The sequence below is a fragment of the Indicator indicator genome, unplaced genomic scaffold (assembly GCF_027791375.1).
Source record: "Indicator indicator isolate 239-I01 unplaced genomic scaffold, UM_Iind_1.1 iindUn_scaffold_47, whole genome shotgun sequence".
NCBI lineage: Eukaryota > Metazoa > Chordata > Aves > Piciformes > Indicatoridae > Indicator > Indicator indicator.
The window spans coordinates 135-70,413 of NW_026539185.1; positions in this window are offsets into that span (position 1 = coordinate 135).

Here is a 70,279-nt window from a genome sequence, read left to right on the forward strand (position 1 = left end):
TTTCAGCTTGTAAGTGAAGGTCCAGCACTAACCAAGCACTTAAACTGGACCATGGCCACAAGGGACAGAGCAAGCCAAAAAGAAAGTGGCACTGTCACAGAATCACCTAATCACTGTGGTGCTGTGGACCTCTAAGATCATGGAGTCCAAATGTCAACCCAACACCACCACTCACAGAGGCACAGCACAGTAGGGGTTGGAAGGGACCTCTCAAGATCATCCAATCCAACCCCCCTGCCAGAATAAGGTCACCCAGGGCAGGTTGCACAGGGCAGCATCCAGGAGGGTTTTGAATGACTCCAGACAAGGAGACTCCACTACCTCCCTGGGCAGCCTGCTCCAGGGCTCCAGCACCCTCAAAGTAGGGAGATTTCTCCTCATGTTTAGTTGTTCAAATTTATAGTCATTACCTCTTCTCCTGTCACCAGGCACCATTGAAGAAAGACTGGCCCCATCCTGCTGAGAATCCCCTTTCAGTCTTCTCTAGGCTATACCCCAAGTCCCTCAGCCTTTCTCCATAAGAGAGATGTTCCAGTCCCCTCAGCATCTTTCTAGCCCTTTGCTGTACCCTCTCAAGCAGTTCCCTGTCCCTCTTGAGCTGGGGAGCCCAGAACTGGGCACAATTCTGCAGATGAGGCCTCATCAGGGCAGAGCAAACTAAACACACCAAGCCGTGCCCCCAGGTGCCAAGTCTGCACAGTGTGTGAACACCTGCAGGGAAGGGGACCCCACTGCTTCCCCAGGCAGCCTGGGCCTTGCTGTGCTAAAGAAGAATTAAGCCCTCTGTGTGCATCCCTCCTTGTGGATGTCATCTACCTTGACTTCAGGAAAGCTTTTCAGACTGTCTCCCATCCTCATAGAGCGGCTCAGGAGATGTGGCACAGATGACTGTCAGTGAGCTGGGTTGCAAACTGGCTCCACAACAGAGCTCAGAGGGTATCATCAGTGGCACAGAGTCACCTTGGAGGCCTGTGGCCAGTGGAGTCCCTCAGGGATCAGTACTGGGTCCAGTTTTGTTCAATTTCTTTATCAACAGCCTGGATGAGGGCATTGAGAGTGCCCTCAGCAAGTTCTGATGATATAAAACTGGGGGGGCTGGGGCTGACATCCCTCAGGCTGTGCTGCCATCCAGTGTGACCTGGGCAGGCTGAGAGCTGGCTGCAGGCAAACCTCAGGGAGTTCAATAAGGACAAGGTCAGGGTCCTGCATCTGGGGAGGAATAACAGCAGGCACCAGGACAGGTTAGAGGCTGCCCTGCTGGAAAGCAGCTCCACAGAGAAAGACCTTGGAGTGCTGGTGGGCAGCAAGTTCTGCATGGAACAACAATGTGCTCTTGTGGCCAAGAGAGCCAATGGGATCCTGGGGTGCAGCAAGAAAGGTGTCCAGCAGGGCTAGGGAAGTTCTTCTACCTCTCTACTTTGCCCTGCTGAGACCACAGCTGCAATCCTGTGTCCAGTTTGGGGCTCCCCAGTTCAAGAGAGACAGAGACCTGCTGGAGAGAGTCCAACAGAGAGCCAGGAGGATGCTTAGGGGAAATGAGCATCTCCCCTGGGAAGAGAGACTGAGAGCCCTGGGGCTGTTTAGTGTGGAGAGGAGAAGGCTGAGAGGGATCTGATCAATGTCTATCAATAGCTGAGGGGTGGGGGTCAAGGGGAGGGGGCAAGGCTCTTTTTGGTGGTACACAGTGATAGGACAAAGAACAGGGCTCAATATGAGGAGAAACTTCTTTACAGTGAGGGTGACAGAGCCCTGGAGCAGGCTGCCCAGGGGGTTGTGGAGTCTCCTTCTCTGGAGACTTTCCAACCCCACCTGGATGCATTCCTGTGCAGACTACCCTGGGTGCTCCTGCTCTGGCAGGGGGGTTGGACCCAATGATCTCTTGAGGTCCCTTCCAACCTCTGATATACTGTGAGACTGTGAGACTGTGATCCCTAATCCTACCAGCAGTTAAGCAGATGGTTGATTTCAGCATCTGCTGAAGTCTAACTGAAGCTACCTTAAACAGTAGCTTTCAAAGCAGCGCTTCTGCAGGAATACCTGAACAGGACAGGGTCAAAACCCACCTGCTCAATATTAATTACCTTCAACAAGGCTGGACCTGAAGGGAGCCTCCAGTATCACAGAATCAGAGGCTCACAGAATGTTAGCGGCTGGAAGGGACCTGGAGATCATCCAGTCCAAGCCCCTGCCAGAGCATGATCATCTGTATCAGGTCACACAGGAACACATCCAGGTGGTCTTGAATTTTCTCCAGAGAGGGAGACTCCACAGCCCTCCTGGGCAGCCTGCTTCAGGGCTCTGTCACCCTCCCAGTGAAAAGTCTTTTCCTCCTGTTTCCATGGAACTTCCATTGCCTCAGCTTCCACCAGTGCCCCTTGTGCTGGCATTGGGCATCACCCAGCAAAGCCTGGCTCTGGGCACTCACCCTGCACATCTTTATCATCAGCAATGATGATCACCTCTCAGGCTCCTCCTCTCCAAGCTAAAGAGCCTCAGCTCCCTCAGGCTCTCCTTGTAAGGAAGATGTTCCACTGCCTGAATCATTTTTGTGGTCCTGAGTAGTACCTGAAGGGAGCCTACAAGAAAGCTGGGGAGGGACTTTGGACAAGGGCTGGGAGTGCCAGGATGAGGGACAATGGCTTTGAGCTGAGAGAGGGGAGATTGAGACTGGAGATGAGGAAGAAATTGTTGGCAGTGAGGGTGGGGAGAGACTGGCACAGGTTGCCCAGGGAGGCTGTGGCTGTCCCCTGCCTGGAGGTGTTCCAGGCCAGGCTGGATGAGGCCTTGAGCAAGCTGGGCTGGTGGGAGGTGTCCCTGCCCATGGTAGGGGGCTGGAGCTGGATGAGCTTTGAGGCTTTGCTCAAACAGGTGTTGGTTTATCACAGAATCATGGAAACCTCCAATTGTTTGGGCTGGAAAAGATCAAAGATCCTCCAGCCCCACCACCACCCCACCACCACCATGGACACCAAACCATGGCCCCAGGTGCCATGGCCACATATTGTGCAATCCTACACTAACTGAAAGTAAAACCATGAGTTGGAGCCTCCTGGGGCCTCTTCCACAGCAAATGAAACCTTTCTGCTTCCCCAGTTTTAGCAGAAGTGCAGTATTTGATCCCAAATCTTTACAGCCCCAGGTTCCTGAATCCTTTGATGGGGAAGGAATTTCCTCTGTCTCTTCATGAAAGGCAGATCCTTGCTTCCTCTTGTGTGAAGAAGCAGCAGCAACAGCACTTTGCACCTTCAGGCCCTAAAGGCAAAAGGCAAACAGAAGGCATCCACATTTATTTATTTTGAAGCTGTGGGTTTTAATCCAACCTCAGATTTGCTTTCAGATCTCATTTGTGCTTTCTTTACCACGTGTGGTTGGCAGTTTTGAAGCTCCCCTGGTAACTGATGCAATATTGCTGTATGGAAGCCTGGCAGCATGGCAGGAGGACAATATTTACAGCAGGATGAGCTCTTCCTCTGGAGGTAAAAGCAATTTCAATTTATTTACTCACTCCCTGCCTTCCTTGGGAATACTTACTTAGAAATGTGATTCTCAGCAAAACTTGCTGGAAAATAGCTTTTCTCCCCCTTGGCTTTAAAAAAAAAAAAAAAAAAATCTGCACCAGTCTCACCAGGGCCAAGCCAAGCAGTTGTGGCCACTAGACCTGGATGTAAGTGGGGATGCTGCTGAAGGAGGTGGCCTTGCCTCCTGCTCAGCCCTTCTGCCTTTCTTGTACCTGCTGTACTGAACCACAGAATCACAGAACTGCTGAGGTGGGAAGAGCCCTTTGAGAACATCCAGTCCAGACCCTGCTCTAGAGCTCACAAAGCCACCCCTGCTGCTGAGCCACTGCCACCAAACCACAGCACCATAGCCCTCAGCACCACAGCCACACAGCTTGGAAACCCCTCCAGGGATGGGGACTCCACCACCTCCCTGGGCAGCCTGGGCCAGAGCCTTCCTGCTGGGAAGGAATTGTTCCTAATCTCCAACCTGAACCTCCCCTGGCACAGCTTGAGGCATTTCCTCATCCTGTCACTTGTTGCATGTGAGGAGAGCCCAACCCCCACCTGGCTCCAGCCTCCTCTCAGGAGCTGTAGAGAGCAATGAGGTCTCCCTCAGCCTCCTCTTCTCCACACCAAACATCCCCAGCTCCCCCAGCTGCTCCTCCCCAGCCCGGTTCTCCAGACCCCTCCTCAGCTTTGTTGCCCTTCTCTGGACTTGTTCCAGCTCCTTAATGTCCTTCTTGGAGTGAGGAGTCCAAAGCTGAAGCCAGTGCTGAAGGTGTAGCCTCACCAGTGCTGAGCAGAGAGGAGCAGATTCCCAGACCTGGTGGCCACACTATTCCTGCTGCCAGCCAGGATGCTGTTGGCCTTCTTGGCCACCTGAGCACACTGCTGGCTCACACTTGGCAGAGGTAAGAGACTGGGTGAGCAGAGGGAGACAGGAACAAGGATGCAGCTGCCTCTTGCAGAGGTGAGTGATGTCTGTCAGGTTGAAGGGACTCAGGTGGTGGTGATTTACTTCAGGAATTCTGATCCACATGGGAAACTGCTGCAGGAGCAAATCTCCCTGAGCTCATGGCCTATGTCTTTGGAGTGATGAATACAACCACACATCTACAGCCTCTCAGGGACCTTCTAGATGCCATCCAGAGGGACCTTGACATGGTGGAGAGTTGAGCCCATGCTGACCTCAGGATATTCAACAGGAAAAAGAGCAAGGTCCTGCCCCTGGGTCAGGGCAATCCCAAGCACAAATCCAGGCTGGGTGAGGAGTGGCCTGACAGCAGCCCTGCAGAGAAGGCCTTGGGGGTGCTGGTGGGGGAGGAGCTGGGCAGGAGCCAGCAATGGGCACTGGCAGCACAGAAGGCCAAGGGCAGCCTGGGCTGCACCCAAAGCAGTGTGGCCAGAGCTGGAGAGAGAGGATCCTGCCCCTCTGCTCTGCTCTGGGGAGACCTCACCTGCAGGGCTGGGGCCAGCTGTGGGGGACCCAGCACAAGGGAGCTGGGCCTGCTGGAGAGGGTCCAGAGGAGGCAAAAAGATGATCAGAGGAGCAGAGAACCTCTGCTATGGGGACAGGCTGAGAGAGTTGTGGCTGTTCAGGCTGGAGAAGAGAAGGCTCCAGGGAGACCTCAGAGCAAGGAGATTTAGATTGGACATTCAGGAAGAAGTTCTTCTCCACGAGGGTGGGGAGAGACTGGCACAGGTTGCCCAGGGAGGCTGTGGCTGTCCCCTGCCTGGAGGTGTTCAAGGCCAGACTGGATGAGGCCTTGAGCAAGCTGTGCTGGTGGGAGGTGTCCCAGCCCATAGCAAGAGGTTGGAACTGGATGACCCTTAAGGTCCCTTCCAACTCAAGCCATATGCTGTGATGATTCTATGATTGCAGTGAGCAGCAGGATGTTTGTCCAGGCTGAGCAGTTTCCTCAAGCTTTCCAATCCTGTTCTCTTCAAGCCTCCCAAAGCCTCTGGTTCAATAACTGCTTGAGGACCACCCTGTGGCTGGAGGAAAATCCATGGTCAGCTGGACCCAAGCATTTCAAATGTAGCAAAGCAATCTAAGTGCATCCTTCTGCAAGTGGCCAGCAGCCCTGTCTGTAGCCTTTGGGGCAAATATCTCTGACCCCTCAGAGCCTCCTGCACTGCTTATTGCCTGGGCTGTCCCTGCAGAGAGGGGACAACAAAGGTGTGGAAGAGAAGACAAAGAAAGCTGAACTACAGATGGAGTCAAACAGGGTGTGCCAGGAAAGAATGGTCAGGGCCTGGAACAGGCTGCCCAGGGAGGTGGTGGAGTCCCCCTGGCTGGGCACCTGGGGCTGTGGTTTAGTGGCCATGGTGGTGCTGGGTTGCTGGTTGGACTGAATGATCTCAGAGGCCTTTTCCAGCTGAACCAATTCTCTGGTTCTGTGACCTGAGAGGTAAAGCAGAGCAGCAGGTCATGCTGTAGGCACAGGGACATCTCTCTTTCTCCCTCTTGACTCCAGAAGGCCTCCACAGCCCTTACCTGTTTTTCAGACCAAGAAACTGGGAGAAGGCAGGTGAGAGTTCCTCTGAATAGCAAAGTGGTTCTTGCAGGCCTCATTCCTAATGCAGGAAAGGTCTTTTCCCTTCTCCCTTTCCCCTGGTTTACTCTCCATCTGCTCTCCCCCTTCAATGCTGTGTAAAGTTCCTGTCCAGATGGTGCTGACACACTGCAGTCTATGTAGTCCAGATGCAAAGCAGGTCCCCTGAGGAAGGTGACTCCCTCAGCACCAAGAGATGAGCTGCAAAATTTACTGAGGAGGCTCTTCTGGAAGAGAAGACCTAGCTCCTGGGCAGCCAGGGAGGAGCAGCCTGGGCAGGGGATGCTGTCAGCTAAAATTCCTACACAGCATCTCCAACCACCTGGAAACAATTCAGACTTGGAGCCAAGTACTCTGTTGTCACTCCAGCACTTTGTCAAAGACCAAACACCTGCAGGTCATGGGAGCCAGGAGATTCTGGGGAAAGCATGAGGTGCTCAGTGGCAGCAGCAGCAGGAGGGGGACAGCTCCTGGATGACATTCAATGTCCCACATAGCACAGCCAGGGTGACCCCATCCTCAGCACTCCTGTCCACCCTAAGGGCATGAGCTGCTTGCTGAGGGAGATCTCAGCAGGGCACTGACACACAACTCATAATGGAGTCATAGGTGCACCACACCTACTCTCGAGTCCCTGTTGAGACCCTTCTCCCATCCCCTAGATCATGGAACCATAGAATGGCTCAGGTGGGAAGGGATCTCAGATCTCATCTATTCCAACCTCTCTGCCATGGACAGGGACACCTCAACTAGATTTGGTTGCTCAAGGCCTCATCCAGCCTGGCCTTGAACAGCCCCAGGCAGGAGGCATCCACAGCCTCCCTGGGCAGCCTGTGCCAGACTCTCACCACCCTCCTACTGCAGAACTTCTTCCTCAGCTTCACTCTAACCCTGCTCTGCCTCAGCTTCAAACCATTCCCCCTTGGCCTGTCTCTAGACACCCTCAGGAGAAGTCCCTCTGCAGCCTTCCTGTAGGATCCCTTCAGTTCGCATGGACCACCACTGTCTTAGGGCTTGGAAAGCCTGTGCTGTCCCAACAGCTCTCTCCAGCTCCTTTCCTTGTGCTACATGGAAATCAGAGTGCTGTTGGCCACTGCCTCCTAACCTGGCATCCTGAGGAGACACCTGACTCCCTCACACCTGGGGTTTGTGACACCAATTAGATGATGACAAAAAACTGGTACCTGAGGCCAGCAAGGGGTTGAGTGCCTGCCAGACACTGAAAGGTGGAGGTTGGGAGGGACATCTGGAGATCATCCAGTCCTCCCCTAAAAGCTGGGCACCCAGAGCAGCTTGCCAGGCTTGCAATGTCCAGGAGGCTTTGGAATCTCTGCAGAGAAGGAGACTCCACAACCCCCCCAGGCAGACTGCTCCAAAGCCTGAGAACCCTTTCTGGTAAGAATTTTTTCCTACCATCCAACCTGAACCTCCCCTAGAATCCTGAGTTCAGTTTTGGGTCTCTCACTCCAAGAAGGACAGGGTCCAGGGAAGGGCAACGAGAGCTGGGGAAGGGTCTGGAGAACAGGGCTGGGGAGGAGCAGCTGAGGGAGCTGGGGGTGTTTAGAGTGGAGAAGAGGAGGCTGAGGGAGACCTCACTGCTTTGTACAGCTCTTGAGAGGAGGCTGGAGCCAGGTGGGGGTTGGGCTCTGCTCCCTAGTCTCAGGTGAGAAGAGAGGAAATGGCCTGAGATTGTGCCAGGGGAGGGTTAGGTTGGAGACGAGGAAAAATTTCTTTGCTTCCAGAGTGGTCAGGGATTGGCAGAGGCTGCCCAGGGAGGTGGTGGAGTCCCCATGACTGGAGGTGTTCCAGGAAGGTGTGGCCATGGTGGGGTTGGGTTGGTGTTGGACTGGATAACCTTGGAGGTTTTTTTCCACCCCAAAGGATTTGTTCTATGATTCCATAACTGTCACAAACATCTCAGCTGTGGTCCTGCTCTGGGGCTCCTGGGACAGGGTCTCAGCAGGGCTGATGTCCAGCTTGCATTGCAGAGCAGCCCTGGCCCAGGTTCAGCTGCACAGCAGAGAAGTGTCCCTGAGAAGTGTCCCTAAGATGCCAATCTCCTCTCTGCCCTGTGATGAGCTGCAGCCATGTGTCTGTGCCCATCTGCCTGCCCTAGGACATGTGTCTGGGGACAGCAGGCTTGGCAGGGCTGGGCACTAGGTGTGGCATGGAAACCCCAGCACTCTTCCAAGGCTTCTGCTGCAGAAACGTCAAACCTTTGAAGGCAAGGAGCTGCCCCAGATCCGGGCCAGCAGCTGCTGCAGCGCAGTGTCTGTGCCCTGAGACCCACTCCCCATCTGCTCTGAGCAATCCTGCTCACTTCTGCTGCAGGCTTTCAGCTCAGCTGGGATGGCTGAGAGCAGCTTCTCTCCAACCCTTGGCCTTGGGGGGCTGCTCTGGGTCAGGAAGGGCTCCCTGCTGCCCTTGCCAGCCCCTTGTGCAGCTGACAGGTCCCACCTGGGCCATCTGACAGCCAAAGCAAAGCCTTTGGCACCTTCCCAGCACTCCATGGCCAGATCTGGCCTGGCCCGCCCCTCTGCTGGGACATGCCTGCCCGAGGTGCTCCTGCCTGGCAGGGTTTGGTCTCAGTGGGCTTCACATTCATCCTCTACCATTCTGTGGTTCTGGGACCCAGACATTCCCACAGCACTCTGCCATGGCCACTTGTCCTCCACAGAGCCCAGAGGGCTTTGCAAAGCAAACCAGATGTCACTCCCCTAAGCTCACCACAGGGCCACAAGCCCTGTGGCACATCTCTGGTAGGTTCCAGCACTGCACTCCACTGAGCACAGATGTTTCCCAGATGCTCTTCAAGAAGAGCAGCCCCAGCTGTGTTATCTGCTGTACCCCAAAAGCCAAGAGGATACTCTGGCAGGCTGCAGAAAAGTGGAGAGGAGACTGAGGAGAGCTCTCTCCTCACCACCTTCAATCCACCCTGAATTTCCCCCAGGGAAGGCACCAGGCAGTGAGAGCTGGGCAGAGGGGAAGCTGATGAAGTTCAGCAAGGGTAAGTCATGCACCTGGGAAGGAATACCTCCCTGCACCACTACAGGTGAGGGGTGAGGAACTCAACATCAGGAACATGAGTCCTGGGTTCAGTTCTGGGCTCCCCAGTTCCAGAGGGACAGGGAACTGCTGGAGAGAGTCCAGGGGAGGCTGCAAAGCTGCTGAGGGGCCTGGAGCAGCTCTGTGAGGAGCAAAGGCTGAGAGCCCTGGGGCTGAGAGCCTGCAGAAGAGCAGCCCCAGAGGGCATCTCAGCAATGCTCAGCAAGAGCTAAAGGAGCTGTGGGGGGCAAGAGGCTGGGGCCAGACTCTGCTCAGTGGTGCCCAGGGACAGCACAAGGGGCAAGGGGCACAAACTGGAACCCAGGAGGTTGCATCTGAGCAGAAGAAAGTTGTTTGTTGTGAGGGTGCTGGAGGCCTGGAGCAGGCTGCCCAGAGAGGTTGTGGAGTCTCCTTGTGTGGAGAGCTTCCAACCCCCCCTGGGCATTGTGCTCCTGGGCAAGCTGCTGTGGGTGCCCTGCTGGAGCAGGGGCTTGGACTGGGTGAGCTCCAGAGGTCCCTCCCAACCCCCAACAATCTGGGAGATTCTGGGAAGAGACAGGGTCTGTGATATCAACCTGTGATGGCCTCAGTGACCTCCTGACCATCCTTTTGAGCCTGCTGAGCCTGGGGCAAACAGTGCCACAAAGTCAGCATCCCCTGGCACACAACATGGCTGCAAGGTAGATGCTGACACCTCTCAGTGGTGCTCACCAGAGTCAGGCTGAGAACAGACCCTGGAGCAAGACTTGGGGTTTTTCCTTTCTCTGCTCCTGGATATTTTGCATTCTACAAGTGGAGTAGGGCCTGGTGATTCATGATCTGCTGAGCAGAATGCAGAGTCTGGGGCTGGCAGCAGCAAATGAGTGATGCAAGAACCAGCACCAGGGCAGGATGCTCCCTTCCTGCCTGTAGCCACGTGGTGCTGGAGCTAGGCTGCCCCAGTGCTCCCCAGGAGCAGGGTGGGCCCAGCTGAGCCCTGCTGGCATGCTGGGAGCTGAGGAGCAGTGAAGCTGGCAGCTTACAAAGGCTTTTAGCACACTTGGAAAAGTCTTGCTTGAAATCTCAAAGAGGCAGCATGGGAACAGAGCTGCTCTGGGGTGGAAGGCTGCAGCCCTTCAACAATTCATGACAGTGCTAAAAATAGATGAGTAGGATCATGGCACCCTGGGCAGAGCTTGCTGCAGGACATGGCTGCTGAGGACACAACTACACAGGCAGAAGCTTCCCAGCCCCTTGGGAGGCAGCAGCATGAACTAAGAGCAGCATTTGCAAGTCACACCCCAGTGGTGCTGGGGACAAGAACGTCTCATGCAGGAACATAACCTGGGTGTGGGAGAAGGCCTATAAGAGTCCATCTGGGCTCTCTCTCCCCATCCTGCTCTCACCCCAGTGCAGAGGAGCTCCTCTGCCAGTCTCACAGGGACTGCAGGCCATGAGCAGGGCAGCAGAGCAGCAAGGCACAGGCTGATGAGCACTGCCTGGGCTGAGAGGTGATCAGGGCCATGGCAGCAGCTGCCAGGACTCATCCTTTCTTCTCCATCATCTCCCCACCCCTGTGCAGTGAGAAGCAGAGGGCGGAGAGGATGGGACCAGTGACAGGCCAGGCTCTTGTCAGTGGTGCCCAGGGACAGGACAACAGGTCAGGGACACTAACTGGAAGATCAGAAGTTCCACCTAAATGTGAGGAGGAACTGCTTTAATTGAAGGGTTGTTGGAGGCCTGGAGCAGGCTGCCCACAGAGGTGGTGGAGTCTCCAGCTCCAACCCCATGAGCAGGGACACCTCCCACCAGCACAGCTTGCTCAAGGCCTCATCCAGCCTGGCCTTCAACACCTCCAGGCAGGGGACAGCCACAGCCTCCCTGGGCAACCTGTGCCAGTCTCTCCCCACCCTCACTCTCAACAATTTCTTCATCCTCTCCAGTCTCCATCTCCCCTCTCCCAGCTCAAAGCCATTGTCCCTCATCCTGGCACTCCCAGCCCTTGTCCAAAGTCCCTCCCCAGCTCTCCTGGAGCCCATTCAGGTACTGGAAGCTGCTGGACTGGCTCCTGAAAACCTTGCAGCTCATGGCACTGCCAGTGGACCACAGAAGCTGTGGCTCCTTCTTCAAGTTTCCTTTTGCCCAGAACTTTAGCTTCTCTGCATCCAGTCCTGTGGGAATCCCAGCTGGCCTCTCTGTGCCAGGCTGTCCTGGGTAGCCCTTGGCTCTGCAGCCTGGGGACAGCTCAGCACACTCAGGTGGGAAATCCCTGAACCAGCTCAGCAGCAGTGTGGGAATGACCTGGGGAGAGGACATTGCTTTGCCTCCAGCCCCAGAGCTGCCTTCCCCACACTTCCCAGAGGCCACCTGTCCCCTGGGTCCTGGCCCTCCAGACTCTAGCTGTGGGGTTAGGTGTTGCTGCCCTCCTGCCCCAGCTCTGCTGCCTGTGTGTTGGGGCTGGATCAGCTGTGATGTTAGACTCTTCCATGTGGGCTTCCTAAGCATGGCCACCAGCCAGTGCCCTCAGCTGTCTCTGCTGGAGACAGAGACTTTGCCTGCCCTGGGGGCCTTTGCCAACCCTGCTGCTGCACCCTGGTGTCCTGCAGGGAGCTCTTACCCACTCCAGGCTGATGGACCTGAGGGCTCTGCAGCTGCCAGGTCCCAGCAGCCACCACACAGATGCCAGCAGGTACCAAAATGGCTTGTGGGGAGCAGAGGGGCTCTGGCAGTTTCTGCAGCAGGGCAGATGTGACAGCTGGGAGCAGATGGAAACTCCTGAGGGAATCTTCAGTATAGCCAGGCTCTGGGATCCCCAGTGGGGGTGCAGCCACCAGCCCAGGAGGGCTCTGCCCCGGGGCCCAAGCAGATGCTGTGGCATCGTGTCTGCCTGCAGTGCAGGAGGGGACAACCCTGGCTGCACCTCTGCAGGGTCAGCACTGCTGGGGAGCAGCAATGAGGAGCAGAGGCAGCATGCAGGCTCCTCCAGCAGCACCCCCTGGGTGCAGGTCGAGTCCTCTGTTGCCCAAAGGGAGCTTCAAAAGCCTTCTGGCCCCACCTGCTCCCTCCACACCCTCCTGAACCATCTCTCAGCCTCCCCTTTGGAGCTCAGGTCAGTGTCCAGAAGGTCAGGCCTTTGCTGCAGCACAGCCATGGCACTTGGCAGGTGGCTCTGCACAGGGGACTTCATTCAGTGGTGTCACCTCTGGGGGTGGCCTGAGAGTGCAGAGGGGCAGCACGGATGGAGTTTCTTCTGGAGAGCAGCAGCTACCTACAGGGAAAATGGCTGTGGAAGAGCTGCCCCAGGTGAGTGCCAGCAGCTTCCAGAAGCCCAAAGAAACCCCCAGGGAGCCCTGGATTCTTCCCTTCTCACTCTTCTGCAGGGAACATTCTAGGGAGCTGTGTCCACTCAAGAGCTTCTGCCGAGAGCTCGCTCTACAGAGCCAGCCCTGGTTGGCAGGGAAGGTCTCAGGGGATGGCTTCCTGAAGAGCAGAAAGGTCTCCCTGCAGCTGAGTCTGCTCTGACTGGGACATGGCCCAAAGCCCATTGCAGTACATGCTGAGCATCCATACCAAGGACTCTGGGCCTGATCCAGTCCGGGGTGCAAGGGCAAGGTCCCACCACTTCCTGCAGGGAATCAGCAGCAGCTCTGCTGACATCTGCTTTAGTCTGAAGCCTCTGCAGTAATGAGCCTCCTTCTGTGAAGGGATCACAGGGTTGGGATGGAAGGGACCTCAAAGCTCATCCAGTTCCAAGCCCCTGCCATGGGCAGGGACACCTCATCCAGCTTGGCCTTGAGCACCTCCAGGGAGGGGACATCCACAACCTCCCTGAAGAACCTGTTCCAGTGTCTCCCCATCCTCAGAGTACAGAACTGAGCTGGCATGCAGCTTCTGACAGAGCTCATTGTCCCTGCCTAGCTGAAGGGCTGAAGGGCTGGTGGGTAAGGCGTGCAGAATGGAGACAAAGGCAGCTCTGTCCCAGGGGTGTGCATGGAGACACTCCAGAGCATGCCACACAGGAACAGAGCAGTCATTGCTCCAAACAGTGCTGCAAAGCCACTGGAGGCAGTGGCATGGTATTCACTGCCAGCTGCCCCCACCTGAGCTGGGTGGTCTCTGCTTCAGCCCTTGTGCTGCTGTTGGCAGAGCAGGGCAGGAGAAGCAGATCCTCCATGATCTGGGCAGGTTGCAGTGCCATGGCAGCCCCCTCCTGTCAGCCCAGCCTTGTCCTGCCCCTGCCTGTCTCTCTCCAGGCACTGGTGGATTAAAGCCCCCTCTGCACTCTGCAGGCAGCAGCCTAGACCTGCATCCCCTGACTGCCAGGGCTGAGGCAGGTTCTGCTCACAGACAGCCCCCAGAGCCACTCTTCCCTGCTCTGGGGGGTGGAGGAGGGACACTTTGTGCAGAGCACAGAGACATCAATATTTCAAAGCTCCTAATGCAGTCTCTCCATGACCTCTCTCTGCTGCTCTCCTGTGAATCCCTCTTGCCAGATGAATCATTAGCAGGGAAACCAGACAAGACTCTGCAGGGTTCAGGCAAGGACCAGCCACATCACTTGGGCTCCACCAGGAACTCAGTTGTCTAACAGAATCCTTTCCTGCTCTCTGCTCTGGACTTCCCAGAGTCCTGTGTAAAGTCTCCCAGACACCCCTTGTGCTCTGCTCACATCATTTCCTCAGCTTACAGAATCATAATGTCACAGAATGGGTTGGGTTGGAAGGGACCTCAAAGCTCAGCCAGTTCCAGCCCCCTGCCATGGACAGGGACACCTCCCACCTGGCCTTGAACACCTCCAGACAGGAGACAGCCACAGCCTCCCTGGGCAACCTGTGCCAGTCTCTCCCCACCCTTACTCTAGAGAATTTCTTCCTCATCTCCAGTCTCAATCTCCCCTCTCCCAGCTCAAAGCCATTGTCCCTCATCCTGGCACTCCCAGCCCTTGTCCAAAGTCCCTCTCCAGCTCTCCCGGAGCCCCTTCAGGTACTGGAAAGCTGATCTGAGATATCCCTTTGAGCCTTCCCTTTCCAGGCCCCAGCTGTTCCACAACACTTTCAAAGGGCTGGACCAGTCCCTGCCGTACTTCCCCACAGCCTCAAGAGTGTCCTGGTGGGAAGTGCAGGGTTGGTCTTGTGAGGACAGTCCTAGCAGTGCCACCAAACCAGCTGGGCTTGCAATCAGCAGCAGGGACCAGAGCCTCTTTTCCCCAAGGGCAGCAAGCCTCAGAGACATAATTTCATGCTCTTGCTGCCAGCTACCTTACACAATTTATCTTCTCATTACCCCTTTAACAGCACTGCCAGGCACTGACTGATGGAGGAAAATAACTCTGGTGATGGAGACGTTGGCTCTGGAAATAAAGCACTGAGTAATATCAGTGTGCAGCAGGATAAGTGCTAAGCTCTGTGGCCAGTGCCCAGCAGAGTCTGAGGGGGTGGAGGACAAACAGTTCCTAGTGCCCAGTCAGCTGCTGGCATTCAAAGGTATTGCCCTCTGGCTTGTGGAAAGTCACCCTAAGGCAAAAGGTCTTGACACTGGGGAAAATCTGAGTGGGGGAAGGGAAGGGAAGGGAAGGGAAGGGAAGGGAAGGGAAGGGAAGGGAAGGGAAGGGAAGGGAAGGGAAGGGAAGGGAAGGGAAGGGAAGGGAAGGGAAGGGAAGGGAAGGGAAGGGAAGGGAAGGGAAGGGAAGGGAAGGGAAGGGAAGGGGGAAAGAGAAGAAAAAAAAAAATCTGAAATCAGGCCCAGCTAGCACTACAGGTGGATGTGATAGAACCACAGAATCAGAGAACTGCTAAGGTTGGAAGAGCCCTTTGAGAGCATCCAGTCCAACCCTCACAAAGCTACCACAGCTGCTGAGCCACTGCCACTGCACCACAGCCCTCAGCACCACAGCCACACAGCTTTGAAACCCCTCCAGGGATGGGGACTCCACTACCTCCCTGGGCAGCCTGGGACACTGCCTGAGAACCCTTGCTGGGAAGGAATTGTTCCTAATCTCCAACCTGAACCTCCCCTGGCACAACTTGAGGCTGCTTCCTCTTGTCCTGTCACTTGCTGCATGTGAGAACAGCCCAACCCCCACCTGGCTCCAGCCTCCTCTCAGGGAGCTGTAGAGAGCAATGAGGTCTCCCTCAGCCTCCTCTTCTCCACACTAAACACCTCCAACTCCCTCAGTTTCTCCTCCCCAGCCCTGTTCTCCAGGCCCTTTCCCAGCTTTGTTGCTCTTCTCTGGACCTGCTCCAGCCCTTCGACATCCTTCTGGGAGTGAGGACCCCAAAACTGAACCCAGGATTTGAGAGGTGGTCTCCCCAGTAAAGGAGGTGAATCTCCTCCCTAGCCCTGATGGCCACACTATTCCTGATGCAAGTCAGGATGCCATTGGCCTTTTCAACATGAGCCAATTATTATATGTTATAGCAGATATTTTTTTAGAGGATTCTAGACTCTGGGAGCTCCCTCAATGCTCTGCCACCTCTAAGAAAGAAGTGAGATGAAAGGCCTCTAAGAGAAGCACAAAGGTTTGGCAAGAGAAGCAAGCCTGTGACTCCTGTGGTGTGTGGAAACACCACTCTAGGTGGAACAGCTGTCCTGACACTCATCCACAGCCCCACACTCACCTGCAAGGGAGGGAGCTCCAAGGAAGGGACCTTACGGATCATCCAGTTCCAACCCCCTGCCATGGGCAGGGACACCTCCCATCAGCACAGCTTGCTCAAGGCCTCATCCAGCCTGGCCTGGAACACCTCCAGGCAGGGCACAGCCACAGCCTCCCTGGGCAACCTGTGCCAGTCTCTCCCCAGCCTCACTGCCAACAATTTCTTCCTCCTCTCCAGTCTCAATTTCCCCTCTCCCAGCTCAAAGCCATTGTCCCTCATCCTGGCACTCCCAGCCCTTGTCTAAAGTCCCTCTCCAACTCTCCTGGAGCCCCTTCAGGTACTGGAAAGCTGTTCTGAGGTCTCCCTGGAGCCTTCTCTTCTCCAGGCTGCACAGCCCCAACTCTCCCAGCCTGCCATCACAGGGGAGGTTCTCCAGCCCTAGGATGAAAACTAATCTCCTGATCAGTCCTAGGATGAAAACCACACAGCAGCAGATGCAGACACATCAGCACAGGAATCTGCTGCTGGCACAGATGTTCCCCCAGCTCCACTTTCTCCCAGACTCCCCAGCTTGCTTTGCTGGATTTGTTTCCACATGCTCCCCACACCCTGGTGTGCTCCACTCCCTGCAGGAGCTGTGAGCTGTCACAACTCATTCCAGCAGGCACAGATCCCTGCCTGCCTGCAGCCCCTGTGGGCTCTGGGCACTGCTTGTCACTGTCCCCGAATTTACCCAGGCAGACCCTTGGATTTCCCTGCCTGTGCCACTCTGCATCTGCTGCAGGTGGTGGGTGGTGTTGGGAGCCCATGGGTGTTTACTGGAGTGGAAAAGGTTGGTGCAGTGCAAAGCATCTCTGCTTCCCCAGATGGCTCTGCCCCTGGCTGAGGGCTGGTGCAGACACAGACACTGTCCCCACTGACTTCACAGCCCAGAGCAAGTACCTCCATAGAGGCCTGCAGGAGAAAAGCAGCTTGCCCCCTGGGATGGTCCCAGACTCTGCAGGGGCTGAACATGGAGTAGGCAAAGGCCTCCTCTGTCCAGTCTGTCAGCAGTGATCCCCAGCTCAATTTCTCTCACTTGTTTCAGAGCTGCCTTCCCCCACCTGAGAGGTGAGCAGCAGCCAGCATGGGCAGACAATGCTCCCAGGACTGCCTGCTCCACAGCAAGGGCAGAGCCTCCACAGCAGCACCTCATGAAGCCGAGTGCAAGGTCCTGCACCTGGATTGAGGCAATCACAAGCACAAAGCCAGGCTGGATGGAGAATGGACAGAGAGCAGTGTTGAGGAGAAGGACTTGGGGGTGCTGGGTGAGGAGAAGCTCAACGTGAGTGCTCCCAGCCCCAGCCTGGCCTGGGCTGATCCCCAGCAGTGTGGGCAGCAGGGGCAGGGAGGGGATTCTGCCCCTCTGGTGTGCTCTGCTCAGACCCCCCCTGCAGTGCTGGGGCAGCTCTGGAGCCCTCAGCACAAGAAGGACCTGGAACTGTTAGAGCAGGTCCAAAGAAGGCCAAGAAGAAGATCAGAGGGCTGGGGAATCTCTGCTATGGGAACAGGCTGGGAACGTTGGGACTGTTGAGCCTGGAGAAGAGAAAGCTCAAAGGGAGACCTCAGAGCAGCCTTCCAGTAGCTGAAGGGGTTCCAGGAGAGCTGGGGAAGGACAAGGTCTGGGAGTGCCAGGGGAGGGACAAAGGTTTGAAACTAGAGCAGGGGAGATTGAGGTTGGACATTAGGAAGAAGTTCTTTACCATGAGGATGGTGAGACACTGGAACAGGTTCCCCAGGGAGGCTGTGAAAGGTCCAACCCTGGAAATGTTCAAGGCCAAGCTGGGTGAGACCTTAAGCAAGCTGGGCTGGTGGGAGGTGTCCCTGCCCATGGCAGGGAGTTGGAACTGGATGATCCTTAAGGTCCTTCCCAACCAAACCCATTCTGTGATTCTGTGAGTCCTGTCTTGGGAAGCAGCTTCTGAAGCAAGGAGGCCATGAGCTGCCTGAGCTGCCCTGCTGCTCCCTGCTGTGGAACCATCACCACTCTGCTCTTTGCCTCAACCATCTCCAAAACAACCTCTGCACGGCTCAGAGGCAGCTTGTGCTGGAGGGTCTGCGATGTCCTCCCAGGCCTGGTGACCCAGCATGGTACCAAAGCCCTGGTACAGGTTCTGGCTCTGGGTCCTTGGCCAGCACCTCCAGCAGGATCTTGCCCATTTACTCTGGGTAAACAAACAGTCACTTACAGGCAGAGAGAATCATCTCCTCCATAAGCACTGATTAGAGATGTTTGCTTCTGGATGGATATTTATAGCCTGGGAGAGGTAAATGTCACCTCAGCTCCTGCACCACACAGGAGATGCTGCTTAATTAGCAGCCCCAGCCCCTGGGCTGCTGCTGTGTGCAGTGGGAGAGGAGCACTGCTGGGCTTTGTTTGCCTCTCCTCCCTGTTCTCCTCTTCTTGTTGAAGAGTAGGATGTGGCCTTCCTCACAGAATCATAGAACTGTTTTGGGTTGGAGAAGCCCTCTGAGGTTATCCAGTCCAACACCAACCCAACCCCACCATGGCCATTAAACCATGGCCCCAAGTGCCATGGCCACAGCTTTCTAGAACACCTCCAGGCATGGGGACTCCACCACCTCCCTAGGCAGCCACTGCCAATCCCTGACCACACCTGAAGGCCAAGAAATTGTTCCTACTATCCATGCCCAGATGTGGTTTAGCAGGCTTCAGGGTGAGGAGCAGCACAGAGCTGTCCATCAGGTGCCCTATGAGGTGGAGCACCAGAGAGAGGAGAGCTGAAAGCCCCAGGCAGCTCTGGAGTGCTCCAGCACTGAGCAGCCGAAGGCCACTTCTCTCCAGTCACTAATGCCTTTGGGTGTCTCTTGGTAGGCAGCAGTTCCTCCTGTCTCTCCAGCACGCTCTATTAACTGCCATCACATTTCATCACTCCTCTGGCAATACCCAGCAACACCTCTGTAATTTGTTGTCATTAGTTCTATTCAAAGCCATCACAGAGGGCACAGCACAGGGGGAGAGGAGCACTTCATCCATGGCACCACTGAGCCTGCTGCAATGAGAGCTTTGCAGACAGCTGCTGTCAAATGGCTATGAAAAGATAATGTGGGCATGAGGAATCAGGGGAGTGACCTTTTTCCAGTGAGAGGCACTTTCAGCATCATGACACTTGGAAGCTGGGGGAACCCTGACTTCCCAGACTGTGCTTTCTGACACCTCTGATGCAGACATCTCCCTCTGAGCTGCTCCACTCTGACTCCCCTGACAGGCAGGAGGAGAAATGGAAACAGATCTCTCAGAGCTGTGTGTGTTCAGTTCATAGATTCACAGAACGGTTTATACTGGAAGGGACCTCAAAGCTCATCCAGTCCCAGCCCCCTGCCATGGGCAGGGACACCTCCCACCAGCACAGCTTGCTCAAGGCCTCATCCAGCCTGGCCTTGAACACCTCCAGGCAGGGCACAGCCACAGCCTCCCTGGGCAACCTGTGCCAGTCTCTCCCCACCCTCACTCTCAAAAATTTCTTCCTCCTCTCCACTCTCAATCTCCCCTCTCCCAGCTCAAAGCCATTGTCCCTCATCCTGGCACTCCCAGCCCTTGTCCAAAGTCCCTCCCCAGCTCTCCTGGAGCCCTTCAGCTACTGGAAGGTTGCTCTAAGGTCTCTCTTGAGCCTTCTCTTCTGCAGGCTGAACGGCCCCAACTCTCCCAGCCTGGCCCCACAGGGGATGTTCTCCAGCCCTCTGATCATCTTCATGCCTTCCTCCTAGCCCTTTAGGAGCTCTGGTGGCCTACCTCCAGCCTGACTCCTCCTTTCACCTCAAGCCCTTTGCTCTTTTCTTGTAGTTCCTCCCTTCTCTTTCTATCCCTCTGGACTCCTCACTTGTCTGCAGCATCACTAATCAGCTCCTCATGTGACACAGTATTGAATGCTTCCTTGAAGCCCACACTGATGGTATCTGGCATCTTTCCTTTGTCTACAAACTCCATTATCTTATCAGAGACAGATATCTGATTGGGCTGCCACAATCTCCTTTGGATAGAGCCAGGCTCCCTTCTCACCCATTTTCTGCTCATCCCCATGCCTTTCATCACTGCTGCCTCCCAAAGCCAGGGCAAAGCTTGCATCAGGTTGGGTTTTTCTCAGTCTTGCAGGCTGCAAGTCAAATTGCACCTCCCCCCCCCCCCCCACCCTTTCATATCAAACAGGACACTTTGCCCCAGGTAGCTGGCATCTGCTCCCAGAGAGAGCACACCCAAGTGCAGTGTGCTCCCTTCTGGGATCAGGAGAGGAGATCAAATCTCCCAGAGGTTAGCTGGTGAGGTACACCTGAGACAAGCTTCTGACTGGTTGGGAGCACTGACTGCTGGGAGTGGGCTCACAGATGGAACTCAGATGTGGCACCAAGGCACAGAGTCCCTCAGAGGGACTCTGTAATGTTTGTCACTTCTTGCAGGCCACTGGAGTGAAGAGATCTGACCTGCATGTCCCTGTTGTAGTTCAAACCAAACCCTGGGGAGCTGTGCTCAGCAGTGCCCAGGTGGGCAAGAAGGGCAGCAGCAGCCTGGCCTGGAGCAGCAATGGTGTGGGCAGCAGGAGCAGGGCAGGGATGGTGCCCCTGGACTGGGCACTGGGGAGGCCACAGCTTGAGTGCTGGGTTCAGTTTTGGTTCTCTCACTCCAAGAAGGACATTGAGGGCTGGAGCAGGTCCAGAGAAGGGCAACCAAGCTGGGGAAGGGTCTGGAGAAGAGGGCTGGTGAGGAGCAGCTGAGGGAGCTGGGGATGTTCAGCTTGGAGAAGAGGAGGCTGAGAGGAGACCTCATTGCTCTCTACAGCTCCTGAGAGGAGGCTGGAGCCAGGTGGGGGTTGGGCTCTGCTTCCTAGGATCAGGTGATAGAAGGAGAGGAAATGACCTGAAATTGTGCCAGGGGAGGGTTAGGTTGGAGAAGAAGAAAAATTCTTTTGCTTCCAGGGTGGTCAGGGATTGGCAGAGGCTGCCCAGGGAGGTGGTGGAGTCCCCATGCCTGGAGGTGTCCCAGAACTGTGTGGTCATGGCACTTGGGGCCATGGTGGGAGTGGGTTGGTGTTGGACTAGATGCTCTCAGAGGGCTTCTCCAACCCAAACAATGCTCTGATTCTCTGGTTTTAGGGTCTGAAAGCTGTGTGTCTGATCTGGCCACCTTCCTGCAAGGAAATTATCTGAGGAGATCCCCCTCAGAGGCAACAACAAACAGCAGCTGGGCTGATGTGGGAGGTTCTTAATGCCTCCAGTCCCAGTGCTGCTGGTTCAGGACAGGCAGTGAAATGTTTGGTGTCTCATGGAATTGTGCTTGAGCTCCAGGAGGGTTCTCTCTGCTTGGGGACATTTGTCTGTCTCTGTCCTGTTGTCCATCCTTTCTCTGCTATTCTGGTCAACATCCACAGCATTAAGAATGGAAGCCAAGTCCTCCTTTTACTTCCTGAGCAGGGCTCTCATTTAGCATCCCAGTCACCTCACAGCAGCCTTATTTGTGCTTTCCTCATCCTCCTTTCATTCACACAACCAAAGGGTTCTTTTCTCTTTGCTTTCACACATAACTGACTTCGACACTTGACAACTCTTCCCTCAGCACCATCCCTCTTGACCTCCAATCTGTGCTACCTTGCTGATCAACCTCTTTCAGTTTCGTTTCACAAGGAAAAACAAACAAACAAACGATGTTCAGTCCTCCCCTTCCTCTCCTGCAGTAACTTCCAAACTCAGTGGCCAATTTGAGCTCCTCCTGAAGGGACAGGAGAAGCACCAATGAAAATCGACATTCTGTAAGTGCTGCCAAAACTTGGCAGCTGAGATGAGAGAGATTCAAGTGAGTGTCTCCACTGAGGGAAGAGGAAGCATCTCTCAGCCATTTAGTATTCCAGTTGGGCTCTCGTCAGTCAGGGCATGGCTCCAGCCAGCTCTGCCTGCAGAACAGCATTGATTGGGGTATGTAAAGAAGAGTGTGGCCAGCAGGTCAGAGAAGGTTCTCCTCCCCCTCTACTCTGCCCTAGGGAGGCCACATCTGGAGTCCTGAGTCCAGTTCTGGGCTCCCCAGTTCCAGAGGGACAGGAAACTGCTGGAGAGAGTCCAGGGGAGGCTGCAAAGCTGCTGAGGGGCCTGGAGCAGCTCTGTGAGGAGCAAAGGCTGAGAGCCCTGGGGCTGAGAGCCTGCAGAAGAGCAGCCCCAGAGGGCATCTCAGCAATGCTCAGCAAGAGCTAAAGGAGCTGTGGGGGGCAAGAGGCTGGGGCCAGACTCTGCTCAGTGGTGCCCAGGGACAGCACAAGGGGCAAGGGGCACAAACTGGAACCCAGGAGGTTCTATTTGAGCAGGAGGAGAAAGTTGTTTGTTGTGAGGGTGCTGGAGGCCTGGAGCAGGCTGCCCAGAGAGGTTGTGGAGTCTCCTTGTGTGGAGAGCTTCCAACCCCCCCTGGGCATTGTGCTGCTGGGCAAGCTGCTGTGGGTGCCCTGCTGGAGCAGGGCTTGGACTGGGTGAGCTCCAGAGGTCCCTCCCAACCCCCAACAGTCTGGAAGGTTGTGGGAAGAGACACTGAGGGTGGTGAGAGCCTGGCCCAGGGGGAAAGGGTGAGAGCCCTGGGAGCTGTTGAGCCTAGAGAAGAGCAGCCCCAGAGGGCATCTCAGCAATGCTCAGCAAGAGCTAAAGGAGCTGTGGGGGGCAAGAGGCTGGGGCCAGACTCTGCTCAGTGGTGCCCAGGGACAGCACAAGGGGCAAGGGGCACAAACTGAAACCAGGAGGTTAGAATCACAAAAAGTTGGGAGGGACTGTTAAAGTTCATCCAAATCAACCCCTGCAGGCAGCAGGGACATCCCCAACCACAGCAGGTTGCTCACAGCCCCAAACAACCTGACCTGCACTGGTGCCAGCCATGGGGCAGCTCCCACCTCTCTGGCCAGCCTGGGACAGGCTCTCCCCACCCTCAGGGGCAAACATTTCTCCCTTCTCTCCACTGTTAATCTCTCTCTGTCAGTTCCAAACCCTCCCCCCTTGTCCTGTCACCACAGGCCCTGCTCAAAACTCTGTCCCCAGCTTTCTGCTCAGCCCTTGAAGCACTGCAAAGACACCAGAAGGTCTCCCTGGAGCCTTCTCCTCTCCAGGCTGAACAGCCCCAACTATCCCAGCCTGTACCCATAGCAGAGGTTCTCCAGCCCTCTGATCATCTCCATGGCCTCCTCTGGACCTGCTCAACAGTTCCATGTCCTTTCTGTGTCGAGGACCCCAGAGCTGGACACAGCACTGGAGGCGCTGCTCCCCAGAGCAGAGTTTTCTCAGCAGTCTGTTGTGTTGCCATCTCACTTCCACAGCTCTGCAGAGCCCAGGACCAGCCTCCCTCACTGCTTCTCCCTGTCAGCTCTGCCAGCTCCAGTTCCACACCTGCACTGTTGCTGTGTTTCCCTTTCTTGTTGCTGCTGTTCACACACTGATGCTTCAGTGCTTCTACACGGAGCCTCTGAGGGCTTCTGACAAAATTTTACTGCTGTTCAGTTTCCTTCTGCCTTGTATTTGTCCTTTCCCTTCCTGCTGCACATCCCTTGCTCACCAAGATCCCTGCTGCCTTTGATCATCACTTTCCTTCTCTTGACTGTTACTGACTATGGAGAGTGTGTGAGTCCCTCCCAGCTTCCTCCCCTCCCTTACCTGCAGTCACAGGATCTAATCACAGACTGATTTTGGTGGGAAGAGACCTTTAAGATCATCAAGTCCAGCTGTTAACCCACAGCACCACATCTCCAGGATGTGAAACCATTCCAGGGATGGGGACTCCACCAACTGCCCTGGCAGCCTTGGCCAGGCCTTGACAACGCTTTTGGGGAAGAAATTGTTCCTCATGGTCAACCTAAACCTCCCCTGGGGCAACTTGAGGCCATTTCCTCTTGTCCTGTCTCTTCTTCTTTGGGAGCAGAGCCCAACCCCACCTCACTGCAGCCTCCTCTCAGGGAGCTGTAGAGAGCAATGAGGTCTCCCTCAGCCTCCTCTTCTCCACACTGAACACCCCCAGCTCCCTCAGCTGCTCCTCCCCAGCCCTCTTCTCCAGACCCTTCCCCAGCTTGGTTGCCCTTCTCTGGACCTGCTCCAGCCCTCAATGTCCTTCCTGGAGTGAAAGCTGGCCCCAGGATTTGATTGAAGGTGCAGCTGATCCCAGCAGCTTTCTCCTCAAGTGCAGTCACATTGGCTTCTGTGAGTTCCTTCCACAGAATGATGTCTCAAAGTCCTTCTCTTAGCACCATTCCTCATTATTTTGACCCTTTTTCCCCCCTTATGCCTGAGGAGATCTTACCAGTCCCACAGAAGGTAAAAAAGAGTCTTCCCCCATCTGGCACATTCTTCCCTGAGGCAGCAGTGGAATTTGCCTCAGCCAAAGGTGCTCTGGGTGCTTCCTCACAGTCTGAGATATTTCTCCAGGCCGTATTTACCTCACAGTCCTGTGAGCTGTGGTGCTGAGGCAGGTGGTGCAGTGGCAGTGCCTCAGCAGCAGTGGTGGCTTTGGGAGCTCTGGGTGAGGGCTGGACTGGAGGATCTCAAAGGTTGCTTCCAGCCTCAAGAGTTCTGAGGCTGTCTGACTCTGAACCCCACCAGAAGTTGTCACTAAGGGCCACGCAGCCCCTTCTGCTCTCCCTTGTGTACTTCCTGCCTTCTTCTTTGCTCTTCTGTCTCAGAACCTTCTCCTTTCTGCTTTCCTATTTCATTTTCATACACTCTGCCCTCTGTTTTGCTTGGACTCCAACTCTTCTTCCTTTGGCTCTCCACTTTCATTCTCAAGGCTGAGATACTCCCCCCTGCTCCACAACCTCCTCATCTACATTTCTGCTGATTTCCTTTGCACACTCATCACTGCAGCAAATCTGTTCCTTAGATCAGTTTCTTTACCAGCATCTGGCCTCTTCCTCTGCTACATGGCCTCCAAATTCTCCTGATCACCTCAGTTCTGCAAACTTTGCCTTCCTTGGACAGTCATTTCCCCCGTCTGTGATTTCCACATCAAATTTATCATCCTCTCTTATCTGTTTTCAGCCTTTGTCTTTCACCTATTTGACCTTGGAGAGCTACACCTCAAGACTAATCTGTGTCCTTCTTGTGCTGGGTCCCCCACAGCTGGGCACAGCCCTGCAGGGGAGGTCTCCCCAGAGCAGAGCAGAGGGGCAGGATCCTCTCTCTCCAGCTCTGGCCACACTGCTTTGGGTGCAGTCCAGGCTGCCCTTGGCCTTCTGTGCTGCCAGTGCCCATTGCTGGCTCCTGTCCAGCTCCTCCCCCACCAGCACCCCCAAGGCCTTCTCTGCAGGGCTGCTCTCAATCTCATCACCCCCAGCCTGGATAGGTACTGAGAGTTGCCCTGACCCAGGTGCAGGACCTTGCCCTTGGCCTTACTGAACCTCATGAGGTTCTCCTCAGGCCACCCCTGCAGCCTGCCCAGGTCCCTCTGGATCCATCCCATCCTTCAGCCTCATCAACCACACCACTCAGCTTGGTGTTATCAGCCAGCCTGCTGAGGGTGCACTTGATCCTGCTATGGCATTGATGGAGCTACTGAGCAGCACTGGTCCCTTGACCCTTGAGGGACACCACTTGTCACCCATCTCCATCTGGCCATTGAGCTGTTGACCCTTGGGATGTGATCATCCAACCAATTCCTCATCCATCAGGTATTCTTCCATTGCTCCTGGGGTTTTCAGAGGACAATTCTGCCCAAAATTCTGCTTCCAAAAAGCAACCTTTTAAAGACTGGACCAGGTAGGGAGTAATTTGCACATCAGGTAGCAATGGAATTGGTAGTACAAAGCTTCTCCCTTCTGTAGCCACTCTCTCTAAAGGGCTTCCCCTCCTGCCTGCCAGCCTGGGCTTGCTAACACAGAAAAGCAAAGCACAGTGCACACAGAAGAGGGAAAAGCTCAACCACACCAGTTCCTGTCAGCTAGCTGCACCCTTAACTGGGGGCTAATGAAGCCTTTAGCCTCTGAACAGAGTGAAAATCTGAGCCAAGCACTACTAATCATCCTCCTAGCAGCACACAGAGCACAGGCTGCTCTCTCCACCTCCCTCTCCACACACAGCCAGACATTAGGGAGGCTCTGGCACAATGAAATCAGCTCCCTGGGGCTGCTGTGGGATGAGCAGAGCCTCCCAGAAGAGGTGCCTGAAATGACTGTGATTCTGCACAGCTGGAGCAGCAGCTGAATGCCCCAGCAGGCAGCAGTGGGCAGGCTGGCAGGGAGCAGCACACCCTGCACCAGTGCTGCTGGGCTGAAGGGAGGGTGAGGCAAAGGTGAAGCAGCACAAAGGAGGCCATTTTTCATACATGTTCACCCAGTTCAGAGCCAGGGCTTTCAGCCTGGGCCTCAGGTGGGCAGAGAGAGGATAACAGAACTGCTTTGGGTGGAAAAGGACTCTGAAAGCATCCAGTCCAACACCAACCCAACCCCACCATGGCCACATCTTTCTGGAACACCTCCAGGCATGGGGACTCCACCATCTCCCTGGGCAGTCTCTGCCAATCCCTGACCACTCTGGAAGAAAAGAAATTTTTCCTCGTCTCCAACCTAACCCTCCCCTGGCACAATTTCAGGCCATTTCCTCTCCTTCTATCACTTGAGACTGGGGAGCAGAGCCCAACCCCCACCTGGCTCCAGCCTCCTCTCAGGGAGCTGTAGAGAGCAATGAGGTCTCCCTCAGCCTCCTCTTCTCCACACTAAACACCCCCAGCTCCCTCAGCCTCTCTTCATTTGACCTCCCCTAGCCTGGACTGATATTGAGGATTGTCCTGACCTAGATGCAGAACACTTTGCCCTATTGAGCCTTGTGAAGTTCTCCTGAGCCCAAGGTGGCTGCTTCCTCCTTCAGCAAGCACTGTCAGATGTTTGCCGTGTTTCAGCCACCAAAGCAAGGTGGGAGATGTGTGAGCACCTGCAGAAAGGCTGCAGTTTGTGAGGAACTGGGAAGTTCTGCAGCTTCAGGAGGGAAGCTGAGGCCCTGATGTTGGAGACTTGTGGGCTGTAATTATTTCCCAATTGGTAATTCAGCAGTGCTGCCTTGGAGAGCAGCAGATGGTAATTACATTCCATTAGATGTTTGTATTTACTGTGGAGCTGTTTCAGTCCTTTCAGCATGGGGTGGAGCTGGGCCTTGGCTGAGTGGGCTGCCTGACATCCTTCCCAGATGCCACAGTGGCTGGGGCTTGTTGGGGAAATGCATGAATTCTTCTACCAAACTAGAGTCACCCCACTGAGCAGGAGTCAGGATGCATTCAAGGGTCAACCCTTGGGAGGAGGAGCAGACAGTTGGAGCAGAGCATGGGACAGATGAAGCATAAGAAAGTTAAGCATGAGAAGGTAGAAGCATGAGAAGGTAGAAACTTGAGAAGCTCTCCTCTCAGGCTGGGGACACAATCACAGAATCCTAGAGTCACGGAATCAAATCATAGAATCAAAGAAGTGGTTTTTTTGGAAGAGATCTTTAAGATCACCAAGTCCAACTCTTACTCCAGCACTGCCAGGGAACCACTAAACTGTGTCAAAGGTCCACAGAATGGTTTGTTTGGAAAAGCTCTCTGAGATCACCCAGTCCAACACGAACCCATCACTACCACAGCCACTAAACCATGGCCCAAGTTCCATGGCCACTCCTTACTGAAACACCTCCAGCCATGGGGACTCCACCACCTCCCTGGGCAGCCTCTGCCAATCCCTGACCACTCTGGAAGCAAAGAAATTTTTCCTCCTCTCCAACCTAACCCTCCCCTGGCACAATTTCAGGTCATTTCCTCTCCTCCTATCACCTGAGACTAGGGAGCAGAACCCAACCCCCACCTGGCTGCAGCCTCCTCTCAGGGAGCTGTAGAGAGCAATGAGGTCTCCCTCAGCCTCCTCTTCTCCACACTGAACACCCCCAGCTCCCTCAGCTGCTCCTCCCCAGCCCTGTTCCCCAGACCTTCAGCGTTACAGCTCCATGGCTTTGCAACCCCTGCAGGGATGGGGACTTCACCACTGCAGCCTGGGCCAGGGCTTAACAACCCTTCTGGGGATGAAATTGTTCCTCATATCCAACCTGAACCTCCCCTGGCTCATGAGGAGCATTTGTCACTCACCTAGTGGCTAGCTCAGCCCTAACTCTTGACCAGCCTCAAAGGAAATAACACAAAGTGCAAATATTTGTTAGGAAAGGAAATCTGTGCAGTGATTTGGGGGAAGAAAATCTTGGAATAGGAAGGAACAACAAATTCAACATAAATCTGTTGTGGGCCTCCCAGAAGGCTCACCCTAGAGAGCTGTAGGCAGCAGAGATAGCAGGGATCCTCCATGTGCAGGGGAGTGCAGCAGCACAAGGTCAGAGAGAAAGCAGAGGGTGTTCAGAAGAGCCCCAGGATGACTGAAGGACAAGCTAAATAGGAAAGATTAAAGGAACTAAATTATGCATGGCTGGGCCAAACAGTGATTAAATAGCCAGGCACAGAGCAGAGCTGTTTGGTGCAGTCTGATGATGGACAGCCTGAAGGTAAAAGGTGAGGCTGATAGTGGGAAGTGAGGACTGCACAGCAGAAGATGTCTAAGAAATGCTGCTCCATCCTGGATTGCTGAAGGGTGCTGAAACCCCAGCTGTTAAAAGCAGCACTTGACAAAATGCTGTGCAATACCTGCAGGAGCAACTGGGGGGGTCCTACGAGGGGGCCCACAGGAGAGCTGGGGAGGGGCTGCTGACCTTTAGTGATGCTGGAGAAAAGCAAGGATCCCAGAACTGAAATGGAATGGGGGAACTGCATGAAGAGGAGAGAGTAAAGGGCTTGAGGTAAAGGCAGGAGTCAGGCTGGACAGATGGCACCGGAGCTCCTAAAGAGCTGGGAGGATGGCATGAAGGGGATCAGAAGGCCCAAACTCTCCCAGCCTGTCCCCACAGCAGAGCTCCTCCAGCCCTTTGATCACCTTTGTGGCCTCCTCTGGAGCCATTCCAGCAGGTCCATATCCTCCCTGTCCTAGGGGCTCTACATCTGGACACAGTAGTCCAGGTGAGGTCTCAGAAGAGCAGTGGTGACTCACTGCAATCCCTGCATCCTGAAGAACTCTCATCAGAATGGCAATAGAGAGACCTTTGATGGCATTGGAATGGCAATAGAGAGACCTTTGATGGCCACGGTTCAGCTGCTGAGCACCCTGAGGTCCACAATCCCTGAGCATTGCACGTAGTATGCAGCCCACATGGACTCATTGCTCTTTTCAGGCTGTACTTGAGAAATGAGGATGAGGAGGCCTGTGGGGATCCTTTCAGAAGAAGGTTTCTTGCTCAGTGTAAAGCATTATTCACCTCCATGCTAATTACCAGAATAATAAAGATCTCATTACAGGAGCAGCAGGACCATCCTCAGGTATTGCACTGAGTCCTCCTTAGGAGATGCCTCACTCTAAGCTATGCTGATGTTGCCTCCTAGCAGATACATTTGAACAGCTTCTGCTAATTAGCATTAATAAAGACATGCTAAAAGCATAACTGGAAGCCAGGCTGCAGCACACAGCTTGGGCTGCTGGTGGGAAATGGTACCAGCAGGGAACATCTTCTGATGGCTTTCATCACAGACCTTCATTTGTATCTGCAACCAACCTAACATTTGGCTTCTGTCATGGGCTGTACCCCCCCAGCTCATGCCAGGGCAGCTATCCAGGAGTGCAGCAGCCAGATGCCCCCCAGCCTGTTGAGTGTTTAACCATGAGACCTAGGAGCTGTGATCTGCTGAACACCAGCATCTTCAGACCTTCCTTCTCCACTGGAGATGAAGGCTGTATAACTGAGGACCAGGGCTCAGAGAACCACAGTATGCATTGGGTTGAAAGGGACCCTCCAGGGTCATCTTGCTCAACCCCCCCTGCAGGCAGCAGGGACATCTCCAACCAGAGCAGGTTGCTCAGGGCCACATCAAATTTGACCTTGAAAGTCTCCAGGGGTGGAGCCTCTACCACAGCTCTGGGCAACCTGTTCCGGTATTTCTCCACCCTCATTGTGAAGAACTTCCTTCTGATGTCCAACCTAAATCTGCTCTGCTTCCCAGAGCAGAGCAGAGGGGCAGGATCCTCCAGCTCTGGCCACACTGCTTTGGATGCAGCCCAGGCTGCCCTTGGCCTTCTGTGCTGCCAATGCCCATTGCTGGCTCCTGTCCAGCTTCTCGCCCATGAGCACCCCCAAGGCCTTCTCTGCAGAGCTGCTCTCAGTCTCATCACCCCCAGCCTGGATTGGTATCAAAGATTGCCCTGACCCAGGTGCAGGACCTTGCACTTTGCCCTGCTGAACCTCATGATGTTGATCTCACTTCCCAGCCTGCCCAGGTCCCTCTGGGTTACATCTTGTCCCTCAGCCTTGTCAGCTGCACCACTCAGCTTGGTGTTCACACAACCCTATTCTTGAAATTTGCCTGATTGATACCTCTGCTGTCCCATGGAACATCACAGGTAACAGACCTGGCAGACCTAACTCATACCAAGGCCATCAAGCCCAGAGGAGACCTCTCAGCAGCTCCCTCCAGGACAGGTTTTCATGGCTTAGGGTGCTGTATGTATCAAAGAACAGGTCTGGTGCTCCTTTCTAGCCAGATGAAATGCTGCTGGGGTCTTTATCCTCTTTCTCATCCCTTGCCCTCTGTTTCAGCCCAAGCTTCCTGCTCAGTTCATGAGATCCATGCAGTGCTGGTGGGACACAGCTCCTGGGCTGTGGATAGTGACCAGTGACAGCCAAGCTGGGCTGCCCACAGGACTTTTCCTCCTGTGTGATGGACATCCAGAGGATCCAGGAAGAGTCACTTTACACTAAAGCTGCTGCTGACAAACAGTCACCACCCACTGCCAGATAGACATCACCCTGTGGTGAAGGCACCCTATGCCCAGAATTATGCCCCCAGATACCAGCAAACTTGTCCCAACATGTTTTGGTAAGTCCCCCCTTTCCACCCTCCTTTCAGAAGAGGGGGACAAAGGCCCAGGCGCCAACCTGTCTCCTAAGGGGTAAACAACCACATGCACCCATCACATGGCATGCTCGTGCTCTTTCCATCTAAGGGCATAATTCCAGCTTCATCCTTTCTATAGGTCAAAGCAGGTTGTTGACAAGTGTGCCCATTGGCCAGATCCAGCCTCAAGAGATTAAGTATTTCCCTCTTGTTTACCAATTTGCTCTCTCCTTGTGCTTACTCTTGCTTTGCTTGAGCTGTGGAAGCTCACAGCCCCTAAGTCTTCTCACTCCCACATGCAAGCATGCTAGAGGCCTCTGCAGTATGGAAAGAAGCCAGCCCACCGAGCTGCTCGAGGAACCAGCATAGGAGATCCCTTTGCTGAAGCTACGAAAGCCAGAGTCGTAAGCCCAGTTGAGAGGACTGGAACCCCGAGGGTAAGATCTAGCCCAGAGGGGGAAGGACTAGCCCAAGCCTGGTGGTCCAGCATGACCCCTGCTGTTTGCGGGAGATAAATGAAGACACTGTTGCCGCTCCGAAGCCCTGAGTCATCAGGGTAAAGCAACCCGGGATTTCCCGAGACAGAGAGAGAGAGAGAAAGACATCCTCTCCTTTGAGATCAAGCCAAGGGCTGCATTGCCACCTTAATGGAAAGCCTCGCCCCTCTCACAGCCATAGGAGGAGAAAGAAAGTCAGTGCCTGGATGGACGAGCCCCGGGCCGACAGACAGCGAGCAGCCAGAGCAACCCAGCAACTTGCCTCGCTACAAAGTAAGACACAGTGTAGCTTTCCACCTGTGCAACACTCAGTAACATTCATTTCAAAGCCCACACCTCGCTGCATGATATTCCTGCTTGAATTGCCTCTTGATAACATTGTAAATGTCTCTGTACACAGTTACAGCTGCCAAGAATCTTGTCGAGTCTCCATCTAGTGGACAAGCAGTGGAACTGCACCTTTCATTCCCTTAATAGAAACTAATTCTGTAAATATTCTAATTGGGTGGAATTGTACATACTAAACCAGTTATGGAATATATTTTCACAACCGGGCATTAGAATCAATATATAAAGTGATTAATCATTTATTAATAATTTCAATAATTAATAAAATATAATTTTCATAATTCATATTTCATCATTCATAAATTAATAACCATCCTCCATCGCGATCACAACACACTCACAGAACCCCAGAATCCCACCAGGGTGGGGTTGAAGGGACCTTTGGGGATCATCCAGTCCAAAGCCACTGCTCCAGCAGGACACCCACAGCAGCTTGATCAGGAGCACAATGCCCAGCTGGGGTTGGAAGCTCTCCACACAAGAAGACTCCACAACCTCTCTGGGCAGCCTGCTCCAGGCCTCCAGCACCCTCACAACAAACAACTTTCTCCTCCTGCTCAGATGCAACCTTCTGGGTTCCAGTTTGTGCCCCTTGCCCCTTTTGCTGTCCCTGGGCACCACTGAGCAGAGTCTGGCCCCAGCCTCTTGCCCCCCACAGCTCCTTTAGCTCTTGCTGAGCATTGCTGAGATGCCCTCTGGGGCTGCTCTTCTCCAGGCTCTCAGCCCCAGGGCTCTCACAGAGCTGCTCCAGGCCCCTCAGCAGCTTTGCAGCCTCCCCTGGACTCTCTCCAGCAGTTCCTTGGCCCTCTGGAACTGGGGAGCCCAGAACTGGACATAGGACTACAGATGTGGCCTCCCTAGGGCACAGCAATAGACTGTTGGTGCCAGGCTGAACAACAGTGCTGCTGAGGAGCTCCCAACAAGGCGAATATTTGACTGAGAGCCTCTAGCACAGCCACCTGGAAAGGTCAACCACACAGTGGCCAGGGCTCACTTCTGACTGACTTTGGCTACTGATTGTGACAGCCTCACAGAATTGTTTTGGTTGGAAGAGATCCTTAAGATCATTGAGTCCAACCTTCAGCCTGGCACTGCTATGGCCATTAAACCATGTCCCAGTGTGCCATGGCCACATAATTCTTGAACACCTCCAGGGACATGGGGAGCTGGAGGGATATTCAAACTGTCACAGCCCTCTGATCAGCTTTCAGTGATGACTTGGAAGCAAGGAGAAGGTTAGGCCAAGGTACCTGTCATGAGGACACAGCAGGACAGAGTGATGGAAGTCTGTGTGTCAGCAGTGCTCATCTCATGTCTGCTGCTGAGCAGGGCAAGCACCTCAGTGCCAGTCAGGGCTCAGAACCACTTTAATTCCTCAATATCACAACAGCAACAAACCCCATTTCTAATTCCTGTTGGAATAAAACACATCTTGGACATATGGATAGGTTCTGATGCTGCTGTTCAGTGAGCTGTGGATGTCTAATAATGAACAGAGCCATGTTTCCCTCTGGAAATATTCCTCCTGTCTTGGTTTGGTTAAGAAACGAGAGGCAGCAGTGCTTGGGGAGCTGCTGTCTCCTCCCTGATGCTGTATCTCTCCAGGAAGGCTCCTCTGAAGCACTTTGGTATCAAACACAGGGAAAAAAAAAATCATGGAAGTCTGTCTGTGAAAGCTAAGGATGAACTAATTCATCCAAGTTAAAGCAAAAGACTGAAACAATTCTCAGCAGCTTAGTGACAAACTGCTGCAGCCCAGCGCTGGTGTTGGAGTTCTGTCTGAGACATCTTTTGTTACAGACACTGCACCCAGGGGAGGGTGGATGTGAATAAAACATTTCAGCTGGTGGCCACAGAAAGAGGAAAGAAACCTTTGAGGGGTTTAGAAGCTCTGTCATCATTATTCAGCTCTTCTGCAGAGCTTGGGAAATCCTCTCCATCTAGAGTGATTTTGGAATGATCATATCACACAGAGAATCCTGTTCCTGGGCACCACTGAGCAGAGCCTGGCCCCAGCCTCTTGCCCCCCACAGCTCCTTTAGCTCTTGCTGAGCATTGCTCAGCTCCCCTCTGGGGCTGCTCTTCTCTAGGCTCAACAGCTCCCAGGGCTCTCAACCTTTCCCTTTCCCCCTGGGCCAGGCTCTCAAAACCCTCAGTGTCAAACTTTTCTCCCTTCTCTCCACTCTCAGTCTCCCTCTCTGAGTTTCAAACCACCTCCCCTTGTCCTGTCACAACAGGCCTTGCTCAAAACTCTGTCCTCACCAAGTTCCCAGATGGGTTCCCATTCCTGATTCACCTGAGAAGGTTCTTGCCTGTTCCAAATCCCAGGTTTTCAGGCAGGGGAGTTGGACTCAATGATCTCCAGGTCCCTTCCAACCCCTACCATTCTGTGACTCTGCCAGGGAAGAGGCCAACTTCCAGAGCTGGCCTCACCCTCCACAACTCTGACAGAATTTGCAGAAACCCAAGAAGAGCAGTTTGAGCTCTGGGGTGGGCTCTAGGACTGATTTCTTTTTTACTACTTTCCAACTGCAGCTCCAGTTTGGTATCCAGGACCTTCCTCTGCTTCCCAGTACAGATAAACTCAGCCAAGATGTCCCTTGCAGGCTTGAGGAAGGGCAGCTGGGGGCACATTAACACCTGACATGGGTAAGCTCCCTGGCTGCTGCACTCCAGAATGAACTGGAACATTCCAGGACATTGGCACATTTCTTGTCAAGCTGCAAGGGACATGCTTATTTCCTGCTGCAGGCCACAGGACAGCTTCTGGGAGGCATCAGGGACTAAAGGGACAAATCATGGCACTGAGCACTGCTGAGTCAGCAGAGCCTCGTGTGGTTTGGGTTGGAAGGAACCTCAAAGCTCATCCAGCTACAACCCCCTGCCATGGGCAGGGACACCTCCCACCAGCCCAGCTTGCTCAAGGCCTCATTCAGCCTGGCCTGGAACACCTCCAGGCAGGGGACAGCCACAGCCTCCCTGGACAACCTGTTCCAGTCTCTCCCCACCCTCACTGCCAAGAATTTCTTCCTCCTCTCCAGTCTCAATCTCCCCTCTCCTAGCTACAGGCCGTTGTCCCTCATCCTGGCACTGAAGCCCTTGTCAGAAGCCCCTCCCCATGTGGAGGATATTTCTCCTGGCATGGCTTTGCCATGCAGTGGTCACATTGAAGTGGCCTTGCCAGCCTTACCAAGGCAATCTGAGTGCCTGTGGTTAGTGGGGCAAGAATCCTGCTGCCTCCCCCTGCCATCACCCTGGGACTCAGTGCGAGATGTCCATTTTCTGCTGGGTGTTCCAGAGCAGCACCTTCGGGGAGCTTCCTCCTGCAGGTTGGTTCTTTCCTCTCCCTTCCTATGGTTGCTGCCCTACTGCAGGGGAGGGATGGAGGATTCTCTAGCACTCACAATGTCCTCCTGCATACAGCTGGTTCAGAACATGGGCAATAGCTCTGAGGATCCCTTGTGTAGACTCTGCAAGCCCTGGATGCTCCCAGAGGTTCACTCCACATTTCACCCTCCATGTAACTGGGAGGAGAATGCAGCTGGTTGCTCAACAGCCTGGAATCATCTGCTTTTAGATGAGGCAGAAATTTCAGCCTCTTTTCTGCAAGCTGGAAGATCCAAATCAGCTCAGGCCAGAGTGCCCCTGAGGCAGCCACCTCGATGCTGAAGCAGTCATTTTGCTCTGAGGAACACAGTGGAAGGGTTGTCTGGAGAACTAACAGGAGGCTAAAAACAAGGAGGAGAGGCTGAGGGAGCTGAGATTGCTTAGCCTGAAGAAGAGGAGACTGAGAGGTGACCTAATTGCTTTCTACAGCTATGTGAAAGGAGATAGGAGTGAGGCCAGTGTTGGCCTCTTCTCCCAAGTGACTAATGAAGGGCAAGAGGAAATGATCTGAAAATTGGTGCCAAGTGGAGGAATCTCGCGCGTTTCACACCGACGGCGCGCGCGGCGTCGGAGTGAGACGCGCGAGATTCCTCCACTTGGCACCAATTTTCAGACTCCATTTCCTCTTGCCCTTCATTAGTCACTTGGGAGAAGAGGCCAACACTGGCCTCACTCCTATCTCCTTTCACATAGCTGTAGAAAGCAATTAGGTCACCTCTCAGTCTCCTCTTCTTCAGGCTAAGCAATCTCAGCTCCCTCAGCCTCTCCTCCTTGTTTTTAGCCTCCTGTTAGTTCTCCAGACAACCCTTCCACTGTGTTCCTCAGAGCAAAATGACTGCTTCAGCATCGAGGTGGCTGCCTCAGGGGCACTCTGGCCTGAGCTGATTTGGATCTTCCAGCTTGCAGAAAAGAGGCTGAAATTTCTGCCTCATCTAAAAGCAGATGATTCCAGGCTGTTGAGCAACCAGCTGCATTCTCCTCCCAGTTACATGGAGGGTGAAATGTGGAGTGAACCTCTGGGAGCATCCAGGGCTTGCAGAGTCTACACAAGGGATCCTCAGAGCTATTGCCCATGTTCTGAACCAGCTGTATGCAGGAGGACATTGTGAGTGCTAGAGAATCCTCCATCCCTCCCCTGCAGTAGGGCAGCAACCATAGGAAGGGAGAGGAAAGAACCAACCTGCAGGAGGAAGCTCCCCGAAGGTGCTGCTCTGGAACACCCAGCAGAAAATGGACATCTCGCACTGAGTCCCAGGGTGATGGCAGGGGGAGGCAGCAGGATTCTTGCCCCACTAACCACAGGCACTCAGATTGCCTTGGTAAGGCTGGCAAGGCCACTTCAATGTGACCACTGCATGGCAAAGCCATGCCAGGAGAAATATCCTCCACATGGGGAGGGGCTTCTGACAAGGGCTTCAGTGCCAGGATGAGGGACAACGGCCTGTAGCTAGGAGAGGGGAGATTGAGACTGGAGAGGAGGAAGAAATTCTTGGCAGTGAGGGTGGGGAGAGACTGGAACAGGTTGTCCAGGGAGGCTGTGGCTGTCCCCTGCCTGGAGGTGTTCCAGGCCAGGCTGAATGAGGCCTTGAGCAAGCTGGGCTGGTGGGAGGTGTCCCTGCCCATGGCAGGGGGTTGTAGCTGGATGAGCTTTGAGGTTCCTTCCAACCCAAACCACACGAGGCTCTGCTGACTCAGCAGTGCTCAGTGCCATGATTTGTCCCTTTAGTCCCTGATGCCTCCCAGAAGCTGTCCTGTGGCCTGCAGCAGGAAATAAGCATGTCCCTTGCAGCTTGACAAGAAATGTGCCAATGTCCTGGAATGTTCCAGTTCATTCTGGAGTGCAGCAGCCAGGGAGCTTACCCATGTCAGGTGTTAATGTGCCCCCAGCTGCCCTTCCTCAAGCCTGCAAGGGACATCTTGGCTGAGTTTATCTGTACTGGGAAGCAGAGGAAGGTCCTGGATACCAAACTGGAGCTGCAGTTGGAAAGTAGTAAAAAAGAAATCAGTCCTAGAGCCCACCCCAGAGCTCAAACTGCTCTTCTTGGGTTTCTGCAAATTCTGTCAGAGTTGTGGAGGGTGAGGCCAGCTCTGGAAGTTGGCCTCTTCCCTGGCAGAGTCACAGAATGGTAGGGGTTGGAAGGGACCTGGAGATCATTGAGTCCAACTCCCCTGCCTGAAAACCTGGGATTTGGAACAGGCAAGAACCTTCTCAGGTGAATCAGGAATGGGAACCCATCTGGGAACTTGGTGAGGACAGAGTTTTGAGCAAGGCCTGTTGTGACAGGACAAGGGGAGGTGGTTTGAAACTCAGAGAGGGAGACTGAGAGTGGAGAGAAGGGAGAAAAGTTTGACACTGAGGGTTTTGAGAGCCTGGCCCAGGGGGAAAGGGAAAGGTTGAGAGCCCTGGGAGCTGTTGAGCCTAGAGAAGAGCAGCCCCAGAGGGGAGCTGAGCAATGCTCAGCAAGAGCTAAAGGAGCTGTGGGGGGCAAGAGGCTGGGGCCAGGCTCTGCTCAGGGGTGCCCAGGGACAGGATTCTCTGTGTGATATGATCATTCCAAAATCACTCTAGATGGAGAGTATTTCCCAAGCTCTGCAGAAGAGCTGAATAATGATGACAGAGCTTCTAAACCCCTCAAAGGTTTCTTTCCTCTTTCTGTGGCCACCAGCTGAAATGTTTTATTCACATCCACCCTCCCCTGGGTGCAGTGTCTGTAACAAAAGATGTCTCAGACAGAACTCCAACACCAGCGCTGGGCTGCAGCAGTTTGTCACTAAGCTGCTGAGAATTGTTTCAGTCTTTTGCTTTAACTTGGATGAATTAGTTCATCCTTAGCTTTCACAGACAGACTTCCATGATTTTTTTTTTCCCTGTGTTTGATACCAAAGTGCTTCAGAGGAGCCTTCCTGGAGAGATACAGCATCAGGGAGGAGACAGCAGCTCCCCAAGCACTGCTGCCTCTCGTTTCTTAACCAAACCAAGACAGGAGGAATATTTCCAGAGGGAAACATGGCTCTGTTCATTATTAGACATCCACAGCTCACTGAACAGCAGCATCAGAACCTATCCATATGTCCAAGATGTGTTTTATTCCAACAGGAATTAGAAATGGGGTTTGTTGCTGTTGTGATATTGAGGAATTAAAGTGGTTCTGAGCCCTGACTGGCACTGAGGTGCTTGCCCTGCTCAGCAGCAGACATGAGATGAGCACTGCTGACACACAGACTTCCATCACTCTGTCCTGCTGTGTCCTCATGACAGGTACCTTGGCCTAACCTTCTCCTTGCTTCCAAGTCATCACTGAAAGCTGATCAGAGGGCTGTGACAGTTTGAATATCCCTCCAGCTCCCCATGTCCCTGGAGGTGTTCAAGAATTATGTGGCCATGGCACACTGGGACATGGTTTAATGGCCATAGCAGTGCCAGGCTGAAGGTTGGACTCAATGATCTTAAGGATCTCTTCCAACCAAAACAATTCTGTGAGGCTGTCACAATCAGTAGCCAAAGTCAGTCAGAAGTGAGCCCTGGCCACTGTGTGGTTGACCTTTCCAGGTGGCTGTGCTAGAGGCTCTCAGTCAAATATTCGCCTTGTTGGGAGCTCCTCAGCAGCACTGTTGTTCAGCCTGGCACCAACAGTCTATTGCTGTGCCCTAGGGAGGCCACATCTGTAGTCCTATGTCCAGTTCTGGGCTCCCCAGTTCCAGAGGGCCAAGGAACTGCTGGAGAGAGTCCAGGGGAGGCTGCAAAGCTGCTGAGGGGCCTGGAGCAGCTCTGTGAGAGCCCTGGGGCTGAGAGCCTGGAGAAGAGCAGCCCCAGAGGGCATCTCAGCAATGCTCAGCAAGAGCTAAAGGAGCTGTGGGGGGCAAGAGGCTGGGGCCAGACTCTGCTCAGTGGTGCCCAGGGACAGCAAAAGGGGCAAGGGGCACAAACTGGAACCCAGAAGGTTGCATCTGAGCAGGAGGAGAAAGTTGTTTGTTGTGAGGGTGCTGGAGGCCTGGAGCAGGCTGCCCAGAGAGGTTGTGGAGTCTTCTTGTGTGGAGAGCTTCCAACCCCAGCTGGGCATTGTGCTGCTGGGCAAGCTGCTGTGGGTGTTCTGCTGGAGCAGTGGCTTTGGACTGGATGATCCCCAAAGGTCCCTTCAACCCCACCCTGGTGGGATTCTGGGGTTCTGTGAGTGTGTTGTGATCGCGATGGAGGATGGTTATTAATTTATGAATGATGAAATATGAATTATGAAAATTATATTTTATTAATTATTGAAATTATTAATAAATGATTAATCACTTTATATATTGATTCTAATGCCCGGTTGTGAAAATATATTCCATAACTGGTTTAGTATGTACAATTCCACCCAATTAGAATATTTACAGAATTAGTTTCTATTAAGGGAATGAAAGGTGCAGTTCCACTGCTTGTCCACTAGATGGAGACTCGACAAGATTCTTGGCAGCTGTAACTGTGTACAGAGACATTTACAATGTTATCAAGAGGCAATTCAAGCAGGAATATCATGCAGCGAGGTGTGGGCTTTGAAATGAATGTTACTGAGTGTTGCACAGGTGGAAAGCTACACTGTGTCTTACTTTGTAGCGAGGCAAGTTGCTGGGTTGCTCTGGCTGCTCGCTGTCTGTCGGCCCGGGGCTCGTCCATCCAGGCACTGACTTTCTTTCTCCTCCTATGGCCGTGAGAGGGGCGAGGCTTTCCATTAAGGTGGCAATGCAGCGCTTGGCTTGATCTCAAAGGAGAGGATGTCTTTCTCTCTCTCTCTCTGTCTCGGGAAATCCCGGGTTGCTTTACCCTGATGACTCAGGGCTTCGGAGCGGCAACAGTGTCTTCATTTATCTCCCGCAAACAGCAGGGGTCATGCTGGACCACCAGGCTTGGGCTAGTCCTTCCCCCTCTGGGCTAGATCTTACCCTCGGGGTTCCAGTCCTCTCAACTGGGCTTACGACTCTGGCTTTCGTAGCTTCAGCAAAGGGATCTCCTATGCTGGTTCCTCGAGCAGCTCGGTGGGCTGGCTTCTTTCCATACTGCAGAGGCCTCTAGCATGCTTGCATGTGGGAGTGAGAAGACTTAGGGGCTGTGAGCTTCCACAGCTCAAGCAAAGCAAGAGTAAGCACAAGGAGAGAGCAAATTGGTAAACAAGAGGGAAATACTTAATCTCTTGAGGCTGGATCTGGCCAATGGGCACACTTGTCAACAACCTGCTTTGACCTATAGAAAGGATGAAGCTGGAATTATGCCCTTAGATGGAAAGAGCACGAGCATGCCATGTGATGGGTGCATGTGGTTGTTTACCCCTTAGGAGACAGGTTGGCGCCTGGGCCTTTGTCCCCAACTCTAGGAAGGAGGGTGGGAAAGGGGGGACTTACCAAAACATGTTGGGACAAGTTTGCTGGTATCTGGGGGCATAATTCTGGGCATAGGGTGCCTTCACCACAGGGTGATGTCTATCTGGCAGTGGGTGGTGACTGTTTGTCAGCAGCAGCTTTAGTGTAAAGTGACTCTTCCTGGATCCTCTGGATGTCCATCACACAGGAGGAAAAGTCCTGTGGGCAGCCCAGCTTGGCTGTCACTGGTCACTATCCACAGCCCAGGAGCTGTGTCCCACCAGCACTGCATGGATCTCATGAACTGAGCAGGAAGCTTGGGCTGAAACAGAGGGCAAGGGATGAGAAAGAGGATAAAGACCCCAGCAGCATTTCATCTGGCTAGAAAGGAGCACCAGACCTGTTCTTTGATACATACAGCACCCTAAGCCATGAAAACCTGTCCTGGAGGGAGCTGCTGAGAGGTCTCCTCTGGGCTTGATGGCCTTGGTATGAGTTAGGTCTGCCAGGTCTGTTACCTGTGATGTTCCATGGGACAGCAGAGGTATCAATCAGGCAAATTTCAAGAATAGGGTTGTGTGAACACCAAGCTGAGTGGTGCAGCTGACAAGGCTGAGGGACAAGATGTAACCCAGAGGGACCTGGGCAGGCTGGGAAGTGAGATCAACATCATGAGGTTCAGCAGGGCAAAGTGCAAGGTCCTGCACCTGGGTCAGGGCAATCTTTGATACCAATCCAGGCTGGGGGTGATGAGACTGAGAGCAGCTCTGCAGAGAAGGCCTTGGGGGTGCTCATGGGCGAGAAGCTGGACAGGAGCCAGCAATGGGCATTGGCAGCACAGAAGGCCAAGGGCAGCCTGGGCTGCATCCAAAGCAGTGTGGCCAGAGCTGGAGGATCCTGCCCCTCTGCTCTGCTCTGGGAAGCAGAGCAGATTTAGGTTGGACATCAGAAGGAAGTTCTTCACAATGAGGGTGGAGAAATACCGGAACAGGTTGCCCAGAGCTGTGGTAGAGGCTCCACCCCTGGAGACTTTCAAGGTCAAATTTGATGTGGCCCTGAGCAACCTGCTCTGGTTGGAGATGTCCCTGCTGCCTGCAGGGGGGGTTGAGCAAGATGACCCTGGAGGGTCCCTTTCAACCCAATGCATACTGTGGTTCTCTGAGCCCTGGTCCTCAGTTATACAGCCTTCATCTCCAGTGGAGAAGGAAGGTCTGAAGATGCTGGTGTTCAGCAGATCACAGCTCCTAGGTCTCATGGTTAAACACTCAACAGGCTGGGGGGCATCTGGCTGCTGCACTCCTGGATAGCTGCCCTGGCATGAGCTGGGGGGGTACAGCCCATGACAGAAGCCAAATGTTAGGTTGGTTGCAGATACAAATGAAGGTCTGTGATGAAAGCCATCAGAAGATGTTCCCTGCTGGTACCATTTCCCACCAGCAGCCCAAGCTGTGTGCTGCAGCCTGGCTTCCAGTTATGCTTTTAGCATGTCTTTATTAATGCTAATTAGCAGAAGCTGTTCAAATGTATCTGCTAGGAGGCAACATCAGCATAGCTTAGAGTGAGGCATCTCCTAAGGAGGACTCAGTGCAATACCTGAGGATGGTCCTGCTGCTCCTGTAATGAGATCTTTATTATTCTGGTAATTAGCATGGAGGTGAATAATGCTTTACACTGAGCAAGAAACCTTCTTCTGAAAGGATCCCCACAGGCCTCCTCATCCTCATTTCTCAAGTACAGCCTGAAAAGAGCAATGAGTCCATGTGGGCTGCATACTACGTGCAATGCTCAGGGATTGTGGACCTCAGGGTGCTCAGCAGCTGAACCGTGGCCATCAAAGGTCTCTCTATTGCCATTCCAATGCCATCAAAGGTCTCTCTATTGCCATTCTGATGAGAGTTCTTCAGGATGCAGGGATTGCAGTGAGTCACCACTGCTCTTCTGAGACCTCACCTGGACTACTGTGTCCAGATGTAGAGCCCCTAGGACAGGGAGGATATGGACCTGCTGGAATGGCTCCAGAGGAGGCCACAAAGGTGATCAAAGGGCTGGAGGAGCTCTGCTGTGGGGACAGGCTGGGAGAGTTTGGGCCTTCTGATCCCCTTCATGCCATCCTCCCAGCTCTTTAGGAGCTCCGGTGCCATCTGTCCAGCCTGACTCCTGCCTTTACCTCAAGCCCTTTACTCTCTCCTCTTCATGCAGTTCCCCCATTCCATTTCAGTTCTGGGATCCTTGCTTTTCTCCAGCATCACTAAAGGTCAGCAGCCCCTCCCCAGCTCTCCTGTGGGCCCCCTCGTAGGACCCCCCCAGTTGCTCCTGCAGGTATTGCACAGCATTTTGTCAAGTGCTGCTTTTAACAGCTGGGGTTTCAGCACCCTTCAGCAATCCAGGATGGAGCAGCATTTCTTAGACATCTTCTGCTGTGCAGTCCTCACTTCCCACTATCAGCCTCACCTTTTACCTTCAGGCTGTCCATCATCAGACTGCACCAAACAGCTCTGCTCTGTGCCTGGCTATTTAATCACTGTTTGGCCCAGCCATGCATAATTTAGTTCCTTTAATCTTTCCTATTTAGCTTGTCCTTCAGTCATCCTGGGGCTCTTCTGAACACCCTCTGCTTTCTCTCTGACCTTGTGCTGCTGCACTCCCCTGCACATGGAGGATCCCTGCTATCTCTGCTGCCTACAGCTCTCTAGGGTGAGCCTTCTGGGAGGCCCACAACAGATTTATGTTGAATTTGTTGTTCCTTCCTATTCCAAGATTTTCTTCCCCCAAATCACTGCACAGATTTCCTTTCCTAACAAATATTTGCACTTTGTGTTATTTCCTTTGAGGCTGGTCAAGAGTTAGGGCTGAGCTAGCCACTAGGTGAGTGACAAATGCTCCTCATGAGCCAGGGGAGGTTCAGGTTGGATATGAGGAACAATTTCATCCCCAGAAGGGTTGTTAAGCCCTGGCCCAGGCTGCAGTGGTGAAGTCCCCATCCCTGCAGGGGTTGCAAAGCCATGGAGCTGTAACGCTGAAGGTCTGGGGAACAGGGCTGGGGAGGAGCAGCTGAGGGAGCTGGGGGTGTTCAGTGTGGAGAAGAGGAGGCTGAGGGAGACCTCATTGCTCTCTACAGCTCCCTGAGAGGAGGCTGCAGCCAGGTGGGGGTTGGGTTCTGCTCCCTAGTCTCAGGTGATAGGAGGAGAGGAAATGACCTGAAATTGTGCCAGGGGAGGGTTAGGTTGGAGAGGAGGAAAAATTTCTTTGCTTCCAGAGTGGTCAGGGATTGGCAGAGGCTGCCCAGGGAGGTGGTGGAGTCCCCATGGCTGGAGGTGTTTCAGTAAGGAGTGGCCATGGAACTTGGGCCATGGTTTAGTGGCTGTGGTAGTGATGGGTTCGTGTTGGACTGGGTGATCTCAGAGAGCTTTTCCAAACAAACCATTCTGTGGACCTTTGACACAGTTTAGTGGTTCCCTGGCAGTGCTGGAGTAAGAGTTGGACTTGGTGATCTTAAAGATCTCTTCCAAAAAAACCACTTCTTTGATTCTATGATTTGATTCCGTGACTCTAGGATTCTGTGATTGTGTCCCCAGCCTGAGAGGAGAGCTTCTCAAGTTTCTACCTTCTCATGCTTCTACCTTCTCATGCTTAACTTTCTTATGCTTCATCTGTCCCATGCTCTGCTCCAACTGTCTGCTCCTCCTCCCAAGGGTTGACCCTTGAATGCATCCTGACTCCTGCTCAGTGGGGTGACTCTAGTTTGGTAGAAGAATTCATGCATTTCCCCAACAAGCCCCAGCCACTGTGGCATCTGGGAAGGATGTCAGGCAGCCCACTCAGCCAAGGCCCAGCTCCACCCCATGCTGAAAGGACTGAAACAGCTCCACAGTAAATACAAACATCTAATGGAATGTAATTACCATCTGCTGCTCTCCAAGGCAGCACTGCTGAATTACCAATTGGGAAATAATTACAGCCCACAAGTCTCCAACATCAGGGCCTCAGCTTCCCTCCTGAAGCTGCAGAACTTCCCAGTTCCTCACAAACTGCAGCCTTTCTGCAGGTGCTCACACATCTCCCACCTTGCTTTGGTGGCTGAAACACGGCAAACATCTGACAGTGCTTGCTGAAGGAGGAAGCAGCCACCTTGGGCTCAGGAGAACTTCACAAGGCTCAATAGGGCAAAGTGTTCTGCATCTAGGTCAGGACAATCCTCAATATCAGTCCAGGCTAGGGGAGGTCAAATGAAGAGAGGCTGAGGGAGCTGGGGGTGTTTAGTGTGGAGAAGAGGAGGCTGAGGGAGACCTCATTGCTCTCTACAGCTCCCTGAGAGGAGGCTGGAGCCAGGTGGGGGTTGGGCTCTGCTCCCCAGTCTCAAGTGATAGAAGGAGAGGAAATGGCCTGAAATTGTGCCAGGGGAGGGTTAGGTTGGAGACGAGGAAAAATTTCTTTTCTTCCAGAGTGGTCAGGGATTGGCAGAGACTGCCCAGGGAGATGGTGGAGTCCCCATGCCTGGAGGTGTTCCAGAAAGATGTGGCCATGGTGGGGTTGGGTTGGTGTTGGACTGGATGCTTTCAGAGTCCTTTTCCACCCAAAGCAGTTCTGTTATCCTCTCTCTGCCCACCTGAGGCCCAGGCTGAAAGCCCTGGCTCTGAACTGGGTGAACATGTATGAAAAATGGCCTCCTTTGTGCTGCTTCACCTTTGCCTCACCCTCCCTTCAGCCCAGCAGCACTGGTGCAGGGTGTGCTGCTCCCTGCCAGCCTGCCCACTGCTGCCTGCTGGGGCATTCAGCTGCTGCTCCAGCTGTGCAGAATCACAGTCATTTCAGGCACCTCTTCTGGGAGGCTCTGCTCATCCCACAGCAGCCCCAGGGAGCTGATTTCATTGTGCCAGAGCCTCCCTAATGTCTGGCTGTGTGTGGAGAGGGAGGTGGAGAGAGCAGCCTGTGCTCTGTGTGCTGCTAGGAGGATGATTAGTAGTGCTTGGCTCAGATTTTCACTCTGTTCAGAGGCTAAAGGCTTCATTAGCCCCCAGTTAAGGGTGCAGCTAGCTGACAGGAACTGGTGTGGTTGAGCTTTTCCCTCTTCTGTGTGCACTGTGCTTTGCTTTTCTGTGTTAGCAAGCCCAGGCTGGCAGGCAGGAGGGGAAGCCCTTTAGAGAGAGTGGCTACAGAAGGGAGAAGCTTTGTACTACCAATTCCATTGCTACCTGATGTGCAAATTACTCCCTACCTGGTCCAGTCTTTAAAAGGTTGCTTTTTGGAAGCAGAATTTTGGGCAGAATTGTCCTCTGAAAACCCCAGGAGCAATGGAAGAATACCTGATGGATGAGGAATTGGTTGGATGATCACATCCCAAGGGTCAACAGCTCAATGGCCAGATGGAGATGGGTGACAAGTGGTGTCCCTCAAGGGTCAAGGGACCAGTGCTGCTCAGTAGCTCCATCAATGCCATAGCAGGATCAAGTGCACCCTCAGCAGGCTGGCTGATAACACCAAGCTGAGTGGTGTGGTTGATGAGGCTGAAGGATGGGATGGATCCAGAGGGACCTGGGCAGGCTGCAGGGGTGGCCTGAGGAGAACCTCATGAGGTTCAGTAAGGCCAAGGGCAAGGTCCTGCACCTGGGTCAGGGCAACTCTCAGTACCTATCCAGGCTGGGGGTGATGAGATTGAGAGCAGCCCTGCAGAGAAGGCCTTGGGGGTGCTGGTGGGGGAGGAGCTGGACAGGAGCCAGCAATGGGCACTGGCAGCACAGAAGGCCAAGGGCAGCCTGGACTGCACCCAAAGCAGTGTGGCCAGAGCTGGAGAGAGAGGATCCTGCCCCTCTGCTCTGCTCTGGGGAGACCTCCCCTGCAGGGCTGTGCCCAGCTGTGGGGGACCCAGCACAAGAAGGACACAGATTAGTCTTGAGGTGTAGCTCTCCAAGGTCAAATAGGTGAAAGACAAAGGCTGAAAACAGATAAGAGAGGATGATAAATTTGATGTGGAAATCACAGACGGGGGAAATGACTGTCCAAGGAAGGCAAAGTTTGCAGAACTGAGGTGATCAGGAGAATTTGGAGGCCATGTAGCAGAGGAAGAGGCCAGATGCTGGTAAAGAAACTGATCTAAGGAACAGATTTGCTGCAGTGATGAGTGTGCAAAGGAAATCAGCAGAAATGTAGATGAGGAGGTTGTGGAGCAGGGGGGAGTATCTCAGCCTTGAGAATGAAAGTGGAGAGCCAAAGGAAGAAGAGTTGGAGTCCAAGCAAAACAGAGGGCAGAGTGTATGAAAATGAAATAGGAAAGCAGAAAGGAGAAGGTTCTGAGACAGAAGAGCAAAGAAGAAGGCAGGAAGTACACAAGGGAGAGCAGAAGGGGCTGCGTGGCCCTTAGTGACAACTTCTGGTGGGGTTCAGAGTCAGACAGCCTCAGAACTCTTGAGGCTGGAAGCAACCTTTGAGATCCTCCAGTCCAGCCCTCACCCAGAGCTCCCAAAGCCACCACTGCTGCTGAGGCACTGCCACTGCACCACCTGCCTCAGCACCACAGCTCACAGGACTGTGAGGTAAATACGGCCTGGAGAAATATCTCAGACTGTGAGGAAGCACCCAGAGCACCTTTGGCTGAGGCAAATTCCACTGCTGCCTCAGGGAAGAATGTGCCAGATGGGGGAAGACTCTTTTTTACCTTCTGTGGGACTGGTAAGATCTCCTCAGGCATAAGGGGGGAAAAAGGGTCAAAATAATGAGGAATGGTGCTAAGAGAAGGACTTTGAGACATCATTCTGTGGAAGGAACTCACAGAAGCCAATGTGACTGCACTTGAGGAGAAAGCTGCTGGGATCAGCTGCACCTTCAATCAAATCCTGGGGCCAGCTTTCACTCCAGGAAGGACATTGAGGGCTGGAGCAGGTCCAGAGAAGGGCAACCAAGCTGGGGAAGGGTCTGGAGAAGAGGGCTGGGGAGGAGCAGCTGAGGGAGCTGGGGGTGTTCAGTGTGGAGAAGAGGAGGCTGAGGGAGACCTCATTGCTCTCTACAGCTCCCTGAGAGGAGGCTGCAGTGAGGTGGGGTTGGGCTCTGCTCCCAAAGAAGAAGAGACAGGACAAGAGGAAATGGCCTCAAGTTGCCCCAGGGGAGGTTTAGGTTGACCATGAGGAACAATTTCTTCCCCAAAAGCGTTGTCAAGGCCTGGCCAAGGCTGCCAGGGCAGTTGGTGGAGTCCCCATCCCTGGAATGGTTTCACATCCTGGAGATGTGGTGCTGTGGGTTAACAGCTGGACTTGATGATCTTAAAGGTCTCTTCCCACCAAAATCAGTCTGTGATTAGATCCTGTGACTGCAGGTAAGGGAGGGGAGGAAGCTGGGAGGGACTCACACACTCTCCATAGTCAGTAACAGTCAAGAGAAGGAAAGTGATGATCAAAGGCAGCAGGGATCTTGGTGAGCAAGGGATGTGCAGCAGGAAGGGAAAGGACAAATACAAGGCAGAAGGAAACTGAACAGCAGTAAAATTTTGTCAGAAGCCCTCAGAGGCTCCGTGTAGAAGCACTGAAGCATCAGTGTGTGAACAGCAGCAACAAGAAAGGGAAACACAGCAACAGTGCAGGTGTGGAACTGGAGCTGGCAGAGCTGACAGGGAGAAGCAGTGAGGGAGGCTGGTCCTGGGCTCTGCAGAGCTGTGGAAGTGAGATGGCAACACAACAGACTGCTGAGAAAACTCTGCTCTGGGGAGCAGCGCCTCCAGTGCTGTGTCCAGCTCTGGGGTCCTCGACACAGAAAGGACATGGAACTGTTGAGCAGGTCCAGAGGAGGCCATGGAGATGATCAGAGGGCTGGAGAACCTCTGCTATGGGTACAGGCTGGGATAGTTGGGGCTGTTCAGCCTGGAGAGGAGAAGGCTCCAGGGAGACCTTCTGGTGTCTTTGCAGTGCTTCAAGGGCTGAGCAGAAAGCTGGGGACAGAGTTTTGAGCAGGGCCTGTGGTGACAGGACAAGGGGGGAGGGTTTGGAACTGACAGAGAGAGATTAACAGTGGAGAGAAGGGAGAAATGTTTGCCCCTGAGGGTGGGGAGAGCCTGTCCCAGGCTGGCCAGAGAGGTGGGAGCTGCCCCATGGCTGGCACCAGTGCAGGTCAGGTTGTTTGGGGCTGTGAGCAACCTGCTGTGGTTGGGGATGTCCCTGCTGCCTGCAGGGGTTGATTTGGATGAACTTTAACAGTCCCTCCCAACTTTTTGTGATTCTAACCTCCTGGTTTCAGTTTGTGCCCCTTGCCCCTTGTGCTGTCCCTGGGCACCACTGAGCAGAGTCTGGCCCCAGCCTCTTGCCCCCCACAGCTCCTTTAGCTCTTGCTGAGCATTGCTGAGATGCCCTCTGGGGCTGCTCTTCTCTAGGCTCAACAGCTCCCAGGGCTCTCACCCTTTCCCCCTGGGCCAGGCTCTCACCACCCTCAGTGTCTCTTCCCACAACCTTCCAGACTGTTGGGGGTTGGGAGGGACCTCTGGAGCTCACCCAGTCCAAGCCCTGCTCCAGCAGGGCACCCACAGCAGCTTGCCCAGCAGCACAATGCCCAGGGGGGGTTGGAAGCTCTCCACACAAGGAGACTCCACAACCTCTCTGGGCAGCCTGCTCCAGGCCTCCAGCACCCTCACAACAAACAACTTTCTCCTCCTGCTCAAATAGAACCTCCTGGGTTCCAGTTTGTGCCCCTTGCCCCTTGTGCTGTCCCTGGGCACCACTGAGCAGAGTCTGGCCCCAGCCTCTTGCCCCCCACAGCTCCTTTAGCTCTTGCTGAGCATTGCTGAGATGCCCTCTGGGGCTGCTCTTCTGCAGGCTCTCAGCCCCAGGGCTCTCAGCCTTTGCTCCTCACAGAGCTGCTCCAGGCCCCTCAGCAGCTTTGCAGCCTCCCCTGGACTCTCTCCAGCAGTTTCCTGTCCCTCTGGAACTGGGGAGCCCAGAACTGGACTCAGGACTCCAGATGTGGCCTCCCTAGGGCAGAGTAGAGGGGGAGGAGAACCTCCTCTGACCTGCTGGCCACACTCTACATACCCCAATCAATGCTGTTCTGCAGGCAGAGCTGGCTGGAGCCATGCCCTGACTGATGAGAGCCCAACTGGAATACTAAATGGCTGAGAGATGCTTCCTCTTCCCTCAGTGGAGACACTCACTTGAATCTCTCTCATCTCAGCTGCCAAGTTTTGGCAGCACTTACAGAATGTCGATTTTCATTGGTGCTTCTCCTGTCCCTTCAGGAGGAGCTCAAATTGGCCACTGAGTTTGGAAGTTACTGCAGGAGAGGAAGGGGAGGACTGAACATCGTTTGTTTGTTTGTTTTTCCTTGTGAAACGAAACTGAAAGAGGTTGATCAGCAAGGTAGCACAGATTGGAGGTCAAGAGGGATGGTGCTGAGGGAAGAGTTGTCAAGTGTCGAAGTCAGTTATGTGTGAAAGCAAAGAGAAAAGAACCCTTTGGTTGTGTGAATGAAAGGAGGATGAGGAAAGCACAAATAAGGCTGCTGTGAGGTGACTGGGATGCTAAATGAGAGCCCTGCTCAGGAAGTAAAAGGAGGACTTGGCTTCCATTCTTAATGCTGTGGATGTTGACCAGAATAGCAGAGAAAGGATGGACAACAGGACAGAGACAGACAAATGTCCCCAAGCAGAGAGAACCCTCCTGGAGCTCAAGCACAATTCCATGAGACACCAAACATTTCACTGCCTGTCCTGAACCAGCAGCACTGGGACTGGAGGCATTAAGAACCTCCCACATCAGCCCAGCTGCTGTTTGTTGTTGCCTCTGAGGGGGATCTCCTCAGATAATTTCCTTGCAGGAAGGTGGCCAGATCAGACACACAGCTTTCAGACCCTAAAACCAGAGAATCAGAGAACTGTTTGGGTTGGAGAAGCCCTCTGAGAGCATCTAGTCCAACACCAACCCACTCCCACCATGGCCCCAAGTGCCATGACCACACAGTTCTGGGACACCTCCAGGCATGGGGACTCCACCACCTCCCTGGGCAGCCTCTGCCAATCCCTGACCACCCTGGAAGCAAAAGAATTTTTCTTCTTCTCCAACCTAACCCTCCCCTGGCACAATTTCAGGTCATTTCCTCTCCTTCTATCACCTGATCCTAGGAAGCAGAGCCCAACCCCCACCTGGCTCCAGCCTCCTCTCAGGAGCTGTAGAGAGCAATGAGGTCTCCTCTCAGCCTCCTCTTCTCCAAGCTGAACACCCCCAGCTCCCTCAGCTGCTCCTCCCCAGCCCTCTTCTCCAGACCCTTCCCCAGTTTGGTTGCCCTTCTCTGGACCTGCTCCAGCCCTCAATGTCCTTCTTGGAGTGAGAGAACCAAAACTGAACCCAGCACTCAAGCTGTGGCCTCCCCAGTGCCCAGTCCAGGGGCACCATCCCTGCCCTGCTCCTGCTGCCCACACCATTGCTGCTCCAGGCCAGGCTGCTGCTGCCCTTCTTGCCCACCTGGGCACTGCTGAGCACAGCTCCCCAGGGTTTGGTTTGAACTACAACAGGGACATGCAGGTCAGATCTCTTCACTCCAGTGGCCTGCAAGAAGTGACAAACATTACAGAGTCCCTCTGAGGGACTCTGTGCCTTGGTGCCACATCTGAGTTCCATCTGTGAGCCCACTCCCAGCAGTCAGTGCTCCCAACCAGTCAGAAGCTTGTCTCAGGTGTACCTCACCAGCTAACCTCTGGGAGATTTGATCTCCTCTCCTGATCCCAGAAGGGAGCACACTGCACTTGGGTGTGCTCTCTCTGGGAGCAGATGCCAGCTACCTGGGGCAAAGTGTCCTGTTTGATATGAAAGGGTGGGGGGGGGGGGGGAGGTGCAATTTGACTTGCAGCCTGCAAGACTGAGAAAAACCCAACCTGATGCAAGCTTTGCCCTGGCTTTGGGAGGCAGCAGTGATGAAAGGCATGGGGATGAGCAGAAAATGGGTGAGAAGGGAGCCTGGCTCTATCCAAAGGAGATTGTGGCAGCCCAATCAGATATCTGTCTCTGATAAGATAATGGAGTTTGTAGACAAAGGAAAGATGCCAGATACCATCAGTGTGGGCTTCAAGGAAGCATTCAATACTGTGTCACATGAGGAGCTGATTAGTGATGCTGCAGACAAGTGAGGAGTCCAGAGGGATAGAAAGAGAAGGGAGGAACTACAAGAAAAGAGCAAAGGGCTTGAGGTGAAAGGAGGAGTCAGGCTGGAGGTAGGCCACCAGAGCTCCTAAAGGGCTAGGAGGAAGGCATGAAGATGATCAGAGGGCTGGAGAACATCCCCTGTGGGGCCAGGCTGGGAGAGTTGGGGCCGTTCAGCCTGCAGAAGAGAAGGCTCAAGAGAGACCTTAGAGCAACCTTCCAGTAGCTGAAGGGCTCCAGGAGAGCTGGGGAGGGACTTTGGACAAGGGCTGGGAGTGCCAGGATGAGGGACAATGGCTTTGAGCTGGGAGAGGGGAGATTGAGAGTGGAGAGGAGGAAGAAATTTTTGAGAGTGAGGGTGGGGAGAGACTGGCACAGGTTGCCCAGGGAGGCTGTGGCTGTGCCCTGCCTGGAGGTGTTCAAGGCCAGGCTGGATGAGGCCTTGAGCAAGCTGTGCTGGTGGGAGGTGTCCCTGCCCATGGCAGGGGGCTGGGACTGGATGAGCTTTGAGGTCCCTTCCAGTATAAACCGTTCTGTGAATCTATGAACTGAACACACACAGCTCTGAGAGATCTGTTTCCATTTCTCCTCCTGCCTGTCAGGGGAGTCAGAGTGGAGCAGCTCAGAGGGAGATGTCTGCATCAGAGGTGTCAGAAAGCACAGTCTGGGAAGTCAGGGTTCCCCCAGCTTCCAAGTGTCATGATGCTGAAAGTGCCTCTCACTGGAAAAAGGTCACTCCCCTGATTCCTCATGCCCACATTATCTTTTCATAGCCATTTGACAGCAGCTGTCTGCAAAGCTCTCATTGCAGCAGGCTCAGTGGTGCCATGGATGAAGTGCTCCTCTCCCCCTGTGCTGTGCCCTCTGTGATGGCTTTGAATAGAACTAATGACAACAAATTACAGAGGTGTTGCTGGGTATTGCCAGAGGAGTGATGAAATGTGATGGCAGTTAATAGAGCGTGCTGGAGAGACAGGAGGAACTGCTGCCTACCAAGAGACACCCAAAGGCATTAGTGACTGGAGAGAAGTGGCCTTCGGCTGCTCAGTGCTGGAGCACTCCAGAGCTGCCTGGGGCTTTCAGCTCTCCTCTCTCTGGTGCTCCACCTCATAGGGCACCTGATGGACAGCTCTGTGCTGCTCCTCACCCTGAAGCCTGCTAAACCACATCTGGGCATGGATAGTAGGAACAATTTCTTGGCCTTCAGGTGTGGTCAGGGATTGGCAGTGGCTGCCTAGGGAGGTGGTGGAGTCCCCATGCCTGGAGGTGTTCTAGAAAGCTGTGGCCATGGCACTTGGGGCCATGGTTTAATGGCCATGGTGGGGTTGGGTTGGTGTTGGACTGGATAACCTCAGAGGGCTTCTCCAACCCAAAACAGTTCTATGATTCTGTGAGGAAGGCCACATCCTACTCTTCAACAAGAAGAGGAGAACAGGGAGGAGAGGCAAACAAAGCCCAGCAGTGCTCCTCTCCCACTGCACACAGCAGCAGCCCAGGGGCTGGGGCTGCTAATTAAGCAGCATCTCCTGTGTGGTGCAGGAGCTGAGGTGACATTTACCTCTCCCAGGCTATAAATATCCATCCAGAAGCAAACATCTCTAATCAGTGCTTATGGAGGAGATGATTCTCTCTGCCTGTAAGTGACTGTTTGTTTACCCAGAGTAAATGGGCAAGATCCTGCTGGAGGTGCTGGCCAAGGACCCAGAGCCAGAACCTGTACCAGGGCTTTGGTACCATGCTGGGTCACCAGGCCTGGGAGGACATCGCAGACCCTCCAGCACAAGCTGCCTCTGAGCCGTGCAGAGGTTGTTTTGGAGATGGTTGAGGCAAAGAGCAGAGTGGTGATGGTTCCACAGCAGGGAGCAGCAGGGCAGCTCAGGCAGCTCATGGCCTCCTTGCTTCAGAAGCTGCTTCCCAAGACAGGACTCACAGAATCACAGAATGGGTTTGGTTGGGAAGGACCTTAAGGATCATCCAGTTCCAACCCCCTGCCATGGGCAGGGACACCTCCCACCAGCCCAGCTTGCTTAAGGTCTCACCCAGCTTGGCCTTGAACATTTCCAGGGTTGGACCTTTCACAGCCTCCCTGGGGAACCTGTTCCAGTGTCTCACCATCCTCATGGTAAAGAACTTCTTCCTAATGTCCAACCTCAATCTCCCCTGCTCTAGTTTCAAACCTTTGTCCCTCCCCTGGCACTCCCAGACCTTGTCCTTCCCCAGCTCTCCTGGAACCCCTTCAGCTACTGGAAGGCTGCTCTGAGGTCTCCCTTTGAGCTTTCTCTTCTCCAGGCTCAACAGTCCCAACGTTCCCAGCCTGTTCCCATAGCAGAGATTCCCCAGCCCTCTGATCTTCTTCTTGGCCTTCTTTGGACCTGCTCTGCCAGTTCCAGGTCCTTCTCGTGCTGAGGGCTCCAGAGCTGCCCCAGCACTGCAGGGGGGGTCTGAGCAGAGCACAGCAGAGGGGCAGAATCCCCTCCCTGCCCCTGCTGCCCACCCTGCTGGGGCTCAGCCCAGGCCAGGCTGGGGCTGGGAGCACTCACGTTGAGCTTCTCCTCACCCAGCACCCCCAAGTCCTTCTCCTCAACACTGCTCTCTGTCCATTCTCCATCCAGCCTGGCTTTGTGCCTGTGATTGCCTCAACCCAGGTGCAGGACCTTGCACTCGGCTTCATGAGGTGCTGCTGTGGAGGCTCTGCCCTTGCTGTGGAGCAGGCAGTCCTGGGAGCATTGTCTGCCCATGCTGGCTGCTGCTCACCTCTCAGGTGGGGGAAGGCAGCTCTGAAACAAGTGAGAGAAATTGAGCTGGGGATCACTGCTGACAGACTGGACAGAGGAGGCCTTTGCCTACTCCATGTTCAGCCCCTGCAGAGTCTGGGACCATCCCAGGGGGCAAGCTGCTTTTCTCCTGCAGGCCTCTATGGAGGTACTTGCTCTGGGCTGTGAAGTCAGTGGGGACAGTGTCTGTGTCTGCACCAGCCCTCAGCCAGGGGCAGAGCCATCTGGGGAAGCAGAGATGCTTTGCACTGCACCAACCTTTTCCACTCCAGTAAACACCCATGGGCTCCCAACACCACCCACCACCTGCAGCAGATGCAGAGTGGCACAGGCAGGGAAATCCAAGGGTCTGCCTGGGTAAATTCGGGGACAGTGACAAGCAGTGCCCAGAGCCCACAGGGGCTGCAGGCAGGCAGGGATCTGTGCCTGCTGGAATGAGTTGTGACAGCTCACAGCTCCTGCAGGGAGTGGAGCACACCAGGGTGTGGGGAGCATGTGGAAACAAATCCAGCAAAGCAAGCTGGGGAGGCTGGGAGAAAGTGGAGCTGGGGGAACATCTGTGCCAGCAGCAGATTCCTGTGCTGATGTGTCTGCATCTGCTGCTGTGTGGTTTTCATCCTAGGACTGATCAGGAGATTAGTTTTCATCCTAGGGCTGGAGAACCTCCCCTGTGATGGCAGGCTGGGAGAGTTGGGGCTGTGCAGCCTGGAGAAGAGAAGGCTCCAGGGAGACCTCAGAACAGCTTTCCAGTACCTGAAGGGGCTCCAGGAGAGTTGGAGAGGGACTTTAGACAAGGGCTGGGAGTGCCAGGATGAGGGACAATGGCTTTGAGCTGGGAGAGGGGAAATTGAGACTGGAGAGGAGGAAGAAATTGTTGGCAGTGAGGCTGGGGAGAGACTGGCACAGGTTGCCCAGGGAGGCTGTGGCTGTGCCCTGCCTGGAGGTGTTCCAGGCCAGGCTGGATGAGGCCTTGAGCAAGCTGTGCTGATGGGAGGTGTCCCTGCCCATGGCAGGGGGTTGGAACTGGATGATCCGTAAGGTCCCTTCCTTGGAGCTCCCTCCCTTGCAGGTGAGTGTGGGGCTGTGGATGAGTGTCAGGACAGCTGTTCCACCTAGAGTGGTGTTTCCACACACCACAGGAGTCACAGGCTTGCTTCTCTTGCCAAACCTTTGTGCTTCTCTTAGAGGCCTTTCATCTCACTTCTTTCTTAGAGGTGGCAGAGCATTGAGGGAGCTCCCAGAGTCTAGAATCCTCTAAAAAAATATCTGCTATAACATATAATAATTGGCTCATGTTGAAAAGGCCAATGGCATCCTGACTTGCATCAGGAATAGTGTGGCCATCAGGGCTAGGGAGGAGATTCACCTCCTTTACTGGGGAGACCACCTCTCAAATCCTGGGTTCAGTTTTGGGGTCCTCACTCCCAGAAGGATGTCGAAGGGCTGGAGCAGGTCCAGAGAAGAGCAACAAAGCTGGGAAAGGGCCTGGAGAACAGGGCTGGGGAGGAGAAACTGAGGGAGTTGGAGGTGTTCAGTGTGGAGAAGAGGAGGCTGAGGGAGACCTCATTGCTCTCTACAGCTCCCTGAGAGGAGGCTGGAGCCAGGTGGGGGTTGGGCTCTTTTCACATGCAGCAAGTGACAGGAGAAGAGGAAGCAGCCTCAAGTTGTGCCAGGGGAGGTTCAGGTTGGAGATTAGGAACAATTCCTTCCCAGCAAGGGTTCTCAGGCAGTGTCCCAGGCTGCCCAGGGAGGTAGTGGAGTCCCCATCCCTGGAGGGGTTTCAAAGCTGTGTGGCTGTGGTGCTGAGGGCTGTGGTGCAGTGGCAGTGGCTCAGCAGCTGTGGTAGCTTTGTGAGGGTTGGACTGGATGCTCTCAAAGGGCTCTTCCAACCTTAGCAGTTCTCTGGTTCTGTGGTTCTATCACATCCACCTGTAGTGCTAGCTGGGCCTGATTTCAGATTTTTTTTTTCTTCTCTTTCCCCCTTCCCTTCCCTTCCCTTCCTTCCCTTCCCTTCCCTTCCCTTCCCTTCCCTTCCCTTCCCTTCCCTTCCCTTCCCTTCCCTTCCCTTCCCTTCCCTTCCCTTCCCTTCCCTTCCCTTCCTCCCTTCCCTTCCCTTCCTTCCTTCCCTTCCCTTCCCCCACTCAGATTTTCCCCAGTGTCAAGACCTTTTGCCTTAGGGTGACTTTCCACAAGCCAGAGGGCAATACCTTTGAATGCCAGCAGCTGACTGGGCACTAGGAACTGTTTGTCCTCCACCCCCTCAGACTCTGCTGGGCACTGGCCACAGAGCTTAGCACTTATCCTGCTGCACACTGATATTACTCAGTGCTTTATTTCCAGAGCCAACGTCTCCATCACCAGAGTTATTTTCCTCCATCAGTCAGTGCCTGGCAGTGCTGTTAAAGGGGTAATGAGAAGATAAATTGTGTAAGGTAGCTGGCAGCAAGAGCATGAAATTATGTCTCTGAGGCTTGCTGCCCTTGGGGAAAAGAGGCTCTGGTCCCTGCTGCTGATTGCAAGCCCAGCTGGTTTGGTGGCACTGCTAGGACTGTCCTCACAAGACCAACCCTGCACTTCCCACCAGGACACTCTTGAGGCTGTGGGGAAGTACGGCAGGGACTGGTCCAGCCCTTTGAAAGTGTTGTGGAACAGCTGGGGCCTGGAAAGGGAAGGCTCAAAGGGATATCTCAGATCAGCTTTCCAGTACCTGAAGGGGCTCCGGGAGAGCTGGAGAGGGACTTTGGACAAGGGCTGGGAGTGCCAGGATGAGGGACAATGGCTTTGAGCTGGGAGAGGGGAGATTGAGACTGGAGATGAGGAAGAAATTCTCTAGAGTAAGGGTGGGGAGAGACTGGCACAGGTTGCCCAGGGAGGCTGTGGCTGTCTCCTGTCTGGAGGTGTTCAAGGCCAGGTGGGAGGTGTCCCTGTCCATGGCAGGGGGCTGGAACTGGCTGAGCTTTGAGGTCCCTTCCAACCCAACCCATTCTGTGACATTATGATTCTGTAAGCTGAGGAAATGATGTGAGCAGAGCACAAGGGGTGTCTGGGAGACTTTACACAGGACTCTGGGAAGTCCAGAGCAGAGAGCAGGAAAGGATTCTGTTAGACAACTGAGTTCCTGGTGGAGCCCAAGTGATGTGGCTGGTCCTTGCCTGAACCCTGCAGAGTCTTGTCTGGTTTCCCTGCTAATGATTCATCTGGCAAGAGGGATTCACAGGAGAGCAGCAGAGAGAGGTCATGGAGAGACTGCATTAGGAGCTTTGAAATATTGATGTCTCTGTGCTCTGCACAAAGTGTCCCTCCTCCACCCCCCAGAGCAGGGAAGAGTGGCTCTGGGGGCTGTCTGTGAGCAGAACCTGCCTCAGCCCTGGCAGTCAGGGGATGCAGGTCTAGGCTGCTGCCTGCAGAGTGCAGAGGGGGCTTTAATCCACCAGTGCCTGGAGAGAGACAGGCAGGGGCAGGACAAGGCTGGGCTGACAGGAGGGGGCTGCCATGGCACTGCAACCTGCCCAGATCATGGAGGATCTGCTTCTCCTGCCCTGCTCTGCCAACAGCAGCACAAGGGCTGAAGCAGAGACCACCCAGCTCAGGTGGGGGCAGCTGGCAGTGAATACCATGCCACTGCCTCCAGTGGCTTTGCAGCACTGTTTGGAGCAATGACTGCTCTGTTCCTGTGTGGCATGCTCTGGAGTGTCTCCATGCACACCCCTGGGACAGAGCTGCCTTTGTCTCCATTCTGCACGCCTTACCCACCAGCCCTTCAGCCCTTCAGCTAGGCAGGGACAATGAGCTCTGTCAGAAGCTGCATGCCAGCTCAGTTCTGTACTCTGAGGATGGGGAGACACTGGAACAGGTTCTTCAGGGAGGTTGTGGATGTCCCCTCCCTGGAGGTGCTCAAGGCCAAGCTGGATGAGGTGTCCCTGCCCATGGCAGGGGCTTGGAACTGGATGAGCTTTGAGGTCCCTTCCATCCCAACCCTGTGATCCCTTCACAGAAGGAGGCTCATTACTGCAGAGGCTTCAGACTAAAGCAGATGTCAGCAGAGCTGCTGCTGATTCCCTGCAGGAAGTGGTGGGACCTTGCCCTTGCACCCCGGACTGGATCAGGCCCAGAGTCCTTGGTATGGATGCTCAGCATGTACTGCAATGGGCTTTGGGCCATGTCCCAGTCAGAGCAGACTCAGCTGCAGGGAGACCTTTCTGCTCTTCAGGAAGCCATCCCCTGAGACCTTCCCTGCCAACCAGGGCTGGCTCTGTAGAGCGAGCTCTCGGCAGAAGCTCTTGAGTGGACACAGCTCCCTAGAATGTTCCCTGCAGAAGAGTGAGAAGGGAAGAATCCAGGGCTCCCTGGGGGTTTCTTTGGGCTTCTGGAAGCTGCTGGCACTCACCTGGGGCAGCTCTTCCACAGCCATTTTCCCTGTAGGTAGCTGCTGCTCTCCAGAAGAAACTCCATCCGTGCTGCCCCTCTGCACTCTCAGGCCACCCCCAGAGGTGACACCACTGAATGAAGTCCCCTGTGCAGAGCCACCTGCCAAGTGCCATGGCTGTGCTGCAGCAAAGGCCTGACCTTCTGGACACTGACCTGAGCTCCAAAGGGGAGGCTGAGAGATGGTTCAGGAGGGTGTGGAGGGAGCAGGTGGGGCCAGAAGGCTTTTGAAGCTCCCTTTGGGCAACAGAGGACTCGACCTGCACCCAGGGGGTGCTGCTGGAGGAGCCTGCATGCTGCCTCTGCTCCTCATTGCTGCTCCCCAGCAGTGCTGACCCTGCAGAGGTGCAGCCAGGGTTGTCCCCTCCTGCACTGCAGGCAGACACGATGCCACAGCATCTGCTTGGGCCCCGGGGCAGAGCCCTCCTGGGCTGGTGGCTGCACCCCCACTGGGGATCCCAGAGCCTGGCTATACTGAAGATTCCCTCAGGAGTTTCCATCTGCTCCCAGCTGTCACATCTGCCCTGCTGCAGAAACTGCCAGAGCCCCTCTGCTCCCCACAAGCCATTTTGGTACCTGCTGGCATCTGTGTGGTGGCTGCTGGGACCTGGCAGCTGCAGAGCCCTCAGGTCCATCAGCCTGGAGTGGGTAAGAGCTCCCTGCAGGACACCAGGGTGCAGCAGCAGGGTTGGCAAAGGCCCCCAGGGCAGGCAAAGTCTCTGTCTCCAGCAGAGACAGCTGAGGGCACTGGCTGGTGGCCATGCTTAGGAAGCCCACATGGAAGAGTCTAACATCACAGCTGATCCAGCCCCAACACACAGGCAGCAGAGCTGGGGCAGGAGGGCAGCAACACCTAACCCCACAGCTAGAGTCTGGAGGGCCAGGACCCAGGGGACAGGTGGCCTCTGGGAAGTGTGGGGAAGGCAGCTCTGGGGCTGGAGGCAAAGCAATGTCCTCTCCCCAGGTCATTCCCACACTGCTGCTGAGCTGGTTCAGGGATTTCCCACCTGAGTGTGCTGAGCTGTCCCCAGGCTGCAGAGCCAAGGGCTACCCAGGACAGCCTGGCACAGAGAGGCCAGCTGGGATTCCCACAGGACTGGATGCAGAGAAGCTAAAGTTCTGGGCAAAAGGAAACTTGAAGAAGGAGCCACAGCTTCTGTGGTCCACTGGCAGTGCCATGAGCTGCAAGGTTTTCAGGAGCCAGTCCAGCAGCTTCCAGTACCTGAATGGGCTCCAGGAGAGCTGGGGAGGGACTTTGGACAAGGGCTGGGAGTGCCAGGATGAGGGACAATGGCTTTGAGCTGGGAGAGGGGAGATGGAGACTGGAGAGGATGAAGAAATTGTTGAGAGTGAGGGTGGGGAGAGACTGGCACAGGTTGCCCAGGGAGGCTGTGGCTGTCCCCTGCCTGGAGGTGTTGAAGGCCAGGCTGGATGAGGCCTTGAGCAAGCTGTGCTGGTGGGAGGTGTCCCTGCTCATGGGGTTGGAGCTGGAGACTCCACCACCTCTGTGGGCAGCCTGCTCCAGGCCTCCAACAACCCTTCAATTAAAGCAGTTCCTCCTCACATTTAGGTGGAACTTCTGATCTTCCAGTTAGTGTCCCTGACCTGTTGTCCTGTCCCTGGGCACCACTGACAAGAGCCTGGCCTGTCACTGGTCCCATCCTCTCCGCCCTCTGCTTCTCACTGCACAGGGGTGGGGAGATGATGGAGAAGAAAGGATGAGTCCTGGCAGCTGCTGCCATGGCCCTGATCACCTCTCAGCCCAGGCAGTGCTCATCAGCCTGTGCCTTGCTGCTCTGCTGCCCTGCTCATGGCCTGCAGTCCCTGTGAGACTGGCAGAGGAGCTCCTCTGCACTGGGGTGAGAGCAGGATGGGGAGAGAGAGCCCAGATGGACTCTTATAGGCCTTCTCCCACACCCAGGTTATGTTCCTGCATGAGACGTTCTTGTCCCCAGCACCACTGGGGTGTGACTTGCAAATGCTGCTCTTAGTTCATGCTGCTGCCTCCCAAGGGGCTGGGAAGCTTCTGCCTGTGTAGTTGTGTCCTCAGCAGCCATGTCCTGCAGCAAGCTCTGCCCAGGGTGCCATGATCCTACTCATCTATTTTTAGCACTGTCATGAATTGTTGAAGGGCTGCAGCCTTCCACCCCAGAGCAGCTCTGTTCCCATGCTGCCTCTTTGAGATTTCAAGCAAGACTTTTCCAAGTGTGCTAAAAGCCTTTGTAAGCTGCCAGCTTCACTGCTCCTCAGCTCCCAGCATGCCAGCAGGGCTCAGCTGGGCCCACCCTGCTCCTGGGGAGCACTGGGGCAGCCTAGCTCCAGCACCACGTGGCTACAGGCAGGAAGGGAGCATCCTGCCCTGGTGCTGGTTCTTGCATCACTCATTTGCTGCTGCCAGCCCCAGACTCTGCATTCTGCTCAGCAGATCATGAATCACCAGGCCCTACTCCACTTGTAGAATGCAAAATATCCAGGAGCAGAGAAAGGAAAAACCCCAAGTCTTGCTCCAGGGTCTGTTCTCAGCCTGACTCTGGTGAGCACCACTGAGAGGTGTCAGCATCTACCTTGCAGCCATGTTGTGTGCCAGGGGATGCTGACTTTGTGGCACTGTTTGCCCCAGGCTCAGCAGGCTCAAAAGGATGGTCAGGAGGTCACTGAGGCCATCACAGGTTGATATCACAGACCCTGTCTCTTCCCAGAATCTCCCAGATTGTTGGGGGTTGGGAGGGACCTCTGGAGCTCACCCAGTCCAAGCCCCTGCTCCAGCAGGGCACCCACAGCAGCTTGCCCAGGAGCACAATGCCCAGGGGGGGTTGGAAGCTCTCCACACAAGGAGACTCCACAACCTCTCTGGGCAGCCTGCTCCAGGCCTCCAGCACCCTCACAACAAACAACTTTCTTCTGCTCAGATGCAACCTCCTGGGTTCCAGTTTGTGCCCCTTGCCCCTTGTGCTGTCCCTGGGCACCACTGAGCAGAGTCTGGCCCCAGCCTCTTGCCCCCCACAGCTCCTTTAGCTCTTGCTGAGCATTGCTGAGATGCCCTCTGGGGCTGCTCTTCTGCAGGCTCTCAGCCCCAGGGCTCTCAGCCTTTGCTCCTCACAGAGCTGCTCCAGGCCCCTCAGCAGCTTTGCAGCCTCCCCTGGACTCTCTCCAGCAGTTCCCTGTCCCTCTGGAACTGGGGAGCCCAGAACTGAACCCAGGACTCATGTTCCTGATGTTGAGTTCCTCACCCCTCACCTGTAGTGGTGCAGGGAGGTATTCCTTCCCAGGTGCATGACTTACCCTTGCTGAACTTCATCAGCTTCCCCTCTGCCCAGCTCTCACTGCCTGGTGCCTTCCCTGGGGGAAATTCAGGGTGATTGAAGGTGGTGAGGAGAGAGCTCTCCTCAGTCTCCTCTCCACTTTTCTGCAGCCTGCCAGAGTATCCTCTTGGCTTTTGGGGTACAGCAGATAACACAGCTGGGGCTGCTCTTCTTGAAGAGCATCTGGGAAACATCTGTGCTCAGTGGAGTGCAGTGCTGGAACCTACCAGAGATGTGCCACAGGGCTTGTGGCCCTGTGGTGAGCTTAGGGGAGTGACATCTGGTTTGCTTTGCAAAGCCCTCTGGGCTCTGTGGAGGACAAGTGGCCATGGCAGAGTGCTGTGGGAATGTCTGGGTCCCAGAACCACAGAATGGTAGAGGATGAATGTGAAGCCCACTGAGACCAAACCCTGCCAGGCAGGAGCACCTCGGGCAGGCATGTCCCAGCAGAGGGGCGGGCCAGGCCAGATCTGGCCATGGAGTGCTGGGAAGGTGCCAAAGGCTTTGCTTTGGCTGTCAGATGGCCCAGGTGGGACCTGTCAGCTGCACAAGGGGCTGGCAAGGGCAGCAGGGAGCCCTTCCTGACCCAGAGCAGCCCCCCAAGGCCAAGGGTTGGAGAGAAGCTGCTCTCAGCCATCCCAGCTGAGCTGAAAGCCTGCAGCAGAAGTGAGCAGGATTGCTCAGAGCAGATGGGGAGTGGGTCTCAGGGCACAGACACTGCGCTGCAGCAGCTGCTGGCCCGGATCTGGGGCAGCTCCTTGCCTTCAAAGGTTTGACGTTTCTGCAGCAGAAGCCTTGGAAGAGTGCTGGGGTTTCCATGCCACACCTAGTGCCCAGCCCTGCCAAGCCTGCTGTCCCCAGACACATGTCCTAGGGCAGGCAGATGGGCACAGACACATGGCTGCAGCTCATCACAGGGCAGAGAGGAGATTGGCATCTTAGGGACACTTCTCAGGGACACTTCTCTGCTGTGCAGCTGAACCTGGGCCAGGGCTGCTCTGCAATGCAAGCTGGACATCAGCCCTGCTGAGACCCTGTCCCAGGAGCCCCAGAGCAGGACCACAGCTGAGATGTTTGTGACAGTTATGGAATCATAGAACAAATCCTTTGGGGTGGAAAAAAACCTCCAAGGTTATCCAGTCCAACACCAACCCAACCCCACCATGGCCACACCTTCCTGGAACACCTCCAGTCATGGGGACTCCACCACCTCCCTGGGCAGCCTCTGCCAATCCCTGACCACTCTGGAAGCAAAGAAATTTTTCCTCGTCTCCAACCTAACCCTCCCCTGGCACAATCTCAGGCCATTTCCTCTCTTCTCACCTGAGACTAGGGAGCAGAGCCCAACCCCCACCTGGCTCCAGCCTCCTCTCAAGAGCTGTAGAGAGCAATGAGGTCTCCCTCAGCCTCCTCTTCTCCACTCTAAACACCCCCAGCTCCCTCAGCTGCTCCTCCCCAGCCCTGTTCTCCAGACCCTTCCCCAGCTCTGTTGCCCTTCCCTGGACCCTGTCCTTCTTGGAGTGAGAGACCCAAAACTGAACTCAGGATTCTAGGGGAGGTTCAGGTTGGATGGTAGGAAAAAATTCTTACCAGAAAGGGTTCTCAGGCTTTGGAGCAGTCTGCCTGGGGGGGTTGTGGAGTCTCCTTCTCTGCAGAGATTCCAAAGCCTCCTGGACATTGCAAGCCTGGCAAGCTGCTCTGGGTGCCCAGCTTTTAGGGGAGGACTGGATGATCTCCAGATGTCCCTCCCAACCTCCACCTTTCAGTGTCTGGCAGGCACTCAACCCCTTGCTGGCCTCAGGTACCAGTTTTTTGTCATCATCTAATTGGTGTCACAAACCACAGGTGTGAGGGAGTCAGGTGTCTCCTCAGGATGCCAGGTTAGGAGGCAGTGGCCAGCAGCACTCTGATTTCCATGTAGCACAAGGAAAGGAGCTGGAGAGAGCTGTTGGGACAGCACAGGCTTTCCATGCCCTAAGACAGTGGTGGTCCATGCGAACTGAAGGGATCCTACAGGAAGGCTGCAGAGGGACTTCTCCTGAGGGTGTCTAGAGACAGGCCAAGGGGGAATGGTTTGAAGCTGAGGCAGAGCAGGGTTAGAGTGAAGCTGAGGAAGAAGTTCTGCAGTAGGAGGGTGGTGAGAGTCTGGCACAGGCTGCCCAGGGAGGCTGTGGATGCCTCCTGCCTGGGGCTGTTCAAGGCCAGGCTGGATGAGGCCTTGAGCAACCAAATCTAGTTGAGGTGTCCCTGTCCATGGCAGAGAGGTTGGAATAGATGAGATCTGAGATCCCTTCCCACCTGAGCCATTCTATGGTTCCATGATCTAGGGGATGGGAGAAGGGTCTCAACAGGGACTCGAGAGTAGGTGTGGTGCACCTATGACTCCATTATGAGTTGTGTGTCAGTGCCCTGCTGAGATCTCCCTCAGCAAGCAGCTCATGCCCTTAGGGTGGACAGGAGTGCTGAGGATGGGGTCACCCTGGCTGTGCTATGTGGGACATTGAATGTCATCCAGGAGCTGTCCCCCTCCTGCTGCTGCTGCCACTGAGCACCTCATGCTTTCCCCAGAATCTCCTGGCTCCCATGACCTGCAGGTGTTTGGTCTTTGACAAAGTGCTGGAGTGACAACAGAGTACTTGGCTCCAAGTCTGAATTGTTTCCAGGTGGTTGGAGATGCTGTGTAGGAATTTTAGCTGACAGCATCCCCTGCCCAGGCTGCTCCTCCCTGGCTGCCCAGGAGCTAGGTCTTCTCTTCCAGAAGAGCCTCCTCAGTAAATTTTGCAGCTCATCTCTTGGTGCTGAGGGAGTCACCTTCCTCAGGGGACCTGCTTTGCATCTGGACTACATAGACTGCAGTGTGTCAGCACCATCTGGACAGGAACTTTACACAGCATTGAAGGGGGAGAGCAGATGGAGAGTAAACCAGGGGAAAGGGAGAAGGGAAAAGACCTTTCCTGCATTAGGAATGAGGCCTGCAAGAACCACTTTGCTATTCAGAGGAACTCTCACCTGCCTTCTCCCAGTTTCTTGGTCTGAAAAACAGGTAAGGGCTGTGGAGGCCTTCTGGAGTCAAGAGGGAGAAAGAGAGATGTCCCTGTGCCTACAGCATGACCTGCTGCTCTGCTTTACCTCTGAGGTCACAGAACCAGAGAATTGGTTCAGCTGGAAAAGGCCTCTGAGATCATTCAGTCCAACCAGCAACCCAGCACCACCATGGCCACTAAACCACAGCCACAGGTGCACAGCCAGGGGGACTCCACCACCTCCCTGGGCAGCCTGTTCCAGGCCCTGACCATTCTTTCCTGGCACACCCTGTTTGACTCCATCTGTAGTTCAGCTTTCTTTGTCTTCTCTTCCACACCTTTGTTGTCCCCTCTCTGCAGGGACAGCCCAGGCAATAAGCAGTGCAGGAGGCTCTGAGGGGTCAGAGATATTTGCCCCAAAGGCTACAGACAGGGCTGCTGGCCACTTGCAGAAGGATGCACTTAGATTGCTTTGCTACATTTGAAATGCTTGGGTCCAGCTGGCCATGGATTTTCCTCCAGCCACAGGGTGGTCCTCAAGCAGTTATTGAACCAGAGGCTTTGGGAGGCTTGAAGAGAACAGGATTGGAAAGCTTGAGGAAACTGCTCAGCCTGGACAAACATCCTGCTGCTCACTGCAATCATAGAATCATCACAGCATATGGCTTGAGTTGGAAGGGACCTTAAGGGTCATCCAGTTCCAACCTCTTGCTATGGGCTGGGACACCTCCCACCAGCACAGCTTGCTCAAGGCCTCATCCAGTCTGGCCTTGAACACCTCCAGGCAGGGGACAGCCACAGCCTCCCTGGGCAACCTGTGCCAGTCTCTCCCCACCCTCGTGGAGAAGAACTTCTTCCTGAATGTCCAATCTAAATCTCCTTGCTCTGAGGTCTCCCTGGAGCCTTCTCTTCTCCAGCCTGAACAGCCACAACTCTCTCAGCCTGTCCCCATAGCAGAGGTTCTCTGCTCCTCTGATCATCTTTGTGCCTCCTCTGGACCCTCTCCAGCAGGCCCAGCTCCCTTGTGCTGGGTCCCCCACAGCTGGACACAGCCCTGCAGGTGAGGTCTCCCCAGAGCAGAGCAGAGGGGCAGGATCCTCTCTCTCCAGCTCTGGCCACACTGCTTTGGGTGCAGCCCAGGCTGCCCTTGGCCTTCTGTGCTGCCAGTGCCCATTGCTGGCTCCTGCCCAGCTCCTCCCCCACCAGCACCCCCAAGGCCTTCTCTGCAGGGCTGCTGTCAGGCCACTCCTCACCCAGCCTGGATTTGTGCTTGGGATTGCCCTGACCCAGGGGCAGGACCTTGCTCTTTTTCCTGTTGAATATCCTGAGGTCAGCATGGGCTCAACTCTCCACCATGTCAAGGTCCCTCTGGATGGCATCTAGAAGGTCCCTGAGAGGCTGTAGATGTGTGGTTGTATTCATCACTCCAAAGACATAGGCCATGAGCTCAGGGAGATTTGCTCCTGCAGCAGTTTCCCATGTGGATCAGAATTCCTGAAGTAAATCACCACCACCTGAGTCCCTTCAACCTGACAGACATCACTCACCTCTGCAAGAGGCAGCTGCATCCTTGTTCCTGTCTCCCTCTGCTCACCCAGTCTCTTACCTCTGCCAAGTGTGAGCCAGCAGTGTGCTCAGGTGGCCAAGAAGGCCAACAGCATCCTGGCTGGCAGCAGGAATAGTGTGGCCACCAGGTCTGGGAATCTGCTCCTCTCTGCTCAGCACTGGTGAGGCTACACCTTCAGCACTGGCTTCAGCTTTGGACTCCTCACTCCAAGAAGGACATTAAGGAGCTGGAACAAGTCCAGAGAAGGGCAACAAAGCTGAGGAGGGGTCTGGAGAACCGGGCTGGGGAGGAGCAGCTGGGGGAGCTGGGGATGTTTGGTGTGGAGAAGAGGAGGCTGAGGGAGACCTCATTGCTCTCTACAGCTCCTGAGAGGAGGCTGGAGCCAGGTGGGGGTTGGGCTCTCCTCACATGCAACAAGTGACAGGATGAGGAAATGCCTCAAGCTGTGCCAGGGGAGGTTCAGGTTGGAGATTAGGAACAATTCCTTCCCAGCAGGAAGGCTCTGGCCCAGGCTGTCCAGGGAGGTGGTGGAGTCCCCATCCCTGGAGGGGTTTCCAAGCTGTGTGGCTGTGGTGCTGAGGGCTATGGTGCTGAGGGCTGTGGTTTGATGGCAGTGGCTCAGCAGCAGGGGTGGCTTTGTGAGCTCTAGAGCAGGGTCTGGACTGGATGTTCTCAAAGGGCTCTTCCCACCTCAGCAGTTCTGTGATTCTGTGGTTCAGTACAGCAGGTACAAGAAAGGCAGAAGGGCTGAGCAGGAGGCAAGGCCACCTCCTTCAGCAGCATCCCCACTTACATCCAGGTCTAGTGGCTACAACTGCTTGGCTTGGCCCTGGTGAGACTGGTGCAGAAATATTTTTTTTTTTTCAAAGCCAAGGGGGAAAAAAGCTATTTTCCAGCAAGTTTTGCTGAGAATCACATTTCTAAGTAAGTATTCCCAAGGAAGGCAGGGAGTGAGTAAATAAATTGAAATTGCTTTTACCTCCAGAGGAAGAGCTCATCCTGCTGTAAATATTGTCCTCCTGCCATGCTGCCAGGCTTCCATACAGCAATATTGCATCAGTTACCAGGGGAGCTTCAAAACTGCCAACCACACGTGGTAAAGAAAGCACAAATGAGATCTGAAAGCAAATCTGAGGTTGGATTAAAACCCACAGCTTCAAAATAAATAAATGTGGATGCCTTCTGTTTGCCTTTTGCCTTTAGGGCCTGAAGGTGCAAAGTGCTGTTGCTGCTGCTTCTTCACACAAGAGGAAGCAAGGATCTGCCTTTCATGAAGAGACAGAGGAAATTCCTTCCCCATCAAAGGATTCAGGAACCTGGGGCTGTAAAGATTTGGGATCAAATACTGCACTTCTGCTAAAACTGGGGAAGCAGAAAGGTTTCATTTGCTGTGGAAGAGGCCCCAGGAGGCTCCAACTCATGGTTTTACTTTCAGTTAGTGTAGGATTGCACAATATGTGGCCATGGCACCTGGGGCCATGGTTTGGTGTCCATGGTGGTGGTGGGGTGGTGGTGGGGCTGGAGGATCTTTGATCTTTTCCAGCCCAAACAATTGGAGGTTTCCATGATTCTGTGATAAACCAACACCTGTTTGAGCAAAGCCTCAAAGCTCATCCAGCTCCAGCCCCCTACCATGGGCAGGGACACCTCCCACAAGCCCAGCTTGCTCAAGGCCTCATCCAGCCTGGCCTTGAACACCTCCAGGCAGGGGACATCCACAGCCTCCCTGGGCAACCTGTGCCAGTCTCTCCCCACCCTCACTGCCAACAATTTCTTCCTCCTCTCCACTCTCAATCTCCCCTCTCCCAGCTCAAAGCCATTGTCCCTCATCCTGGCACTGCCAGCCCTTGTCCAAAGTCCCTCCCCAGCTTTCTTGTAGGCTCCCTTCAGGTACTACTCAGGACCACAAAAATGATTCAGGCAGTGGAACATCTTCCTTACAAGGAGAGCCTGAGGGAGCTGAGGCTCTTTAGCTTGGAGAGGAGGAGCCTGAGAGGTGATCATCATTGCTGATGATAAAGATGTGCAGGGTGAGTGCCCAGAGCCAGGCTTTGCTGGGTGATGCCCAATGCCAGCACAAGGGGCACTGGTGGAAGCTGAGGCAATGGAAGTTCCATGGAAACAGGAGGAAAAGACTTTTCACTGGGAGGGTGACAGAGCCCTGAAGCAGGCTGCCCAGGAGGGCTGTGGAGTCTCCCTCTCTGGAGAAAATTCAAGACCACCTGGATGTGTTCCTGTGTGACCTGATACAGATGATCATGCTCTGGCAGGGGCTTGGACTGGATGATCTCCGTCCCTTCCAGCCGCTAACATTCTGTGAGCCTCTGATTCTGTGATACTGGAGGCTCCCTTCAGGTCCAGCCTTGTTGAAGGTAATTAATATTGAGCAGGTGGGTTTTGACCCTGTCCTGTTCAGGTATTCCTGCAGAAGCGCTGCTTTGAAAGCTACTGTTTAAGGTAGCTTCAGTTAGACTTCAGCAGATGCTGAAATCAACCATCTGCTTAACTGCTGGTAGGATTAGGGATCACAGTCTCACAGTCTCACAGTATATCAGAGGTTGGAAGGGACCTCAAGAGATCATTGGGTCCAACCCCCCTGCCAGAGCAGCATCACTTAGGGTAGTCTGCACAGGAATGCATCCAGGTGGGGTTGGAAAGGCTCCAGAGAAGGAAACTCCACAACCCCCCTGGGCAGCCTACTCCAGGGCTCTGTCACTCTCACTGGAAAGAAGTTTCTCCTCATATTGAGCCCTGTTCTTTGTCCTATCACTGTGTACCACCAAAAAGAGCCTGTCCCCCTCCCCTTGACCCCCACCCCTCAGCTATTGATAGACATTGATCAGATCCCTCTCAGCCTTCTCCTCTCCACACTAAACAGCCCCAGGGCTCTCAGTCTCTCTTCCCAGGGGAGATGCTCAAGTCCCCTAAGCATCCTCCTGGCTCTCTGTTGGACTCTCTCCAGCAGGTCTCTGTCTCTCTTGAACTGGGGAGCCCCAAACTGGACACAGGATTGCAGCTGTGGTCTCAGCAGGGCAGAGTAGAGAGGCAGAAGAACTTCCCCAGCCCTGCTGGACACCTTTCTTGCTGCACCCCAGGATCCCATTGGCTCTCTTGGCCACAAGAGCACATTGTTGTTCCATGCAGAACTTGCTGCCCACCAGCACTCTAAGGTCTTTCTCTGTGGAGCTGCTTTCCAGCAGGGCAGCCTCTAACCTGTCCTGGTGCCTGCTGTTAGTCCTCCCCAGATGCAGGACCCTGACCTTGTCCTTATTGAACTCCCTGAGGTTTGCCTGCAGCCAGCTCTCAGCCTGCCCAGGTCACACTGGATGGCAGCACAGCCTGAGGGATGTCAGCCCCAGCCCCCCCAGTTTTATATCATCAGAACTTGCTGAGGGCACTCTCAATGCCCTCATCCAGGCTGTTGATAAAGAAATTGAACAAAACTGGACCCAGTACTGATCCCTGAGGGACTCCACTGGCCACAGGCCTCCAAGGTGACTCTGTGCCACTGATGATACCCTCTGAGCTCTGTTGTGGAGCCAGTTTGCAACCCAGCTCACTGACAGTCATCTGTGCCACATCTCCTGAGCCGCTCTATGAGGATGGGAGACAGTCTGAAAAGCTTTCCTGAAGTCAAGGTAGATGACATCCACAAGGAGGGATGCACACAGAGGGCTTAATTCTTCTTTAGCACAGCAAGGCCCAGGCTGCCTGGGGAAGCAGTGGGGTCCCCTTCCCTGCAGGTGTTCACACACTGTGCAGACTTGGCACCTGGGGGCACGGCTTGGTGTGTTTAGTTTGCTCTGCCCTGATGAGGCCTCATCTGCAGAATTGTGCCCAGTTCTGGGCTCCCCAGCTCAAGAGGGACAGGGAACTGCTTGAGAGGGTA